This window comes from Neopelma chrysocephalum, unplaced genomic scaffold (assembly GCF_003984885.1).
Source record: "Neopelma chrysocephalum unplaced genomic scaffold, ASM398488v2 Primary Assembly neopelma1_97517, whole genome shotgun sequence".
In the NCBI taxonomy this organism is placed as follows: domain Eukaryota; kingdom Metazoa; phylum Chordata; class Aves; order Passeriformes; family Pipridae; genus Neopelma; species Neopelma chrysocephalum.
Genome location: NW_020926159.1, coordinates 740,798 through 807,854, shown reverse-complemented (window position 1 = coordinate 807,854; position 67,057 = coordinate 740,798). Strand labels below are relative to the sequence as shown.

The 67,057-nt window shown below is 42.7% G+C and overlaps 1 protein-coding gene across 5 annotated transcripts; it reads left to right on the top strand.

Moving 5' to 3' along the window:
- Window positions 1-13,162: 13,162 nt before the first annotated feature.
- On the top strand, window positions 13,163-46,387 carry TFAP2B (transcription factor AP-2 beta). 5 transcript variants are annotated; one of them, XM_027672705.1, is made up of 10 exons: window positions 13,163-13,335; window positions 18,331-18,789; window positions 23,872-23,932; window positions 31,581-31,655; window positions 31,920-32,139; window positions 34,685-34,803; window positions 37,405-37,546; window positions 39,560-39,819; window positions 41,206-41,268; window positions 46,321-46,387. In XM_027672705.1, exons 1-9 carry the CDS (start codon window positions 13,255-13,257, stop codon window positions 41,244-41,246), a joined length of 1,458 nt encoding a protein of 485 aa, XP_027528506.1. In that variant the 5' UTR covers window positions 13,163-13,254; the 3' UTR covers window positions 41,247-41,268; window positions 46,321-46,387. The 5 variants fall into 5 exon arrangements, with proteins under 5 accessions (XP_027528506.1, XP_027528505.1, XP_027528510.1 ...); XM_027672704.1 differs by lacking the exon at window positions 46,321-46,387 and having other exon boundaries at window positions 41,206-44,480; XM_027672709.1 differs by lacking the exons at window positions 31,581-31,655; window positions 41,206-41,268; window positions 46,321-46,387 and adding an exon at window positions 17,065-17,091 and having other exon boundaries at window positions 13,166-13,335; window positions 39,560-39,921.
- The last annotated feature ends 20,670 nt before the right edge of the window (window positions 46,388-67,057 follow it).

Sequence of the window (67,057 nt, the reverse complement as noted above, 5' to 3'; positions counted from 1 at the left end):
TGCAGTCAGTTTGCTGGTGATACAGCCCCTGCTCCAGATTCTGCGCTGTTATTAATCTGCTTAGAGGACTCAAAGTTGTTTGCCTGAGGAAAAAAAGAATCAGATCACCTCAAAAATGGTCACTGCATAGACAAGCAAGAATTTGCATATGAAGAATATTCCTCATGGCAACCAACTGGTTCATAGCAAAACTACACCAGTGGAAAACCAAGCAGTCACAGATGAAGTTATGAATCATTTGGTTTATTATTTGGTTGGGGGGTTTGTGTTTGTTTTCTTTTTTCATTAATGCTGCTAAACAGTGCTTAGACTGATCTCTGGCCCTGTCATGGCACCCGTACAAAAAAACTTCAGCCACAAACCGGACAGGGAATGGCCTCTAGACTGTGCTGAAAAGGTGTTTCCACCAGATAACCAAGGATGTGGTGGGTTCCCTGACGTGGTGTCACCTGCAAGACAAGCAGCAGGACCAGGTGATCTATATGCTCTTTCAGCTATTTCAGTCAGCAAAACCAATACTGGGGGCAGTGAATATATTTCAGTCTTTATTGGTACAATATTGGTACATATTTCAGTGCATATTTTTTGTAATTAATTACCTGCCAAAACTTTAACCAGATTCTATTTAACCATCTATTCAATTAAGATGATAGAAGATGGATTTTAACTATCCAATCTCAGCTGCTATTAGTAACTTCTGGGTAGCCTTTCTCAAGGAGTCTGTAATCTCAGCTTTCATAAGCAGCTTCTTGCCATTTACCTGCCCCTTTCAAGTAGTTGATTATGTTTCACTACATAAAATGTTCCTATCAGTCACTTCTGACACACAGATCATCTTGATCTTTGTGCAAAGTGCAGTAAAGACAGCCTGCCCTCAGGAAGGTCATTAAAAACATTCCATAAAATATGTACACATAATTCAGATCAGACAGGTGTGCCACTGCAACTATCAACCAAGACCATATGGTAAGAGCACCAAAGATGAAGCCAAAGTGAGAAGAAATCAATCACTCATTAGCTCTTGTATTAAGTTACACTAATCTTTTTTATTTTATAATGTAAAAATAAGTGTTACAGAATTATGATCTGGATCTCCTGTAGCTCCTATTTCATATCTGTCAGTCCCATATTTCAGGGAATCTTGTCAGGACCAGAGGAAACCTCAATGAGGTGGACATCCCCAGGCTCCAAGACATGCATGTGAAAGGCTGCATTGATTGTAGTTGCTGAATGACTCCGTGATCAAAGTAAGAATTCCACCTTATAGACAAAATAAAGAACTATATTATTCAAGTGATAATGATGTTTGTCAACCAACACGATCTGTTCCATCAAATAATAGTAATAATAACAATACAACCAGTCTATTTATATTCCAAAATGCTAAAGATTTCTTCTCATTTTAGTTGTGCTCTACGAATCCCTGGGATGAGAAACAAAAGTCTGATTAATTGAATAATATTTAAAGATGATTATATAAAGTGTATCTGCTATTTAACACAGTTCAAAATAGGCTTTCTTCTATCTCCTCTAAATGCCAGTTGAAAGGGAACCTCCTAGTTTCTTGCTTTCACTTAGTTACAGAATACCCCAAAACAGTGATAATTCCTTTTATTTTCCAATATCACACTACATCCTTGATTTCTGGTACCCAAGTACCTTGGGGTTATCTTAGTGACCCTATTCAGCCTTTACTTGAGTCAACAACAAAGTCACCATGGACTTCAATAAGACCAGGATTAATTCCAGACAGCTCTGTTTATTAACACTATATTCCCTCTTATTCTATAGGACTTCTTCTTGTATTCCTCACAAATATGAGTCTGAAGAGCAATACAGCATGGTTTTTCCCTTCAAAAGAGGTGGTTGCATCCAGATTGCACAATAGGAAAGGTCTCTCTGATGTGTGCTACCCCTTTTTCCCCATGCTTGGGAGACTGCTTGTTAATCCAAGCCCACACTGTTCCAGGAGCTGTTCTAGCACTAGAAGAGTATGGGAGATCAGTAGAGACTGAAGAGCGGTGCTCAAGCTCTTTGCTATTTTACTATTCCTTCATGATTACCCAAAATTCCCATTCTCAAAAATAACATTGACAACAAAACTGGATTCTCTTTAGCCCCCAAAGTCCAAGTGGCTGTTCCCAAACATCTCCTGTCCCACTAAAAATGTTCCCTACAAACTCTACTGAGCAACATTCAGCTGCTTCTAGGAAGAATACCAGGGTTCACAAGAGTCCATAAGTAATTACTGATCTACAAATTTCAGTGTCCATTATCTGTATATTTTAGAGGTGTATGTTATCCATGCAGAATATTCTTTCCTTGTGTTTCAGTTTCTGCCCTGCAGAGAATGTGCCAGATCAGTATAAGGAGTTCTTCTGATTTCATACCCATGTTGAGGGGACAATGTGGCACAAGGAGTGGAAATGTTTCAGTCTTTTTCAGGTGATTTCTTTTTCTTACATCTAACACCTGCTGGGTGTTTTTTCAATATCCCGTCTGAAATCATAGAAAGCGATTGTTTCTGGGTTCATGACATTTCAAAATGAGAAAAAAAGTCCTGTTTGTTCTGCAATATTTTAATTTAAAAACGTGTTCAGATTTGACTCTATACACATGAGTACATGGGAGAAGATGTTAATAGCAGGTATCAGTCCAGTGCAATAATGGTATTAAACTAGACCAGCAGGTTCAGTAACCTTTCACAGCAACTATTACTAATCCCTCAGAAGAAGAAGACAAATGCTATGGATACAAACAAAGGAATAACTTCATCTGTGGTTGCTCAATATTTTACAATATGACAATTTGAGGAGCTCTCAAAGAAATGATCACATGTCTGGAAAATATATATTTCTTTTTTTATAACTTGAAGACAATTTGTTGCTAAATTTTTTAAAATATGAACAGAAAAATCCACATAATTAGATGCTTAACAGTCTGGCATCAGTTCTGTTCTCACTAATGAATTATCTGACTGAGGACTCAATTAATAAAAAAATTAAAGGAGGATAATATAATTAATACTAATCGATATGGGTTTACAGAAAATAAATGCTGCAAATCAACTTGTTTTTCTTCCTTTTAACAAGATGACAAATTTGATTGTGTTCTAGAGCATATTTAACTCGTAACCACAGCGATGTTGACTACAAATATAACAAATAATCAAAATACTAAATGGATTAAATGGATCTAAAGTTATCTATTTGAACCTGAAATGGATGAAGAAGAGAGAATAATGACTAAACATATAAATTCCTAATAGATATTCAGGTTTCGGTTCCTACCCTGACAATATTTTATCTTCTTATCTATGAGAATAAATAATACCTATTGATGACAACATTTGTAAATGACTGAAAGATTCCAGCAAAACTGGTTAAGAAGAAAAATGTACCATGATCTGGATTGTTCAACAAGCTGGATGTCAGTAAACAAGCTATTAACAGATGAAAAATGAATTTGTATATCTAAGAAGAAAACACATAATTTTTCCCTTTGAAATGGTGGAGTCTGCTCAGGAAAGTAGCAGCTCTGAAAGGGAATTGTTGGTTTCAGGGGATGATACACCAAGTATGAGCTCGAGCTCGAACTTGAGGGCAGAAAGCCAGGAGTGTCTGGTGTCTAAATAAACAAAAGCACTACATAAGCACTAAATAAGTACTAAAAGTACTTATTTGTAAAGGTCATGTTGCATGTCTCACAGATGTGAAGCAATGGAACACGGAATAATATCCTCCTTTTTTGTATATCCCTTTCAAAAAAGCTGCTGGTGAGCTGAATAAAGTCATGTTGCACCACTGATGTCAAGCCAAAGCACTGTCTGAATCTTTACAGAAAATGACCTGGGGTCCTCATGGACACCAAGCTGGGTGTGAGCCAACAGCATATCCTTCCCACAAAGGGGGTAAAATGGTACCCTGGTCTGCACTGGGAGTGTTGGAAGCAGATGGGAGGTGACATTCTCCTCTACTGAGCACTGGTGAGGCCACACCTGGAGTACTCCATCCAGTTCTAGGCTTCTTGGTACAAAAGGGACATGAAAAGGTTGGAGAGGGTCCAACAAAGGACCCCTGAGGTGATCAAGATTCCAGAGAATCTCTCATGGGGAAAGGCTGAGAAAGCTGTGAGAGTTTAGCCTTGAGAAGAGAAAGCACGTGGGGTTTTTTTTCAGTGTATATGAATCCCTGAAGGGACAAAGAGAACAGAGACAAGCTCTTCTCAGTGGTGCCCAGTGACAGGACCAGAGACCACAGGTACCCTCTAAAACACAAGAAGTTCCTCTGAACATCAGGAAACATTGTTTGACTGTGAAGGTGGCCAGGCACTGGCACAGGTTGCCCAGGAAGGTTGTGGATCCTCCCTCCCTGGAGATATTCAGAAGTCATCTAGACATGGACCTGGGCAACCAGCTCTAGGTGGCCCTGCTTGAGAAGGGAGGATGGACCAGATGATCTCCAGAAGTTCCTTCCAACTTCAACCATTCCATGATTCTGTGAAGTGTAAGGGAATCTACTGTATAATTAAAGACAAAACAAGCTTAATTTATTCATCTTAATAGAAAGGTGATTCACAGAACTGAAAAAGGTTAACAGATACACCCAATCAGAAGATTTTACAGGTTTAACATTCACCTTCAACAAAACCCAGAATGGAAAACAGATTTGTATCCTTATCAGATATAGTGATTAAGAAAGGAATACTCTGTTAAGTTAGGCAAAGATTTTATGTTCATGGCCTTAAAAACTAAAAAAACAAGATAATGTTATTATTAGTACTTCTACAGGTACTCATCCAGCAGTTGTTCCAGGCAGATTTTCTGGCCCACGTTCTGCAGAATTTAGTTTAACTGACCTACTATAGCTTTTGTTTCTGTGGCCATCCCTCAGTTCCTGGTCTATTTTCATGACTCGCACAAAATAGTTTGGCTGCTGTACTTTACACTAATTCCATATTCAGAGGATGCACAAATGGAAACCCCTGGGGAATAAGAAAAGCTGACCAAACAGCAACACCCTTCATTTGCACAAGAGATCCTGCACAGCATAAGGGATTTTGACACAATGAGGAACTTTGCTGAATGCTGTTCTTGCTGCTGCAACACTGATCTCCTGTGTTTTTGGCAGCTAAGCGTCTTCCTGATGTTCACACCTCTAAGATGTGATCAGGTTCCTTTTAATTAATCGTGTGACAAGGCCAGGGTGAACAGGGCTTTGAGTAACCTGGTCTAGTGGAAGGTGTCTCTGCCCATGGCAGGAGGGTTGGAATGAGATGGAATTTAAAGTCCCTTCCAACTGAAACCATTCTGTGATTCTGTGATTTTAGGGTTCTAGAGTTCTATGACTGACTACTAACAAGGAACAAGATAAGTCAAAACGGAGCTTCAGAAACAGGTGTAGACCAAGGTCATGCACATGGGAGAAATACAAGCAGGGCTGAGAAGGAACCATTCTCCTGAATTCCAGTCTCCCTCTCCACTACACTGATTAAGGTCCCTTCATTTATATCACATATGTTTTAAAGGATATTTTTGTTTTATATTTTCACTGAGGTTTTACAGATTCATCGTAAACTTAGAAACAACTCTAGTTATTAGAGATTATTTTTTAAAAAGAGGACTGAAAAACAAAGTTGGTCATTCAGGGAATTGTGAAACTGCTCTTGTGATTCCAACATGTGAGAAAACCCAGTTTAAGGTCCCTGAAAAAAAAAATAAAGTGGGCTGAAACTTGTAATTACCCAGCTGGAGAAGAAAATCACCATGATGAGCTTCAATAATAAAGACCAATGTTGTCAAAATGGAGCAGTAATTCTGTGAGTCATTTTTTAAGGAACGTTGTCATTACATACCTTTAGGAAGGTATTCTGAAAAACCCATAAAAAATCTGATTATCAAAGTGCAGTTTCTTGTAAGTTTTTGCACTGTAAGTTCTCTTGTAGCCAAATCAAATCATTAGATGCTCATTTCAAAACTAGGGGTGGGAGAAAGGCTAAAATTTGAATTTTCAAGTTTCCCATTTTAATACTGGAGAACAAAATATTTAATTTCAGAGCTGTTAAAAATTATTCATTTACACTTGCTCATTCCTATGCCTTTTAGGCAGGAAACATTGATTTTTATTGTGCTTCTACATTTATAATAATGAAAGCAATGATATACAATTACCTTAGGATTACAACTCCAAATTGCATGTTTATATTAATATTAATATCATGTTCTACTGCTAGAATGAATATTGCATGGAGAGCAGTGAGGATGCAGTTAACCTAATTCAAACAAGTTTGTGTCTAATTTTTTAGACTATATCTGAATTATGCACCATGACTTAACTAGCACAGAATAGCTCATATCCATACTACTAAACTTTAAGGGACTAAAGGAACTCTAAACCAAGGTGGTCATATCCTTCTGATTCCTGGGAATAGTGTCTGGTCTTTGCTGACCCCCAAACTGTGCCTGGAAGCTGCCCAAAATTGCTGATATGGACCCAAACCATGCCAGGATCCTGTGAACTGCTGGGGAATAGGAAAATTGAGGAGCCAGAAATGTTCCTTGTCAGTGATTTCTTCATGGGAAGGGAAGGGAAGGGAAGGGAAGGGAAGGGAAGGGAAGGGAAGGGACCTAAACCCTGTTATTACTTGGGCTAAAGTCCCTGAAGGGCACAGTGGAGCATATGAACAAACTGAACAGAGAATCCAGGGAATGTTGTGACTCCAGATATATTATGAGCAATTTCAGGAGCCTGAAATGTGTTTTCCCCCATAGATGTAGTTTGCTGACTTTGCTGCATCTCCTTTCATGTACCCAGAATGTTTTAACTCCCTAAAGCACTGCCTGCAGTCATATTATCTGAGCACCTACTGCTGGAAAGCAAGTTAAGAGAGTGGAGGAATTAAAAAGAAAGGAAAGGGGGGTGATACTGGAGGAAAAAATATGTTCTCAAAACAGATAATAGTCCAAGTCTTAGTTTTAATTCTTTTCCCCTAAAACTGATTAACTGTCTCCTGTCATGAAATTTAAATAGATAATTCATTCTATTGGATATGTCCTAAAATGAAAAAACTGTATTCCATCATATAAATATAATTTGAATATTGTTTTTTGGCTAAATCACATGCGCACTCTTTGTGTCCACATAAATGTAGCTGAATTAAGTAAAACTAATAAAAATGGAATCTCCTAACTTTCTGTAATTTTAAATATTCTAGAAAACTAAGACTTCCCTGGCTGCAGTTTGTCTGTTCTTGACTATGTGTCTCTACTTCAGTACAGGGGAAGGGGGGTTCTTTTGGAATGGGAACAATAAAAAAATAAAAAGTATATGCTTTATTCAGATGAACAATGTTTCCAATGCAACATTCCATATCCCAGCTGAGGAAACTGAAAAATAACCTTATACGATTAGTTTCAAAGTTTTAAGGAAACGAGTTTAGTAAGTTTTCCGTGTGTTTTGTTTGGCTTCTAGGAGGAAGCAGGTTTAGGAAGGATTAATTCACTTTCAAAAGGTGAATGTGGAGAGGAGGGATATGCTACAGCTCTGCCAGCAGCTCTTGGATCTCCCCAGACTCCTCTTTGTGTTAGAAAGGATAAATCATCCCTTGGTAGATCATGTGTAAAGTCTTCAATTTAATCCTGTATCGCCCAACTCCTGTTTTTTCTGTTGGTCATGGAATGCTATGGAATTGGCACTCAGGATCCCTGCTCAAAGAAGAAGTTTTGATCCTAAGACAAGGAAACACAAGACAACAATATGGGGCATTCAAGCTCATAGGAAGGGGTCAAACACTTATGAAGTTCACTTAACCTAAGCTGAGTACCTACATCAGATTGAAATAAAGATTGAGGGATAGTGGCATAAGAAATGTTCTTCATTCTTACCCTGGGAGATTGATTATTCCTGCTCCAGAGAGTTTGGAGTACGTGGAACAGTTCAGAAGAGGGGATGCCAAAGCTGCAGCTTGATGTTTTGGTGAGGCATCCCATCACATTGCCTCAGGGTCTGGGTCCTTGTTGACAACGTGTGCCCACATTTCTTGGGAAAAAAAATTGCAGTACAGAGGGATAAAACACAGAGACATGAATTGCAAACAAAAGTAAACTTGGATACAAGAGTTCTCCTCAGTCCAATAACACAGAAAACACTTGGAGGGGCTCCCTTTTCCAGACAGCCCACAGGATGTGTGAGGCTTGTTCTGGGAGAACTAGACTGCATAAAACTGGATATGAGCTGGAATGTGTGGGCTCACAAGTAGGGATTCCTGCTGTCAAAACCTGGAGAATACTGGAGATAATTGAGTGGCATTGGAGCTGATTTTTTATCATGATTAGACAAATCAGTGTGTTCAATTTTTGGGCCCCTCACCACAAGAAGGTGCTGGAGTGTGTCCAGAGAAGGGCAATAAAGCTGGTGAAGGGCCTAGAGAACTAATCCTGTGAGGAGCAGCTGAGGGAACTGGGGTTGTTAAATGTGGCAAACTGTTTGGACCTGTCCATAGGGGCTCAACACATGTGGCTGAGCTTTCCTGACTTGCTAAAAGCTGCTCCTGATATCTTTCTCGCTGCTGGGTTTGGTGATGTTCCTCATTGAAGAATGAACACTGGTGGGTTTGGGAAAATGATGGGGACAGAATTTTTAGCAGGGACTGGTAATGACAGAACAAAGATTCATGGTTATAAACTGAAAAAAAAGGTTAGGTTCAGACTAGGTATAAGGAAGGAATTTTGCAATGAGGATGGTGAAACATTGGGCACAGTTTACCCCAAGAGGTTGTAGGTATCCCATTCCTGGAAACCTTCAAGGACAGGTTGGATGGGGCTTTGACCAGTCTCATCTAGTTGAAGGTGTCCCTTGTCTCATTGAAGGGGGTTGAAGTAGATCACCTTTAATGTCCCCTTCCAACTCAAATTATTCTATGATCCTGAAATTGTATGATTCTATGAAAAACCCCTATTATGTCTGCAGAGGTGATAGGGAAACTTAACTTACCAAAAAACAATATAGGAAGTTGGATTTTTAAGAGAAGAGTCTTGGTATTATTCACAAAAAAAAAAGGTATAAAATGGTCACCAAAGCAATGATTTTGTAAATCCATTAATAATCAGGCAGTAAATTTTAGGATACATTTTGAGATACCCGCAATGTTATGTGATTTTCCCCCTGTGAATTAAATTGCAAAGCTTTTTTAAAAAAATACTGAATTCTGAAATACACGTGAGAACATGTGGAAGAAAATTGTCGCGGGGGGGAAGAGAGAGTTTGAAGGCTTTTGCTAGACCTCGGAAACCTGCCGTTACATTAGAGCAGCGAGCAGCAGAGGGCGCTGGGATAAACGGATTTGTTTTAAAGTCCAGCCAACAACACGGATTTGCTGGGAGCTGCATACTGAGGGAGACAGATTTTTATTTATAGAGACCCACGCTGGATTTAAATGGCAGATCAGGATTGAAAGTCCATTTCTGAAACGGAGCCTTGACTAAGGACAGGAAAAGTTAAAAAAGAAAAAAATAAAACAACCAAAACAATAATCTCGGAAACAGGATATGAAATGAGGGCAGCATAACTTGTTCACTAAAATCAGATTTTTTTTCTACTTCTCACCAAAGTGGCCATCACATTATTGCAAGTCCTCTCCCTCCCAGAGCTATCAACAGTTATCTCATTGGGATGATTGGGATATTTGACCTAGTCTGTATTCTAACCATCCTACAGTGAGTAATATTGACTGTATTTAACAGTTGGGTATGAAAGATTCATTCTACTTATAAGGTAGAGATTCAAACACTGAGTGGCCTGTTAATTAAGAATCGGTGTAAGTAAGAAATTGTAATTTCATCCTTATGGGGGAAACTCTCATAACAACATCATTTCCAGCAGAAATTGTAAAATCCCAGTTATGGATGTGATCTCTTGGATCAGTCCAGAGGAGTCCACAAAGATGCTCAGAGGGATGGAGATACTGCTCTGGAGACAGGCTGAGAGAATTGGGGTTGTTCAGCCTAGAGAAGAGAAGGCTCCAAGGAGACCCTAAAGACCCTTCCAGTGCCTAAAGGGGCTCTAAGAGAGCTGGAGAGGGACTTTGGACAAGGGCATAGGACGACAGGACAAGGGGGAATGGCTTTACACTGAAAGAGGGCAGGTTTAGATGAGATATTAGGGAGAAATACTTCCCTGTGAGGCTGGTGACACCCTGGCACAGGTTTCCCAGAGAAGCTGTGGCTGTCCCATCCCTGGAAGTGTTCGAGGCCACGTTGGACGGGGTTTGGAGCATCCTGGGCTAGTGGAGGGTGTCTCTGCCCGTGGAAGGGAGGTTGGAACCAGATGGTATTTAAGGTCCCTTCTAACTCAAACCATTCCATGCTATAAGGGCCGGAGGTGCAACGGATTTCGGGAGCAGCTGCTGCGGGAAGGGAGTCCCCATCAGAGGGCGCCGCTGTCCCGCTCATCGCGCTCCGGCGCTCCCGGCTCCCGTGGGGCCATCGCCCGCATCACCAGATCTGGAACGGTGCGGGGGGCTGGGGGGGCTTCCTCCGGCATGGGCAGGGCCAGATGTAATGGTATCCTTTCAAAAAAAAAAAAAGTATAAAATATTCCTTTGCCATCGCAGCTGCCAGGCTGAGGCTGCAGTGCCCCTGCCCAACTCACCGCTGAAAAAAACGGGGTTTTCCTTGGAAGAGGTTGGAAAAACACGCCCCAAACTGCCGGAAAACGCCTGTTTTCCACCTTTTATTTTACTAGTTTTGAAAATACAGGCTATAATGGTCAGTTCTGAATACGTGTGTCGCCTCTTGGACTCAGCGTTCGTTGCACATTTGAGGTATAAACCGGTGCAAGTGTCGCTGTTTGGAATTGCTGAATTAGATTGGAGGCAGCTGCGGGGATGGGGGGTACGAAACAAGCGATAAAAAATTGCGAAGGACCTTTGTTCAGTTTGATTTTCTAAATGATCTCTTGTTCGTTTGTCGTGTTTTGCAAATGCAAGAGAAATGTAATAATAGTAGGGTTTGAAAGTCAGAATTTACTGTCTATACCAATCTGTTTGCAAAGAGCCAGTGGACGTCAAGTCTATTTTAGCTTCTTTTTTTTTTTTTTCCACTCCTCTTCTCTCCCCTCCCCCAGCACTCAGAGCATATTTAATTCAGGGTGCCACGAAATTGTAAAGCATTAGCCATCACGAAGCACATTCACTCTGCCCTGTGCCAGCCTTCATGACTCAAAGACTTTAACAAAAGTGATGGCAAACTGTCCCTTTATGAGCTTGGCATTTTTCTAAGAGGGTCATTCAGATCTAGAGGTGGATAAGGGTGTCTGCCTGGGTATCTCCGCACATCCACATGCAAACAGCACACATCCTTTCTCCTTTTTCAGCATTTTTTACTCTATTGCTTCAGTTGAAATGATCAGCCCAACCCACCCAAAGATGTGCTCTCTTTCTCCTTCTCCTCAGTGCAGCGCTGGATGTGCTAAGAAAAAACTCGTATCTGCCTAAAGAACTTGCTGCAAGACCGTTGTCCAGCTCCTGCTGTAATACCTGGCTGTTATTTGCCTCTTGCCTTTTGTGGGTTGAGGTTTTAGAAGGAGATGTACACGGTGAAATGGGGAGGGGTGGCGGGGTGGTGCAGAGGCTGAGGGGAAAAGGGATGAATTTATACTTTCTGCCTTAATTTGAGGCCAAAGCGAACAGAAAAAGCAAAGCCCACCCTTCCCACCAGCCAACCACGCAGCAGCAAATGTGTCTCCTGATAAAGTTCTCTTCGTTTCCGCGATTATACATATATATATAAAAGCGTCTTTACCTGTAGGACCTTTGAAAGTACAAAGGACACTGTGCACTTTCCCATAGGATCCCATGCAGAATAACAAAGATTTGTAGGAACCTTATAGGCAGAGCTTGAAATTTCCAGAGACAGGACCTTGAATTTAGAAACACCTTCTTTCTCTCTATCTCTCTACCTCTGTATCTCTTTTTTCCCCCGTTTTTTTTCCCCTCCTGGTGCACCAGCCCACTGCAAAGCTCGATTGTTTCTTTTCAAAGGCAGAGATGGGCACTGCTGCCTGTGCCGGCTCTTTGCCGTTCAATGTGTTAAAAAAAATCGGACAATGAGAAGGAAGGTTCTCCTGGGGGAAAAAAAAAAAAAAAAAAAGGTTAAAACTGGTCCAACTCCTCCTCTCCCCTTCCAAACCGAGGGCTGTCCGGGAAATGCACAAATCCAACTCTGGTTTTAATCGTTTTCTGAAAGTAGTAATCGCTATTCAAATACGTGCAGCGAAGGGTTTACTAAACTCCTTCCCCCCCTCCTTTTTTTCCCCCATATAAAGTATTTCTAAGTTATAAAATATACAGTCCAAGCCTAAAAGTATTAAGTCTGATTGATCTAAATTTACTCCTTTTAGATTTGCTTGAATGTGCTTTGATGAGACGCTGTTTTGGTGTTTAACTGCATATGAGAAGATAATTTCTGGACATGTAAATAAAAGCATATTGCATGGGGGGAAAAACATAATATCTCGTTGCAAATGATGAATCCCTTAGTGCAGAGGCAAATTATTCTTTATTTTATTCTAGGGAGGATCGAAAATATATTCACTTAATTTCTCCATTCTATCTGTCTATCTATCTATCTATCTATCTATCCATCTATCTGTCTGTCTATCCATCCATCTACTAAAATAGCAGATATATGCACTACATAATACATATATTTAATCCCTCTATATCAACATATATATGTGTAAATGTATAATTAGATACACAAATATGCATTTAAACACACTCCTATATAAACTGGCCAGGTTTGTGTGCATATGGGCATATATAAAGTGTAGCATCCACGTGCCTGCGTGTGCAAAAATATATATAATTTACATACCTAAATGTGGCAATTAATATGTCTATACGTGGAAAAAAGTTGTCCGTTCAGAGATCTATGTGTGTATATGTGCATGTATGTGCAGTCTGTGCATGTGAAACTCTGTATATATATATATTTTATATGCTGCATATAAGTCTCTATATGTGTATATGTCTATATCTAGTCACATATATGTCTGTAGCTATATGTAACTATGTAACAGATAATGTTTTTTACTATCCCATTGAGGTAGACTTGTGCAGCCTATTGTTTCAGACAACAGATATAAGTTGCGATGGAAGAGGAACGTCGGATTTGGTGTCTGTCCCCCATTTCCAATTATAGATGGATCATTACAGACAGAGAAGTACTGAGAATCCAGACATCTGCTCTTCACATGAATGCACTCACCTCCTAGAGAACAGCCTGCCATCATGCTCTGGAAACTGGTTGAAAATGTCAAGTATGAAGATATCTATGAGGTGAGTATATAATATGCATATAAGTAAGAGAGTATATGTATATTTAAATATACATCTAGTATATAGATACAGGCATGACTTTATAATACATATATACCTCTACATATACATCTAGGCAGAAATAGAGACATACACCAACACACACAAGTATAGAGATGGGAAACCAAGAGTAAATGCTTAAATGCTTATTTATTTGCATATTTGTATTCAGCATGCCAAGTCTTAAACTTTTTTTTTTTCATGGAAAAGCTGTTTGATGCGATTTAAAACATCAAAGAAATGATCTGGGGATTGGAATGAGGCAACTTAAAGGCAAGAGTTTGATTGTTTAGACCTCTAATTAGATATAATTCGATTAAATATGGACAAATGTGGAGGGAAAAAAAAAAAGAAAATAGAAGAAAAACACAATCGGGTATTCAGGGACTGGATGCATTTCATTCTTTTATTTTTTATTTTGCAATTCCAAGCTAAGCTCAACCTGAATGTGGATTTTTTTTCTCCCCCTTTTCTTGTTTTCACAATCGGATACGTTTTTTACGACTTTTTGTGCCTCTGTAGCAATAGATAAGATGTGCATGGATACATATACTCGCATTAATTAAGTGGCACATATATTCTCACACGTATGTGAGCACACGCACCCGAACCGATACAGTCAAAGGCAGCTCCACACAGTCCGCGGGCACGAAAAGTTGTGAGCTTTATCCAGACCTTATTTTCGAGGTCAAAAAGCAAACCAAGGGTGGTGGGGGGTTAAAAATCACAGCTCAAACACCGCGAAACCTTTCTTAATTTTTCACGGTTTCCTGAGCCGGATCTTTCCCAAACGGGCTGCGGGAATGTATTTCTTGTAAGTTAAACCAGCGTGCGGGATTTGCTCAGAAACGGGGTTGGGGAAATATGTGTATGTAAGTGAGGAATGGCGCTCCACAAAATCTCTTTTTTTTCATTATTTTTATTTTTTAATTGAGGGGAAGGCATTGGCTCGGCGATCTCGGAGTGGGGGGAGTTTTCAGAAGGGAGCAATCCGCCAGCTCCGGAGCGGGAGCTGCCCCGTGGGGAGGCGGCCGGGAAGGAACCGGGGACCGAGAAAGAGCCAGGGACAGGGCAGGGACCGGGGATCGGGCAGGGGCCGGGGAGGGACTGGGCGCTGAGGAGGGACCAGGCGCTCGGCAGGGACCCGTCAGGGACAGGGCAGGGAATGGGCAGAGACTGGGCAGGGACTGGGCAGGGGCTGGAGATCGAGCGGGGACCGGGGATCGAGAAGGGACCGGGGACCAAATAGGGGCCGGGGAGGGACTGGGCACTGAGCAGAGACCGGGGAGTGCGCAGGGGCTGGGCAGGAACCGGGCAGGGGCTGGGCAGGAGCTGGGAGTAGAACAGGTATGGGGGACCCGGCAGGGACTTGGTATCGAGCAGAGACAGGGCATTGAGCGCGGGGCTGGGTACTGGGCAGGGGCTGGGCAGGGACCGGGCAGGGGACTCGTCCTGGGCAAGAGACGGGCAGGGGACCAGACAGGGGATGGGCAGGGGCCGGACAGGGCTCAGGGTGCCGGGCAGCGGCCGCAGCCCCTCCAGGGAAGCACCGTCGAGGCCGCCCCGTCCCCGCATCCCTCCCCTCCGGCACTTACAGAGGGGAAACTCCCGGGAAAAGCGGAGAAAGAGACGGAGGGGAAGGTACAGCTCCGACTGTTCCTGACCAGAAGAAGGACGGGATGGAGGGAATCGGGGAGGGGATCCGGCAGCCGCACGGGAGAAATGTCTTCATTCCCAAAAACTGCCGTCAGGATAATTATCCCTGGCAAAACCCGGCATCTGCAGAACGAGCGCAGAACGAGCACGTGTGCGTGTGTATGAGAGTGTGTGTGTGTGAGAGTGTGTGTGTGAGTGTGTGTCGGTCCCCGTGTGTGTGTCCCCGTGTGTCCCCAGCCCGCGGAGCCCTCGCTGCTTTTCCCTCCCCATCCCCAGGCACAGCCCGGCCATTGTCTCTGCCCGCAGCAGCAGGCGACAAAACATCTCCCCTCCCCGGCTGCCGAGGTCGGGGATGAGGGGTTTTATTCCACCCTCCCTTTCAGAGGGATTTTTAAATCGCTATGAATTGACGGACACTCGTGTTTGTAGGTTGCCGTGGGAGAGAAGCGGAGTTGGGGGAGCGGTTAGGGGGGATTTGGCTGCGGGCTGGGTATTCCCGGACTTGGGGGTGCGCTCCGAGGCATCTTGTAATGTGCAGCATTAGAAAAAAAAAATTGTTGTTGATTTTTTTTTTTTAAGCGCTGAAACCCTCTAGATTTGTCTTAAAAAAATATTTCCCTCTCTTCTTTCCGATTTATAATTAACAACACGATGGTAGAGGCGTCTCAGCCACTTAAAATGAATCTGTTCTTAAAACAAAAGTGTGTGTGTGCGTGTATGTGCGGGGGGGGAGGCTGCTCTGGGAAGTGTGAGTCTATTTAGGAAGGAACGTAAGTTGAACTTTAACAGAAATGGCAGACAGTCCAGTTGAACGGGTTCCTGCAACATCAAAAAGGTTTTATATCGCCCCTGGCTTTGCCTCAAAACTATAAATTTACTATCCTCTAAAATTCACTCCATGCATTTCGCATTTGGGTGAAAATCGGGAGATCTATGTACATTTATACTTTTTTTTTTCATATCGGGCTGTAGAAATAGGATTCAAAAAAAAGAAAAAGAGCCAAACAACGTAGATTCAAGTATTTATTTGCCTATTGCGAATAAATACGATCTGTAACACGCACCAGAAGGGCTTAATCTTCGCTGTAAATAGGCATCTATTACAGTGACTGCACAGATCTTCTTCCATTTCTTTAAAAATAACAACAAAAAAAAAAGGATTAGAAAAGCCTCTTTTTCTTCATTATTTGTTAAAAAAAATACAAACAACAAAACAAAACAACAAACTAAAAGAACAAAAGCACCAAAGGCAATCAATTCCTCGTATTAAGAATGTATAATTAAATATATATTTAAAGGAAAAAAAGGGAATATGCTTTTCTTCTTCTTCGCCTCTAGCATTGCTTCATCTCACTTCCTTGCTCCAGCTCAGCAGTGTCTACTTTCCGCATCTTCCTCCGCTCGAGTTAATTGAAGTTCTGCCTCTTCCTTGCTAAACTTTTTCCCCCCTCTCCCTCTCCCCAAACTCTGCCTCTGCCAGCCCCCCTCGTCTGATTACATCTAGTAATTCTCCACTGAATGAACGTCATTTACAATAGTAGGGGAGCTCTCGAGCTGGCTGCCAGCTTCACGCTCCATTTGGTCCTGCATTCTCCCTTTAAAGTAGTCGTGTAATATTAATAGTCATGAATATCAATTATTATGAGGCGGTGTAGAGAAGGAAAGGGAGGAAGGGGTAGAGGAGCAGTCTGAGCCTAGCCTTGGGTTGAAGAGGATTGTATTTGGGAGCTCAAAGGAAAAAAAAAAAAAAAGAAAAAAAACAACAAAAAAAGGAGGAAAAAAAACTGAGAGGGAGGGGTAAATCATATATGTAGATAGTGGTTTCCAGGCTCGGGTTTGGGGGCATTGGTCTTTTTTTTTTTTTTTTTTTTTTTACCTCTTTTTTTTTTGATGGATAGACTTCGAAATATCTCAAGCTGTTCTCCTGTGTCCAACACGTCCCTGTGCAGATCTCCTTGATATTTTTCCCTCCAGTTATTAGTATTATCACCATTATTTTATTTTTAGCTATTACAAGACTTTTTTTATTTCCAGATGTTAGTCCACACCTATTCCGCCATGGTGAGTTTGGATCCATGTTGTACTAGAATTGCATGTTCTCTCTCTCTCTCTCGATCTGTTGTCTCTCTCTCTCCCTCTCTCTCTCTTTTTAAACGCCTTTGGCTTGGTAATTTAGCACAATAATTGGAGGAGGCTTGCAGCTGCTTCTCCCTTTTTGCATTGTGTGTTCCCGATTTGAGCGAGGGGAGTCTGGGGGGAGACTAGGGGGAAAAAGAACTTTTTTCCTTTTTTTTTTTTTTTTTTTTTAACCATGTGTGCCATTGCTTGTGGGGGTTTGAGCTACACTTTGTGGAATAGATATTTTTGTTGTTTACTTTAACCTCGCAGCTTCAGTGCGAGGGAGTTGGACAAAACTCCTCTCCCACCTTTTCTCTGAAGCCTCTACACATTCCCCCCCCACCCCCCGTCCCCCCTACACACCCCAAAGACTTTTCATTACAATTAACCCCCACCCCATACTCCGGAATACAATATTGGAAAAGGAAACAAAAGACACTGGAAGTTGCTGCAGAAATCATAGCGACTGGATTTGTTCAATGCCGATGTTTCATTTTTTATTTTGTTTGATTTTTCAAAATTTATTTTTAAGGGGTAGACTCTCTTTAAGCAAAGATCCCGCGTGGGTTTTATTTTGGGTTTCTTTTTTTTTTTTTTTTCCCCCACGTCCTATTTTTGCACAACTTCTCACCTCGGAGTCCTCCGAGAAGTGCAACTTTCTTTTTGGGCTTTTCCACGTGAAAATGGGTTGGTGATTTTGAGGACTTCAGCAGTGGGAATAAATAAATGCTTGGAAACTTTAGGCAGGAGAAGGGGTGGGTTGTTTGGATGGATGGGTGGTGTGAGGCTCTTTATTTTTTGATTTTTTTAATTTATTTTTTTTTACCTTTGGTTTGATTTGGGGGGCTGTGGATGGAGAATTATGTTACTGGACTGAAATTGCAGATCATATATGCATATGGAGCACTAGTCCTACAGTTTTAATTTTGACATTTAGCAATTCTCCCTCACACCCCCCGCCCCCTTCCCCCTTCTTGATGGTTACTGGGAACAGACACAATGTGGGTACGAAACACTGTAACATTTCTAATCCGCGGCGGGGGAAAGGGGCACATCTGAATCCCAGTTTCCAACTGTTTACGGGTTTATTTTATTTTATTTTGGGATGGTTTTTGCTCCTTTTACTTTTTTTTTAAAAAGGTCTTTTTTGTTGTTGTTGTTTTTATGTCATTCCGCCTGTAGGACCGGCATGATGGAGTGCCCAGCCACAGTTCCAGGCTGTCCCAGCTGGGATCCGTCTCGCAGGGACCCTACTCCAGCGCTCCTCCGCTCTCTCACACCCCATCCTCGGATTTCCAGCCGCCTTATTTCCCACCCCCCTACCAGCCTCTTCCTTACCACCAAAGCCAGGACCCTTACTCCCATGTCAATGACCCCTACTCCCTAAACCCCTTGCATCAGCCCCAGCAGCACCCCTGGGGACAGAGGCAGAGGCAAGAGGTGGGATCAGAAACCGGGTCATTGCTGCCACAGCCTCGGGCCGCCCTGCCCCAGCTCTCGGGACTGGACCCCAGGCGGGACTACCACTCAGTAAGGAGGCCAGATGTCCTCCTGCACTCAGCTCACCATGGCCTTGACTCCGGCATGGGGGACAGCCTTTCTCTGCATGGCATCGGACACCCAGGGATGGAGGAGGTCCAGGTAAGGCACCGCGTTCCTTTCTCCTGGGCAATGCAGCTGGAGCCCCCATGCCTGGGCTGGGAATGATCAGTGAGGGATTTCCAGCGATATTGCTGTGGGTTGCCATTCTTTTTTTCCGTTCTGGGATTATAACTGTGATACTCCCCCTCCGTCTCCCTCTATTTTTCTATATTTTTTTTTATAAGAGAATTTATTCCCTTGCTGTCACGCACAGGCTGTGCTCTATAAACCCTCCCCTACATGGCAAGCCAGCAGAGTGCAGGGGGAAGGCGGACATGCTGCTCCAAATATTCCACGTGTTTCAAAAGCTGGCAGAGTTCAAGCCTGGCTTTTCAAATTCCAGTTATTTCCCATGCAATCTCAGCTTCCACCTCCCTCCCCCCTCAACCAATTTCCTGCCGTTCAGGGATTTTGATGAAACTGTCGAATTACTACATTTTTCGTCCGGGAGGGAGGCAAAATATAAACAAAACCCAAACCAAAAGCAATAACTGGTAATCAGAAACAAGTCCAGTGTCCATTCCCCCCACTTCCCCCTTATTTTTTTAAGTGTAGTTGGTAAGGTAGCACTGATTTTAAATAGTTTTATTCTCTCTTTTGGGTAACAAAGGAGTTTCTCCGGGCTCAAAGCACAGTATTCCCCAGCTTTCTTCCATCCCACGCGAAACTCATCATCACGTGTTATTTCCTAAAAACAGAAAGGCCCTTAACAGCTTCGGTGCTGGGCTGGTTTGCACCTTGCTGGAGCTGGGCATGCACAGCCCGTGGGGACCCCCGAGCCCGAGGCTGAAGCCTCCAGGGGCCGAGTCCTGCATTAGTCTTTACTAATCGGGATTTTTGGGGTTCCCTTCCATTCTTTTTCGGTTTTTTCCCCCCAGAATTTCTGTATCATATATTATATATATATTTTATATATATATATATATAAATATATATATACACACATATATGTATATATGACACATGTATTTAGTCTTGTAATAAATAAAGAAAAGAATCATTGGATGAAATATGGACTTCAAAGTTACAGAAAGGGAAAAAAGAAAGGAAAAAAGAGGAGCCTGGGAAGAAAAAAAAGTAGCCGTGAAAAAGGATGTGCTGAACGTTATAGGAATCAGCGGCAGGGAAGCGGAGTGGATGTATTACTTTGGCTTGTGGCTTGGCTTGTTTTAGAGCTTCACGGGAAAATCCCCGATCTTTGCTGGGTCGAGATGCTTTAGAAATAGAAATGTTTTGCTGTTTGGATTTGCTCCTGCCTCCGAGCTCAGTGACGGTCGGGTCGCTGGTTCCTGCAGGTTTCCAAGGTGGCTTTGAGACCTGGGGGCAACCCCTGACCCCCACGGGCGCGATGCGCAAGTCTCGTCTCGCATTCCTGGCTCAGACAAACTGGTCTGCAAGTCAAGGCGAGTTTTACCTCTGTGAATGCAGGAAGGAGATCGCTCTCCTTTCTCTCTGGAGCCGATAGGCGTTAAATGCTGTTTGTGCTTTGATATTTACACTTTCCCCGAAGAAAAGCTGATAATTGTTGTGCTTTTGTGAGAAAAAAAAGAGAAAAACGGAAAAGAGGGAAGGTAAAGGAAAGAGGTGAAAGAGAGAGAAGAAAAAGATAAAATGAAGAAAAAGAAGAAAAGGTAGAGGAAGGAGAGAGGGAAAGGAGAGGAAAAGATATGGAAAGGAAGAGAGACAGGCGTAAAGAAGGAAGAAAATGAAAGAAAGAGCAGAAATAATAGGGAAAGAGGAGCTCAAATGAAGCAGCTCTTTTCCAATAAAACATCCCTTCTGCGGGCAGGGCACGGGACTGGCAGCAATTGCCCCCCCTCGATGCCTCCGAGCGCAGCGGTGACGACCCGCGGCCATCCCCGACCTGCTCACCCGGGCTGGCCGGGCCGGGGGGTGGGATGGGGTGGGATCGGGATCGGGGTGGGATGGGGCAGGCGAGGCTGTGGACCAGCAGAGCTGGAGTCCTTGTTTTGGGGTACTGAGACAGCAGGAAATTAAACAGACCCTTTATTTCTGAAAGTTTGGTCTCAGGTTGGGGGAGGAGGGTGTCCCAGGGAGAAACACATGAAGGAAGAGGTATCCAACTGCAAGTCAACACAGGCAGGAGGGAAAGCAGCCCAGAACTCGCTTCTACCGCTCAGCATTTTCTATTCTTGTCCCCCCACTAGTGACAGATGAAGTTGGGCAGTTTCCATCCTGGTATTCAGCATGGATTTATTCTAGATTCGAGGAATCCGTTCTAGCTACAGGGATTTTTATTTAGACCACATATACTTATTATCCACTATCACTAGATAGAATTTCCAGGAAGGATTTCAAGTGTTATTTTTTTAATAGTCCAGAAAGTTGAACAGATATCTAGATATACAGTTGGATAAAGATGTTTCTCTTTGCTTTAGCTTATGCATGTCTTATCAAATATTTGCCATGAGGATGGGCTGGGCTGAGGAGGAGACAGAGAAAGAGAGTGCGTGACAGAAAGAAACAGTGGTTATTTTATAAACACCAAATCCAGGCCATGTGTGAGCCATTGTCCAGGGCTAGAATTAAGTGATTGTAACATGATAGCGCTCTGTTATTGTAAACAGGACATATTGTATTGCTATTGCTGCCCCTTTCGAGAGGAATTTTCAATCTGCGATTTACAGCCTTCAGACAGGGAACAGAGAAGCCAAGACCTACTTTTTGAAAACAAATTTGCATCATCTAATAGGGACTCTGATCAAAATTAAAAATCCACCATTGCAACCCCAGATATTTTTTTCTCCCCACCGTCTGGGCAAAAGTAAGGTTATAGTAGTAAAAGATACAATGAAGGAAATATTCAGACTCTTTGAAGGAAAATAAAGGCTGGATTTTTCAGGTTTTCTCTCGGATATGTCCATAGCTGTTGAATAATGTGATTATAGATATTATTCAGGAAGCTCCATGCTATCAGATTATTGGAGGAGGGAAGGGAGGGGAATCTTCCCCTCCAGATTTTCCAAGTACATCTGGAAACTCATCACCTTTCCCCTCCCTGCACACACACCTCCGCTCCTCCTCCTCCTCACTCACACTGCTACTACGTGCCAGTTAGAGACAAGGAAAGTTAAGTTGCACCAAAACACCCAAGTCTCTTATAAAGTAACCCCTGGTATCACTTTTAACTAAAGAAGTCTAGTAATTAAAAGTCTGAGTTGTTTTTCCACGTTTCCGCATGCAGTCCTAATTAAATCTTTACGATCCTCTCTGTGACTATTAACTGCCAGCATGCTGAGCGAATATCCTGTACAAAAACCCAGCAGGAGGGCGTAATTAGATAGAAAATCAGACAGGAGTCTTCTCATTAACTACAACAACTAACCCACGTTGCTGATGGAGCGAGCGGAGTGCATGCACACGCATAAAGGGTGTGCACAACCATCGACTCCAGAGACAGGGCGAGATAAGGAGGAAAGATGGAAAAAAATAAAAGGGAAGGTGGTGTTTCATGTTTACCTCCAATTCTGTGCCATCGAGGTGCGCCACGCTGCACTCCAGCAGGCTGCAGGATTTGCTCATCATTCCTCGTCGGGAGCTGCTCAGGGAAGGGAGGGAAGACTTTGTAATTTTATTTTGTGCCCTTTAGGTATGTAGCCTATTGATTATGAGAGAGAGACACAGCCATGCCCAAACACATCACATAAGGCAACCCTCTGCGTGTGTGTGTGCGATCGTTGGAGGGTGTATTCAAGGAAAATGAAAGGAAAGCTCTCGTAGAAAATATTGTTCCGTCACGTTTTGGGGAGATGTAATTTTCTCCTAAATCATATTCCATCTGGAATGTCTCCGCTGAGCACAGAGACGGAGATAAGGGCTAGATCCGGATAAGCTCAGCCTCTCGGTGTAGCAAAGATAAAGTCAAAATAATAGTGACGAAAATCATTGCTTTGCTGCGAAGGTGTTTTCCTTATCAAGGAAAAATGTGACAACAACCCAAACATGCAATAACACTGAAAACCTCAAACCCTAAATAGTAATGAGAAAAATAAAATAATAAAGCCAAGAAACCCACAGGTCCCTCCTTTCTCTAGAATCGACCCTAAAATGGAACCTGTCGGAATTCTGCAATAAATTGCTCTTATGACATCTCATCTCTTTGGGAGATGATTTTACTCTGCCGGACGCAGATTCAGCGGTAGATAAGTTGTTTTGTTTGGGTTTTTATATATATATATCCCACTCTCGTGTTGGGAAATGAAATCCAACATTTGCTGTGTCCTCTGTGCCCGTCTTTGTTCTCTTCCCTGTCAAAGAAGTTAATGCTGTAATAACAGGTGTGCTCCTCAGCAGGCTGAAAAGAAAGGGGGGAAAGTGTGAAAACACGGCTTTAAAATCGGGACCTTTTTTCCTAGGAGATCAATTTGGTGGTTCATACTTTTGATAATGTATATTCCCGCTCCTCCCTTCCCGTCCCCACTAATTCAGGACATGGAAGCAACCTCGGGAGCTGTAAATCTCTTTCTGCTCGTCCCCTGTACAATGTGGGCGTTGCGCTGCGCTCCGAAAGGCTCAGGCTTTAATTAAAAGTCCGTAATGTAAACTATGATATATAAAAAGTAAATGGCCCTTGAATTATTAAGATGTAGCAGGGTTAAACAAACAAACAAAAAACAAAAAAAGAAAAAGGAGGAGGGGAAGGAAAGGGGAGGGAGCATTTAAGTTGTCCTTAATCGTGTTCATTTATGTCATGCAATAGATCTTGCAGATGTTGCCAAATTGCCACATTTTCAAAGGAAGAAATATAAAGCTTTATGGAATGCAAAGAAGTCTATGTGATATCTATGTTTTATAAGATAACAAAACCACTATTGCGCCCCATATGCTTCTCACCTCCTTTTGTTTTATTAGAAGACTATATAATTTGTAAGAATTTCATTTCCTTCTCGATTTGGGGAAATAATAATAACAACAATAATAATAGTAAAAGAAAAATTCTCCCTCCCCTAGCGAATTAATATAAATGGAAATAACAGGAACTCCAGTTTGGAATGACATGATTTATGTACGTGATTCTTTAATATCCAGTCAATTTGAATAGTGATGTTTTTATATCCACAGTCAGTTGAAGATGCCAATAACAGCGGTATGAACTTATTGGACCAGTCTGTCATTAAAAAAGGTATGGATTATTCCAACAAGCTAGACAAACTTTTACTGTGTAGCAATATCTTCATGATACATTTTGACTTTGGGGCAATTAATTTCTCCGGGAAGCAGGAATACATGGCAGCAAGATGAATAGTTGATTGGATCAGCAGATAGAGTGAGGGGATAAGATATGTGAACAGAAAAGTTTATATCCCCGCCTCCCCCGTCCTTCAAAGGGTTTAGTGACACAAATGCTCTCTAATGGAGCACCCCCTGCTCGAATGCAGTTTCCACGGGCCCTCCTCTCCTCTTTCCCCCCCTCACCTCGAGAGTCTTCGATGGGAACCTCTTGGCTTTTAATAGGGGAAGGTGGTTGATTCCCTTTGGGGCTTAAATGCATTTCACAGGCGAATCAAACGTGGAGAGAAAGAGATGCCCATGGAAAGGCAGCCCCGGCCCCCTTCCCTGCTTCCTCCAAGATTCCTCCCTTCCCCCTTCCTCCAAGATTCCCCCCTTCCCCATGCCCATTTTTTACATCTTTCTACATATGCGCCCATGATTTAGTGTAACTGCAGAATCACCCCATACTGTTAAAGGGAATGTGATATTAACAAATGTTTGCAGTCTCTTGTACAGCTGTAAGCAAAATAATTAACTAATTAAACTAATTAAATGTAATTACAATAACTCATTTTGGGCGTATTGCAGCTGCTTAATTTTTTTACATTTCTCTGACAGTCCCTGGAAGATGCTCGGCGATTAGTGTTGTGTTATGCTGATAGACATTAAACAGATCACACGCTGCAAATGGAAGGAAAGCTATCTTTAATTATCTAAGGAGTTTCTATTTCTAGATTCAGTTTTAAGTACCAGAGATGAGGCTTAGAAATGCTGTCCCTTATGCTTACTATCAGCAGCATTTATCTCCAGGACCTTGTTATTTGTCAAATGCTCACAAATGGTTTAATAGCGATGATCTTGTAGGATGTAAAGCAAAATAACGCGGAGGGTGTTTATTTAAAATGTGTTGAAGACAGCACGAGGTCCTTCCGTGTATTTATGGTTTGTTTTGCTGTTGTTTGCTTGTGTGTTTTTTTTTTTAATTTAAATCTTCATGTACGGTCTCTCACACACATGATCAAGGTCTAGTTATTTGAGGCAGGACAGATGAAAACTTGAAGACCCTTTGGCAGTACCATTTATGACTATTGGTTGAAAAGTCGAAGGTTTTTTTGGTTTTTTTGGTTGGTTGGTTGTGGGTTTTTTTTAAGAAACAGAAAGTTACTTACCTTTAAAAAGGAAAAAAAAAAAGATTTCTTATTTCTGCTGTTTTGGTTCAGTTTGGATGTTTAATGGGGTATCTAGTCAGGGTCTGTAACCTGATGGTTTCTGGTTGTATTTTTAACCTTTTTTTTTCCTCGCTCTCCTCCCACTTCCCCACCCCCACTTGACACCTCATACACGATGTTGTCTCTTGTGTGTATTTGATTAATTGGTGCTTGATTTGTGGTCGAGAGACTCCTTTCCAATGTTGTTCCGCGCTGGTTTTTCACAGAATACACAGTGAAAATACTCTTTTTTTTTCTTTCCTTTTTTTTTTTTTTTAGCACGCACACGTCTGTGTCTCTCCCTCCTTCAGCTGACGAGGACAGCAGAGACATTCCACGTGTGTGCGCTGGGTGGTACAGTTAGAGAGCGAGTAGCACTAGAATGTGAATGTCAATAATTATATGTATCAGGTATAGATTTTTATATATATTAGGTATATATTTAGGTGTGCTTTTTATGTGCGGGCATTGCAACGGTCCCAGGTCGAGCAGCTGCCTCCTAAAAAGACCCAGTCTCGTCTATATGGGATTACATGTGCCTATTTGCAGCCAGAAGAAGAGATACTCTGAGTTTAAGCATGATGAGCAGGAGACATATGCACTTTGGAAATTAGGTTACTAAAAAAGACCCTGAGATGTGTTTGCAACTGTTTAAAAGTCACTGCAGCAGCGTTTTCTTCCTTAGAACTAATGCTGAGCTCTAAGAGACTTTCCAGCATAAAGGAATACTGTATTTTCTCGCCCAGCGATTTTCCTGGGTGCGGAGGAAGAGAAATGGGTAATAAATAGCAGGTCACACTTGTGGCAGTCAATATTTAATCAGGACGAGAGAAGGAGCAACACAGAGAGTGCTCAGTATCAATTTCGCTTTGTTCCCTGCAGTTTGTAGCTGTGAGGATGTACTTTGAAGGAAGAATAAGTTATTTAAACTCTGTGAGTCGTTATTGCAGGCAGATGGCACAGATAGATAGAGAGACAGAAAGGTACTGACTGATTTTTGTCCAGTGGAACATTCCTGTGATACATATTTGCCAGTCGAGGCTTGGAGGGGGTCTACTTCACCAAATCCTAGTTTAGTGCCTAAAATTCTTTAGTCACAAAGCAGTGGGAGAAGCATGATGGAGACTTGGAGTCTAAACTTAATTATATCACCCAGACTGTGTCTGTTCATGGTCTTTCAGGCCTGCAGAGGGAATTACCTATCTATGCAAAAGCTTTGCCAAATTATTAAGGAAATTATATAGGGATTCATACACGGCTATTGATTTATCTCACGTATCGATCCCCCACAATAGATTACACATACCCAGCCTCTTGTTATGTTTGCTATCTGAGCTTACTTGACATTTCTGAAGTAATTTAGTTAAGAGGAAATGAGTTGTTCCCAGTAGAGAGAGCAAACGAGTGGAGTGAAGGTAGCCAGCGTGATAAATGGCTCTTTCATTTGGAGATCTCCAGAGCTCGTTTAAGGCTAATTTTCTGTATTAGCCCCCTTTGAGCTATTAATGCAATAGGCAGGGACCGTGGCCCCTCGTCTCTTAGCTGCCCCATTAGAGCGAGCATTAAGCTACCAAGCCTGAACTCCACCGTGGTCCTGGTGGTGGTAGCGGGGAAATAATGAAAGGTGCTTTTTAAACTCCCCTAATCTAAACTGGCAGAGGGTGGTTAATACGATTTGAAGGGGGCTGGTCAATGAACAATCAATAAACTAATAATGAGAAGGATGCGGTACATTAACAGCCTAAAAATGCAACGAGACATTAAAAAATCATCGTTAACTCCTAGTTCCATTAAGATTTGGGTGGTGGAAGTGGGAGGGAGGGAGCCAGATAAATCATCAAGATGATAATAATAATCACCAAGAGCATTAATATCAGTTATAACTAAGCTTTCAGAGCTTACCGGCTGCACGTTTGGAGGCCTTTCCCTCGATTTCTGCTGAAATGAAGGGAAAGTTTTCCTTATGTCAGGAATAAAAGATAGAGCTCCCATGTCAACTGCTCGTCTGAAATCTGCTTGGCACCGACTGTGGTGAAAGAAGTTGTCCTCTTGCAAAACCTTGCGTGGCCCAAGTCCCAAGTTAATTTTTTGTGACTCTGGGGCACAGTCAGTCTTAAAATTATTCTGATGTATTTATTTACTTTCAGCTCTTTCTGACGATCGCCTGCACACTCACACCTGATTAAGCATGAAAGGCCATTTTAACTCGAACACCTTAATTCGTGGTCTCCTTGCAAACACACTCTATTGTTCCTACTACTTTGGGGAAACATATGAAAGAAGGTGTCTTAACCTTTTGCTTTTAACTCTAAATAACACAACATGACTTTCCTCCCCACCTCTTGAAGTTTCGGATAAATGATTAACTGAAAACCACGCTGGCCTCAGCTTTTCAGGTGATAGATCTGGGAATCGGAGATGGTGCTTTGCTGCCATTCAGCTTCGTGCTCATTCCTGGATTACCCACTGAACCTTAGGATCCCCTTTAATTGAATGCAAAACAATTTCGAGGGAATACGTTTCACTTTGAAATTTAGTCCCGGCTTGCAGAGGAAAGGGACTGCGGTTGGAGGAGAGGGGCGGGAGGAGAGGAGGAGACGAGGGGGACAGGAAGAAATGGGAGATGAACACACACTTTCCGTATTTGTTCATTAAAATTAAAATAAGATCCGGGTCTTTTAGAGCCGGCGTGTAAGACGCAGCTCCGGACCTTTTAGGCTTGGCCACTGAGTCAGATCAAATCATCAGTTACAGCTAAGTCCTGTTGTTTTACTGGACAAAGAATTTTCTACTCATTTCAGGCCCAGAAGGCAGATTAAAAAAATTGAAAGAATTTAACAGTTGATCAGTAATTAATTTGTCCATGATGTTTGTTAGTAAGAAATATAAGAAACATTTCCTCTGATTGATTATTTGATTGATTGATTGATTCACTATCAGATTATTCACAGGGGTTATTGCAATAATATCCTTAGCTTAAACCCCTATTATTCAGCTATTTTTAGGACATAAATCTATCATTTCTTTATATTTAGTGTCCATAAAATGGCTTTTATTTCCATTTTCTCATGTGCATTCACATTTGTGCGCATTTTCACAGGTTTTTGGCAAGCAACCCAACAGAGAACCACCACACACACCAAAAAAAAAAAAAAAAAGAGAAAGAAAAAAAGAACCCTAAGACTTAATGTATGCACAGAAAATTGTAAACATGTAAAGAACTGAAAGCTTCACGCTGAGTTTCGCCATGCTCCATTTCCCCACCATTTCCTGCTGTCGTTTTAAAGCGATCTCACTCATCTAGAGATCCCGTTTGCAGGAACAGTATGCTTATAATTACTAACAAATCAAGCGGCTACTGTTGCTCTCCCGGTTTATTGATAAGCTGAAGAGAAATGGAAGGGGGAGAAATGACAAAGAGGCTGGAAAGTACCACAGGAGGAGAAAGAGGAAAAAAAAGGAGGGAGGGAAAAAAGAAGGAAGGAGGAAAGAGAGATCAAGGGATGGAAAAGGAGAAAGGAGAGGAGAAAAGAGAGACAAAGGAGGTATAGAAAGAAATATAAAGGAAGGGAGAAGGCAGGGATTTTAAAAGGGGGAATTATGTATTTGTGAGTGCTCACATACACACAGCAAATAGAGTTTGGGAGTGAAAGAAAATCGAACAGTTTCTGCTGGGGATAACAAGAACTAAATGGGTTGAAGTGAAAGCAGGAGTGGTGGGGACGCTGCGTGGATACGTGTGTGTTATTCTGTTTTATTCCAGCAGTTGTGGCAATCCCCAACCAATTGGGAAAGTTGACATCGGCTAAAAATACACCCTGCATTAGGGTTTATTTACATCCACGCAGGGATTTGACACAAGCAGCCTCACACACGGATCTCTTCACCCACAAAACCTCCACGTTCCATTATCTCTGCTGCTGTCTGGGCTATATCTGAAAAGCTCTAGCCATGATAAACATATAGATATGATATAGATAGAGATAATTCATTCCATGGCAAACACTTTTTTGAGGCAGCATTAGGTAATTTACAGAAGATACAGAGCCTAGATAGAATACATCTCTCTGAAGCTATGAAATTGCAATAGATATGCTTACACCGCCTGGTAAGCCTCAAAATGGGTACAGAGTTATCAGGCTCCAGCTGGTGGGTATGTTCCTACGGTCCTTTTCAGGGAAACAGTGGTAGGAGGAAAAGCTGAGGAGCTCCCAGCATAGCAGGGAAGGGAGCCAGCCTGCTTCCCAAAAGCAATTTGCAAGGGAAAAAAAAAATACCGAGCACGTGAAAATCCATATTTCAAAGGTTAACTAATGTAATGAGTGCTCCGAAAGGCCAAAGCGAGTGGGCTGAGGTGCATTTAAGCATTGCACGGGTCCTTCTCTCTTTAGTGAGTTTGGACTAAGATCAGATGTTCGTGGAATTGCTGCCTCTTGTTTAATTTCTCAGTTCACTGGACAGTGACCTGATAAACTGGTCACTAAATATAGCCACGGTAAAGGTGTACTCGAACCACTGAGCCCGGGAGTTTGTCCCAAGAAAAAAATGCCAGTCATGAAGATCTGTCTGGTGGCACTGCTTTAATCTAACTTTTTTGTTTTAGTTTATAATTTTTTTAACTTGATACTTCGCTCAAATAGACCATCGTACATGAAATAAGTGATATATTTATGTATAATGGGGGAAAATACATATGGTTTTTGCTCTACTGTATTACCTCTGATACACAAAAAAGCCTTCCTATATAGAATCAATGGCAAAAAAAAAATCCTATTAATAGCAACGAAAGCAGGAGCGGGCCTCTAACTCTTTTATAACTGTTTTTGAGCCGTTCTCAAACTATTTGAAACCGCCTTTATGAGCTGCATAAAGTGCCTAAGTAAAAATAATAGAGAAATAGGAATCCATTTCACTTTCCGATTCCCTGAAGTCAAGCCACTCAAAATAATTTGTTTATACTGGAGACTATATACAAGGCATAAGAAGCAATATGTATATCTAAAATCGACATGCCTTTTGGTTTTTAGCTGTTATAGAGCTTTTATTGTGGGGGTCTGGTCTGGCAGTAGGAAATGATCTATAATAAAAACAGTGAAACACGATTGTGTCTATTCCATACACTGAGGTTATAAAATTGGCAATTGCCCAGTAGTTAGCACTTGGTAATATATTAGGATACCCGATCTTATTGTTTAGCAGCTCCAGACGACTTAAATATCCGCTCAACCCTAATGGTTTGATTCTCCAGATATGTTGCAAATAAACAGGGCTTTTATGACTTAACTGACATGTATTATAAGTACCTAAATAGCTGGCATATGTGCATAATAGAACCCTATTATTTGCCGAATTGGTTTTGCAATTGATTGAGTGGAAACGGGAGATTGTGAAGTAGTATCTGCTCGAAGAGGGTGTGTAATCAATTAGTCTTCTCCTCTGAAACATGCCCACTGGACTGCCAGGGCTCTACCACCAGCAAACCCCCCAGTTTTGGAGTGTATTTTCTATAAGGAAACGTGTGTTGCCGTGAATCCAAGAGGAAGCAGCAGTAGCAGCTGTCAGCTCTTATTAACTCCTGCATAAAACATACCTTAAGTACGGTTTGTTATCAATTACTTGCAGAAATGAAACAACTGGGAAAATGCAGTGAGGCTCCCTATAAATTAAAGTGATTGGGTGATTGATTAGAGCACCTGCTGTAAATCATAACAGTTACACACAATTATGAGAGAGCTATTTAAGTTCATTTGTAAACAAAATTCATGTCACGGGGGAATTGCTCTCCGTTTTAGTTTAGCCAATTTTTTTGTTTATTTCTGAGTGTGTCTGGTTGCTATTATAGGAATTTGTTCATTATAATCCCCTTGGTTACTCTTAAAATAACCTCACTGGTTTCTCAGAGAGAAGAAATATTTCGTTTTATCTTAGACAGAGCAACATGGTTTTATTTTATTTAGCTTCACTTTATCGTTCTCTTTTTATTTTTCCCTATAACTACCTTTAAATATGTGTTACAGTAACTAAAACAGCTTTATTTAGGGGCGGGAGAGTTCCCAGTAATTCACGGACAGCACAATATGATCAGAGTGGAGAACACCATGGTAGGACCAGATATTTTTTTTCCTGGTGTTCATTTTTCTAAAGGAAAAGACTCATTTTATTTCATAAACCAGACTTAATAAAAACACAAAGCAATAACAGAGCTGTCTTCTCCTTGCTGTATCCTCCAGCCTTTATACTTGTTTAAGACAGCAACTCCCTTCGTGTGCTGCATTTATTCCTGGCTCAGCTTAGCAGTAATGGAAACATTAGCCAAAAAAAAGTAAATTTTCCTCTTTTTTTCCCCTCCAGAAAGGCGCTGTCCGTTGTACAAAAGGCATCGGGGGGCTCTGGGTGAGACACAGGCTCAAACCCGAAAGTTGCCAGGTGCTTGCCAATATGTATTTTATTTCCCAATGATTAAACCCTGCATAGAGGCTGTACTGTACCACCCTTCTCTCCATCCATCATTCATGGAGCAGTTTCCTAGAGGTTGGGGGAGCAGCACCCTTTAGGTTGCTGGAGGTAGCCAGAGATTCAAAATTCCCTTTCATTTTGCTGTTCTGTGCATGTCAGAGAGACTGTGGTTATCCCGTGCTCCTTCGTGGCGTGATGATTTCTCTCTCCCCTCCTCCCCTTTTCTTTCTCCAGTTCCGGTTCCTCCAAAATCTGTTACTTCTTTGATGATGAATAAAGATGGCTTCCTGGGTGGAATTTCAGTCAACACCGGAGAGGTGTTTTGCTCTGTCCCCGGCCGCTTGTCTTTGCTTAGTTCAACTTCAAAGTACAAAGTAACTGTGGGAGAAGTTCAGAGGCGACTTTCCCCTCCAGAGTGTCTGAACGCATCCCTCCTAGGAGGAGTCCTTAGAAGGTAAGAGACATGAAGATGACCACGTGTGGGGCTCCCTGCACACACCAGCAATACTTGGTCAACAGTAAAGATGATTGCAAATATGCATTGACCTTATTGTCATAGCCTGTTGTGTGTAACTTTATGGATAAGGTGAAGATATTCAGTGTTCAGACATTGAGATGAATGTATGGAGAGCAGAGAAAGATTTGGCCCTGTTTACTCATAAATGAAGGAACTGAGACAAGGAAGATTTTTCCTTTTGTACATGAACAGAATTTCTACCTTTTCTCCTACTCACACTTCTCTCTTAGAAAGTGGGGCATATAAAATGCCACATTGGATGTGATTCGGGGTGAACTGGAGGTTTTTGAGGACTTGATGTATTTCTAGGGATTTCCTGGATAAATCCACGAGGCTTTCTCTATATGGCAATAGCAGTCAGACAATTATGTCAGTTATGAGACCTGGTGTCACACAAGATATTATTGAGATTGGCAGGGAACTAATAGGCAAAGTAAGGTAGAGAAGTACCTGCTAAAGAAAGGTCATCAACAGGTAGCTCTGAAAGTCAGAAACTTAGTGCTTCATGCAGAGAAAGTTGCTGGAGGAATCACTCACAGTTGGGCTCGAGGCCTTTGCTGTTTAATATTTGTGCAAATCACCACTAAAGTCCTGGTGGATTTTGCTGAAGACCTCAAAATATTTGGCAATATTGGTGCTGAGGAAAATGGGGAGGTCTTGTTGCCCACTCGATCATATCAAGTGGGAGATTGTGGTTTTATCTGAAAGAAACAAGAGTTTAAGCTCTGAGGTCATTAACTGGAAATACTAAGAGGGAGAAAGGCTTTTTTCTTCTTGGCAGGGACTGAGGGACTGTGAATTGTCAGTATGACTTGGCTGTAAGAAAGGTGAGCCAAAGCTCTGTCTCCATTCAGAACAGAGAAGAAGTCATGAGGTACCAGTTCACCCATTCAGACTGACAGAATATAAGACTTCATTTTCTATGGGAGAGGTGGACACCAGACTGGTAGGAAAAGCAGGACTTTTAGACAGGAACAGACTTTAGACAGGAACAAATGCATATAAATTGACACTGAATACATTTCAAATCATGTTTAAAAGTTGCTAATCTTGACAACTCCTATAGCCACAATTAGGGTGTGATGACTCTAAGGTGGTTTAAAATGCAGTTTATGTTTGGGGTTCCCCCCTTACCACCCCCTAATGTCATCAGGGTCTCTGGCTCCATGTCTGGACATGAGAGGGAAAGTTCTGCTCCATGCAGTCAGTCATCCAAACACGCACACGAGAATCAGGATCTCCTAAAATAGATGCAGTTCCACGTGAATGTCTGTAATCATTGTTCAGCTGCGAGCCTTGCCAGTGAGAGCAGCAGAGACTTTTACTTACAGATGCTAAACCTTCCTGCTCCTTCTGCACAACCACAAATGGAGCAGGGAGAACATCTGAGAGATACGCTGTAGAAAATACAATTATCAAGGTAAAGAAACATTATTATTGAACTTCAGTGGATTTCTGGAGGTGGCCCAAGCCATAACCATTGGCTGCTGCTGACTTCAGTTCCTATCTCGAATCTAAATTTTAGACAAGCTTTTGGTTCAGAGCAGATGAAATATAAAAAGCTGCTCTCTTGCAATTCTACCATCCAGTCCGATTTACTTTGATATAAAATAGTGGGATGCCAGTCTGGCTTCTCTGTAGTTTCTGGTTTCCTTTCGCTAAGTGTGACTGCTAATTCTTAAACAAATTTTAAGTAAAGAACTAAGAGATAGTTGGGATAGACTCTGCTGTTAGGTGCCAAAACTCTCCCGGACTTCGCAGGTGGCAAGATTTCATCCCTGGGGCTTTACATATGTATGGGCGTTCGAACAATAGCTCTGAATTTCCCACCCATAGCTCACTCATCCTTTTATTGCCCTTATCAGTAACCTCCGACAGATACTCAAATCTTTCCCCAGGCAATCTATTCCCTCTATTCCCTCTATATAACGCCCCCTGCCTCAGGTGAGCTCTTCCCCTCAGCATCGCCTTCCCGCACAAGAACACACTCACACGCGCGCGCGAAATGGTTTAATAAATATTTTCCTCCTTTTCTATTTATCCACAGGCGCACACATTCTCCCTTTGAGCTTTTCCGATTTTTTTTTATCCCCTCTTCCCGTTCTGTCTCTTTAAGGGAAAAAAAAACAGGTGACTGAATCTTCCTCTACCTTTCTGCCCATCCCTTTGCTGCATCGTAATGCAAGTTGGTGGCATACAACAGGAACCCATTTGTTCTCTAGATCGGAACCTTTCCGTTAATTATTGCTGTTTGGCACTATTTGATTTCCCTGGATAAAACAGGGAGAAAAGTGGGTTCATCCCCACCTCTACCCCTGGGAGAAATTAGGCAAATCTCAGCAAAGCCGATCAGAAATCAACACCCCCAAAGTCCTTAACGTCGACTGAAAACCCTCCCAGGCTCCGCTGACTGCACAGACTAAACGTTTCTTCCAGGAACACTGCGGGGTTAATCACGATGTTAATTTCTTTGCAATTCTAGAGCCAAATCGAAAAACGGGGGGAGATCTTTGCGAGAAAGGCTAGAAAAAATCGGTTTGAATTTACCAGCCGGCAGGCGTAAGGCCGCAAATGTCACTTTACTCACCTCCCTGGTGGAAGGTAAGCCGAGGGTCGCAGCTCCCTTCACACTCCTGCCTGCTCTGAACTCCTGTCTGACGTTTTACCAACCAAAAAACCCCCCAAAACAAAAGGAAAGAAACACCACCAACTTTGGGGATCAGGTGGGAAAACCTTGCAGAGGTAAAACTCAGGGCGGGCTAGGAGAAACACCGGCACGGTGAAGGATCCCATTCCCAAAAATGGAGTCACTGGCTGGAGGATCATTGATCCTTCTTGGTGGCAAGAATGAGGGAGTGTGCGTGTGTGTGTATATGTGTGTACCTGTGTGTGTATGTGTAATTCTGCAGGGCAGTCCCATTCCTCGTTGTTATTCATTTCCATTCTGTGCTCTCCGACTCCACATCTTCTCCATCCTCTCGCTAATTCTCTCCTCCCGAGCTGATTTATGGCCACTACAAGATGCTCAATGGGGAAAAACAATACAATTTTTTTTTTTTGTAAGAAATCAGAGCAATTTAAGACTCGCAGAGCTCAGTTTCCCTTAAGGTGGTTGGAGCTGAACAAAGAGACCAGCTATTCCCGAGGAAGGAGAGAGGGAAGGGGAAACTGAAGTTTCAACTCATTTCAAGTCAGCTAATGGCATTTTGGTGGCCAGACGCGTTTCTGTGATTTGTTTTTACTGTACCGAGAAGGAAAATTTAGAGTCACTAATAAGTTTAGGATATGTGCGTGTTTATGCTCAGAGAAGTTGGACCTTCTCCAAAAAAAACCTATCCGGAATAGTATGGATGCAATTATAAATTCTATGTATCTGCACTACACATACACACCGAGAGGCGTATAAATAATCCACTTATCTCTCCTGCATGTAAGCACGCATAAATATTTGTGCTAGATACTAACTTTTCAACTCTTTTGATTGAGTTATGGGAGCGATAAGACCTTTTACCGCGTGCAGAGCTGAAGGCAGGCTCGCAAAAACACGGGGGCTGAGAGGCGGGATCTCCTCCTGGTACCCGCGTGGAGGTGATGCCGAGCAAGGCACAGTGTAGGTTACGGATACAGGATATAGGGTCTCGCTGTGGGAGATGTGAAGCATTTCGGGGGTGACAAATGCCCTTTGGCGCCCGGGTTAGCGCAGCTTCACCCCCGTTGTGTGTGTGAAACCCCAATTCACAGCCCCTCTCCGAGGCTGGTGTGAGGTTCAGAAGCCAGTGGGGTTGTGTAGTGACGCTGAGCTCTGTGTCAAGCGTGCAGCAAGGTGTATATTCCTGTGCTCTCCCCTGATTCCCTCACAAATCAACAGTTTACCTTCAGGGAGATCCCTCCCTTTGGAAGAAGCTGCACCTGATGGAGTTTGATTTTTTCTTTTTTTCCCCTGCCACCAGCCAGGCTTTTGCTGCTCCTGTATCGCCAGGAGCAGGAATGGTCCGATCGCTCCCCGCCTCTGTTGCCCTGAGGCTGCCCGGGAGGACTCTTCCCGGCGCGGGGATCCCACTTCCAGGCTCTCCCGGGTGCTCTCGCCTTCATTAACCGGTTTGATCATTAGCGAGAAGCGTTGGGAAGCAGGAGATGACGTTGGAAAGCAACTCCTGATAGTTAAAAATAATGTGGTCCTGGAGTTATTAGACATACCTGTTTTGCGTGTTGGAAATCTTCCCCCTCGTCCCTCGGGCGATGCTTTAAAGGGTTTAATGCTTTATTCTAGAGGGGCTGAGCTATAATCTGGTGGAATCCCCCTAGAGTCTGAGGGTTTTTTTTCCCCTCCTCTTTTCCTCCTTTCTGCAGCTACTGTCTTCTTGTGGCATGAAGTACACCAGTAGGAGTTGGATGACACAAACCTCTGGAGGCAAGAAACCTGAAACCAGGCAGGCAGGAAAAACGACAGTTAGAATTGGAGTTAGAATAATAATTATTTTTTTTCACAGAAAAAGTTCCCATTTGTTGTTATCTTTCCACCGGGCAGAGAGGAGTTCCTGTTACATGATGGTCAGTTAAAAATGCAGATTATTAAATTGCCATCGGGCTAAATGCAGTTATCTCCATAATTTTATAAATGTGGCACTAACTGTGATAATGATGCAAGTACTCTGTGTCGATAAAGTGTGTATATAATGTCCCACAAAGAATTAACATTACATTCACAATATATCCACATCTGTGAAGTTTTGGACAATGATCGGATGTGTTAAAATAGGAATGGTTTCTGTGCTTTTAAGAGGAGTTTGGGTTCTTTAGATTTTCAGGATTCTCTAGGTTTCCCTTGTGGTTTTTTAGTTGGGTTTTTTTTGGCCCTGTTAATTTTAAAGTTTTTTCTGTGTGTGAGTGGTGTGTGTGCGTTTTTCCCTGTGTTCTGCACAACCATTGTAGCAAAACCAAATCTCATCAGCTCAAAATCTGTCCCATCAACTTCTGTCCCCAAATTAGGGCTTGTGGAGGGAAAACACATACTTGGAGCCTGTCCCTAAGGTGGAAGGGATGCTATGAAGCCTGTCCCTAAGGTGGAAGGGATACTATTAGCTTTCCAAACACGGCCCGAAGGAGCTGGTGTCTCCCAGGGGAGCGGTGGGCAGGTCGGAACCAGCCCAGCCCGGGGCCAGCGGTGCCCGGAGGTGTTAATCCCCCTCTCGTTCCCTCCAGGTGAGGCCGTTCATTTAGCTCGGGATTTTGGGTACATCTGTGAAACGGAGTTCCCAGCCAAAGCTGTTTCTGAGTACCTGAACAGACAGCACACGGACCCCAGCGACCTCCACTCCAGGAAAAACATGCTGCTTGCTACAAAGTGAGTGTGAAGTTAAATACCCCCCTTCTGCCCTTCCCCTCCTTAAACCCTTCCTCTGAGCTCGCTGCTAGGAGAAAGCAGACGGAGTTTCCAGTCCCCACATTCCAATGGCCCCGCGGGGACGAAGGATGCTCCTATCGCCCCACGGACCTCTGCATCCCCTTGCAGCGGGGATCCTGTCAACAGACTCTGCCTCTATAGAGGTTGTAGGCCACTGTTCCCCACCTATTGTGCGTAATTTCCAAGCCACTCCCAGTTAAAGGAAAGGGGGAAAAAAACCCCTCTATATTTTGCTTCCACAGCATGTCTGTCTGTCCCTCCTGCTGCTCACACACACCTGTCTGTCTGCTACCAATGACTTTTCCGCGTGATTTAATTAAAAAATATATATTAAAAAAAAAGAGGAAAAAAGGAGAAAAAATAGAAGAACAACACCATGTACTGCTAATGATTCTTGGTTTGGCCCCTCCAAGCCATCTGTCTCCCTAGGGACTTCCTCGGTGGATGTGCTGTATGTGATGATTTACACTTGGCTGTGCCTCCCAGGCTACTCACTGGAGGCTTCATGGTTTGCTCGAGTCCTCAGCAGTGGGTGCTGAGTGTTCACACATCTTCATCTATCTGGAAAAAGAAAAAGAGGAAAAAAAAGAAAGAAAAATACCAACCCAAACAGTTCTCATTTATTTCATGCTCTGGGACGTGCCTTGCCTCCGATGACAGTGTAATTTAAAGAAATATATGGAGGGTCGAAAAATCATTTGCTCAAATTTGTCCAGATGTTTTTTAGACGTGATTGGAATTTGATTGCCCTTTCCGCAGGGTCAGAAGATATTAATGTCCCAGAACTTTAATTGCTCGCAGACCCTGCTTTGCTCTTTGAAGATGTAAAATGTTGGACTCATTACTGTTTGTTCTCCAAATTCAAAGTTTCCTCTCTTGCACTTTCTTAATGGATAATACACATAGAAGTAGACCTTTATCTTTCCCCACCCTCTGAAACCTTTAACCCACTGGGAATTTCAGAGAATTTCAGAGGATGAGAGCTGAATGTCTTTTTTAAAGGGTTTCTTTTTTCCTTTTTTTTTTTTTTTTTAATTCTGGCCTTTTTTTTTCCCTCCAGTCCCCGGGTAGGCATCTCTCTTAAAAAACCCCTATTCATTTGGGAACCCTTAAAGAAACTCTTCCTTTGGGAACCCCACCAGCCCCCAGGATTTCTACATTGCCCAGGCACTTGTTGACTTGAAGGTCTTGTGGACCAGAGTAATGCAAAAGAGTGTGTGTGTGTGAATTCATTAGAAAAGTCGAATCTGATTTTTCAAAGGTGCAGGCAAACAAACATGAGCCAGATGTCGACTCTGATGTGTTAATTGGGGTGTCACCCCCCAAAAATAAAATTAGAAGTGCTCACTTTGTTCCTCATGCCATGAATAAGTGATCATGGAGTCCCAAAGTCCTGGTTTTTCTCAATAAGGTGGCCCAGCCTCAGCAGTCTCAGAGGAGGCTCCGTTTTGGCCCTTCCCTGCACCAAGTCCCTGTGCAGCCAGTAGCTCTCAGTGCATGGTTGTGCTTTCCTTTGGGAACAGCACTGGTGGGAGCTGCTTTGAGCCAGTCAGGCCTCCAGGACGATGGGTGGTTGGCAGACCCAAGGCACATGTCCCTTTCCTCCTGGTTATTTCTAGAGCCACCAAGCAGAGCTGGGTTTTCACAGTTCTTCGGGAAAATCCTTGTGGCTGCTGGAGAGATTTTTATGTCCAGACCTGGTGTTATCCTGCAAATGCAAAAACCTTTCCCCTGAAGAACATCTTTCTGAGCTGCTGGCTCACCATAGCTGGTCCTCAAGTAATTTTGGGAAGGGAAGGCGACAGAAAGGTCCCATCTTGTGTCTTGGGATCAGCTTTGGCCTGACCCTGCCCCTTCCTTCAACCTTGATTGTCACAGAGAATGGTTGGACGAGCCTAACGACCACTTTTCTCTCTGTCCCTTCCTCTCTTTGGCTTTCTCTCTTCCCTGCAGGCAACTTTGTAAAGAATTCACAGATCTCTTGGCCCAGGACAGGACACCCATTGGGAACAGCCGGCCCACCCCTATTTTGGAACCCGGCATTCAGAGCTGCTTGACTCACTTCAGCCTCATCACTCATGGCTTTGGGGCCCCTGCAATCTGCGCTGCCCTCACGGCCCTCCAAAACTACCTGACTGAAGCTCTCAAAGGCATGGACAAGATGTTCTTGAACAACAACACTGCTAACAGGCACACATCTGGCGAAGGACCAGGTAGTAAAACTGGAGACAAGGAAGAGAAACACAGAAAATGAGAGAGAAAGAGAGAGAGAGAGAGAGAGAGAGAGAGGAAAAAAAATTAGAGAGAAAGAAAGAAAAAAGTTAAATAAATAAGAGGAGAAAAGAGAGAGAATCTTTTAAAACAAAACCTTCTTAATTTTAGCTTTAAAAATACTGGATTGGGCTTTGGAAGAATTCTATTAGGTAGGACAAAATAATAATAATAAAATAAAAACAATAATAAAGAAAGACAATAATTTAAGATCAGAGGAGCACAATGGCGCAAGACCAGTGGTTCAGAGTCTCTTGCCAGGAACGTGTGAAGACAACCACCAGGATTTTTTTTCCCACTTCTGTTCTTTCACATTTTTTAAATAATGATTTGGGGGGGAGGGGAATATAATAATAATTAATAATAATAATAAAAGAAAGAAATGAATAACTTATTGGAAGAAATCGCAGAAACCTTTTTGGTGTCAGTGCTTTGATTTCTTGAGCTGCACAGTCTGTCTTGCTTTTGTTTTTTTGTTTTATTTTATTCTTTTTTTTTCGTTTTCAACAATGTCCTGTCTCCACTTTGACTAAAATGATCTTCCAGAGTGTTCCTTTCTGAGCAACCCCATCATTCCCCCCAACTCTTCCCATCTCATCTCACCACCCTGGTTCTGTCTAGACTAGGAAAGGAGGGGAGGTGAGAGCACAGACCCCTCACCAAGCCATCAACCAGCTGCTTTCATGGCAGCATCTTAACTTCAGGTGCCACCAGAAGGGGAGTTTCGAGTCACTGGAGCTCAGCTGAATTAGCCAACTCTATTTTTTAAGAACTGCTTTGTTTTTCCTGGTCTAGACAGACTCTCTGTTTAGATGACCAGCGTTTACAGGTGTGTCTGGGTGTGTGTGTGCCTCTGTGTGTGCATCTGTGGATGTGCACACACACCTCCTCAGGGGGGTGTGTGTATGCTGTGTATGTTTGTGTATATATATGTATATATGTGGATATATACATATATACATCTATCTAAAATATGTGTGTAGAGCCGCACATATTAATGCATGCAAACATACCTTTGTAATTTAGTACTTGTCCTTGATGGTAAAATGCCTTGTCTATAAATGGGTTGCAAAATCTGGAAGTAAGGTCTGGTAAAATGTCAGCACTATCTGATTTCTTAATTTTCTGAGATCTCCTCTTTTTCTCTAGGGAGTTTTATATTCCTAACTATGCCAATGTTTCAGTCCTTAATTTCCTTGACTAGTGTGTGTGAGAGATATCTTCCCCCATTTTTAAAGAACTGTTAAGAACAACAAAAAATGAGTGATATGAGTATGTAATTCTTTCTCAGGAGTATGCACTATTTTATTTTCTTCTGTTTCCTAAAGCTTTGCCCGCTTGGCTTATGAGCTTCTTCAAAGAGGACTAGAGATCCCTACACAATATATCAGGTACAGAGAAAAAAAATCCACAATTCTGATATTCTGATACTTTTTATTTTTTTGCTTTTTTTTGCTTTTTCAAATCAAAGCCAGTTGTTACTGAATTCTGTAGGTGCACTTCTTTAAAGAAGCTCAAAGGGAATAATTTGAATGAGATAAAAATATAAGTTGAAATTGAGGTGTACTGTTGCAAAGAAAATAAGAGCTGTGTTGAATGTTACCGCACTTGCTTGGCACTAGGGTTTTGTACCCAGGGAGGAAAGGGTTGCCATGTGAGCTGGCTCCTCGTGATGGGAGTGGGGAGGGTTTGCCAGGGAATATCCTGATTTCTGAGCTCAGTCTGAGGAAATCTGTTTCTCTTAGAAAGCTTTTAAAAAAAAATGTCTTGTGACTCTTTGCTTTTGAACAAGTCGGTGTGGTAAGGGGGGAAAAAACTTCTTAACTCCAATGTTTTTCTTGGTGGTTTGGTGTCTGACAGGATGTCTTATGCATATGATTTGGGCTGATGAGGGTGGAGGGGAATTCTTATTTCTTTCCTCTCTTTTTTTTTTAAATTTTTTTAACACACATTTCTTTGTCTTCTCTGGTAAAAATAACTCTGAAGTGTAAGGATGTGAATTTCTGTTTGGATTCTGCTGTCTTGGGTACTTGCATGTGTTTCTCAGTGGGGTAGGGTTCGTGCACTAACACATCTTTTTGCTTATGTCAGAACAGTTACTGGGCGTGGGTAAAACCTCCTGGAGTCACTGGCAAAACTCCAGTGGGGTCAGGCCTCCCCCCAGGATTCCTGCTAAAGCTGCAGGACTCAATCCCACCACCCCAGGCAGGTCCACCTGAACTCAAAACAAGAGAGAGAGAGAGAGAGAAACAAAAGAGAAGCCTTAGCCTTGCTTTAATTTCTAGATACCTTCCAAAGTGGATGGTGGGGGAGAAACAATTCAGCAATACTGTCAACATCCCTCAACAGAATTTTCTTAAAACATAAAGCAAACAATGCTCTTGTCACCCTTAGTGTCCTTAGCTCCCTGAGATATGGTTACACTTGAGGGCCTGCCCTGCTTTTCACATCTTTGTGCAGCAAGGTCTCAGCTCTTGTTCTCTATTTGTGATTTGGGCATGTGTGTGGCAACAGAAACCCAGGAATCATCCAGCTCCAAGGAGCACTGACCCCTGTGGAGCTGCTCTTCACTCATGGACCTTTGGTTCTTCTGGGGCAGAGTGCTGTAGGGGATCTCCCATGAGAAAATGGGGGAACTGAGGCAGGCAGCCTTCTCCATGGGCTGTTGGGATGAGTTGCAGGTAGCCTTAGACCCTGGCATGTCCCTGCCAGTGGGTTTGGTTGTGGCAGGGATTGGCACAGCCCTGAGGATGTCGCCAGAGGAGGTGTGGTGGTCAATCCTCATGGATCCCTCACCAGCAGCTTGGGGACTTAAAAGCAACCCCCAGGCAGCTCCCAGTTCTCCAAAACCTACCCCTTGCCAACCACCTCCACTTTCATCAGACCTCTAGGGAAGGACAATCCAGACTCCAGTGCAGGGCATGTCCCAGCAGCGATGTGTGGGACAGGGAGAGGGTATGTGTGTGTATCCAGGGAGGAATGAATGGCAACATCCCAAAGCACATCTCCCTTCTCTGCCTGATGAGCATATTCTGCTTATTGAAGCGGAGCACAAAGTGCTGGGTGTTGCTTTGTCTGCCCTCTGCAAACAGGATTTTTTGGGTCCAGCCCTCCAGCATCGTCCAGTGGCTTTTGGGTGTGGGGAGCCCCCAAGTTGGCTCTCAGTCTTCCACCTCCCCAGCTGCACACGCAGGCCCGTGAAGACCTGCTCCCTGCTATCCCAGAGCTTCCAGCTGAAGGCTCTGGGGGAATGTTGGGATGGTCTTCCCTTGTCTTTGGGAGAAATATTGGGAATGCTCCTTTTAACTGCAGAAGGCAGTTATCCCACCACCACTGTGAGTTAATGAGGAGAGGGAACCTTTGGAACTTCTTGGGGAAAGACGGGCTCACACATGTGAGAGCCTCATCCTGCTCCTGGTGAAATCTCCCCTAGGTACAGCTTTGGTCACCTGGATCAGGACCTAAACGTTGAGCAGGTTGAGGGAAGAGTTTCAATCTGTCTCTCGTGCCTTCTACCTGGAATAGACAGATTGCACGTGTCAGGCTGTGCATCACTCAGGCAAAATAAAGCCAAATTCCCATTGATTGCAGTGGGATGTCCCCCGTTTGCTCCCCAAAGTATGAAGACAAAATCCACGCGGTTTGTGATTGAAATACAAACAGGGAGAAAACATGACATAGAAGCACATATCTCTGTTTTCCCTCTAGCTTAGCACTGCTCCCAGAGGGAAATATCCATTGCTTGGTGGCTTCTATCAGTGCTGAGAGAGATGTCCCCCCCAAACTCAACTCAGCCTCCCTCTGGAAGGCATTTTCCTGCTCCCCTCCACTTTCCCAACCCGACTACTTGTGTTGGCGGGGCACCTCAGACGTTTATCTGATAATTGAGTTATTAAAAGATTTGGTTTCCTCGGGATCATAAATCAATAAACAGGAGGATTAACACGGCAGCTTTGCTTTGTAACTCAAGGGAAAAGTTTGAGGAGAGACCGTGAAAAGTTTGTTTTCAAACCAAACAGGTGGGTTGCTGTAAATTTTATTTCATTCTCAGTCTCGATTTTTTTTTTTTAATAACAATTCTCTATTTGCCGTTGGAAAGATCTTTGTTTTTGTATGCTCCCTGACCTTTTTTTCCCCTGGTTGTTATTCATACAAGATGTGAAGGAAACAAGAAGCCAATTTTATGGGAATCCTTTTACAACCCGATGATTTCTTTAAAATCGGGTCGTGTCTTGTCCCACCTAATAGAAATTCTCTGTGAGAAGCTGTTTAAAGTCCCTTTGCATCCCAGACCAACCTCTCCCCAAATCCCCAAATTTGCATTTGGGGCCAGGAGGGAGGGGGGGAAGGATGGTTTTAAGACCTTCAGCTGTGCCCAAAGGGCTTATTCCCTTTCCCTGCTCATCTCTTTCTGACCGGTTTATCATACAGACCTGTCCGGCTCTATTTTAATGCGTTTCTCGGAGAATTTGGTGCTTGTTTCATCCGCTGTAAGCGTTGCCAGATCGATCCGGCCAACCTCCCCCTCCCCTCCGGCTTCCCTGTGTGAGAGACCGTAGGCTTTTTACAAATAGTATATTTTCTTATACAAAGGGAAAAAAAATAAAAGAAAACATCCCCAAACACACTGGCAAACGCCTGAACATTGAGAGAGAGACGAAACACTGTGTGCCAGCGAGATATAAAGGAAAAAAAGAAAAAAAAAGCCCCAACAAATGCAAAGCTCTGAAAAAGCAAATGAGAAACTGGAAAGACGAAAGAAAAATTAATAAATTCTCCTTTTATGCCCCAAACGATCCTTTCCACCTCCTCTTCTTGAAAAATCTGACCATGCAGTGAGAAATATCAGTTTATCGACTCTTCCTGAGAAGAAATGCGGAGAGGCATTCAGTATTGAGTTTGTATATATTTATTTATGCTTAATTTAACGGGAATGTGTAAATATGGCGAGCAAGTAGTTTTTGGGTTATTTATCTGTGACTCTATACCTCTGTGAATGGGTGGGGGAATTTAAAAACAAAAAGTATATTAAAAAAACAAACAAAAAAGAAAGAAAAAATAAAACCAACAAAAAAAAAAATCCCGCTTGACTAGATAGTATCCTATCTGAATCTTTTCTGTTCTTTATAGACAAGCTGTTATGGTAATGGGTAGAAATTGGTTTCTTGTCCAGTGATGACCTGATTTACATAAATAATAAGAATAAGAATAAAAAAAAAAGAGATTGTTGTGTTTTGTTGTATTTTCCTCTTCAGTTTTTTTGAATGTTGGTGCTGCTTTGATTCTGCAGACGGATTTACTTATAACGCCAAGAAGTCTTTATTTTCCCACTCTAGGCTTTGGGGAAATTCAGGACATGTCTCTACATTAAAAAAAAAAAAAAGACAAAAAAAAAGACAATAAATATTGCTTCTCAGAAATGTTGGTATTTTATTTCTGTCTGACTCAAAAGTGTCCATATTTTTTCCCACTCTTACCTCCTCATTCTAAGCAGACCTATAATAAACCTCATGTCATGTTAACGTGAGCTTTCGTTTCATTTTGCTTTTACCAGCTGAATTAGGAGTAAATCTTTTTCATTCTAAAGTATAAGCCATTAAAAGAAAATATTATGTAAGCCTGAAATATCAGCAAACTTTTTTTGACCCCATTGTTTTGTTACTGTTACTGTACATTTCATTTCTGTATACCTGGATGTGTGTGTATATATATGTATATTCATATATACTCTTATATAGAGATCGAGAGATGTTCGTATTCACAATGCGGGATTATTTTCTACCTTTGGGTCTCCACCTGCAGCACCAGCAATTAACAAAAGAAAATATTCCAACGAAAACTTCTTTCTCCACCTTCCCCCCTCCCTTCCCCTCCGTTCCCAAATCGCCTTTATTTAGGTTCGTAATCGCCGCGGAGCTGAGGGGAGAACCGGATCCCCAGGGCGAACCCAGAGCCACTCCGCAGTGACTCGGGGTTTACCCTGCGGTTGGGGAAAGGAGGAGGGGGAGCAGATTAAGGCCTCAGGATTTTTTAATTAATTGTTTTTTACTGGCATTATAGAAAACACTTCTTTTTTTTTTTTTTTTCCTGGAAAGGACTGTCGATTTTAACCCTGCGCACAGTCACCCTGAAAACAAACACATGCGTGTGCTCGAACAGGGAGCCCTGAGGGTGGAAAACCGGTTTAAAGCCTCGCTTTTACTGCGGCGAACTATTTCAGTTAAATACCCGCTCCGAAGGCTCGTCTGGGTTGGGGTTTATCTGTTGGTTTTTAGAGAGAGCGGTGGTTGGAGAGGGCAGACAGAGGTGCAGAAGCCCTAAGAGGCGGTGGATCGGTTTTTGCAACTTAATATTTCTCTAGGAGGGGATGGAGGAATAGCAAGAAAATAAATCCAGCCCCACCTCCATCTCCCAAACTACCTCCCTTCTCCCTCTCCTTCCAGCTTGGACTACAGGAGCCGGCTCAGCTGATCGCCCAAGGTGTCCAAAATAAATCATCATCTTCATCATAATAAAAAAACCTAAACCAAACAACATTGCAAACGACGACCCCAAAGTGTGTTCTATGGGAAAGCTTTCGAGGCTCGGCTGCCTCGGCTTCCGCCAGGCTTGGACTCAGCCGTGACCTACTTTCTCTCCGTGGTGTGATGGCAAAAACGCCCGGAGCAAGTTTGTGGGGCCCGGGATGGAGGAGGCGGGTGGGTGGGTGGATGGGGGGGACGGGAGCAGCAGTGCCCGGGGTCCGAGAAGCGGGAAAACGAGGTGGGGGAGCAGCGGAGCTGCGAGAAAAGAGCAGAGGGAATCCTTCCCCCCCCGCCTTTTTCTTTCCTTCTTTTCATTGGGGCTTCGCAGGGTGGGGAGTGGGGGAACCCCAAACCTCCCCTCCTCAACACCTCTGACCCAGCTGCGGGCAGGTGTGGGGGCGAGGATGCCGGTGGGCTGGGAATACCAGCGGCGCTGGAGCTGATTCCCCAAAGCCAGGCGGTATGCCATGCTTTTGGACTTTGTTTTGTTTGCTTTTGTTTTAATCGCACCGATGGTATTATTTTTAGTAGAGCACATGTTTTGCATGAAACCTTTCAAAACAGCCCTCGCCGCTCCCAGTGGAGTCTGGGGGGGAGGTTGTTTGGGGGGGAAATGGGGAGAGCAGGAAGTTTCTCTGTTGTCCAAGAACTGTGCAACACTTACGTAAAAAGAGGATTAAAAAACCCCAAACTAAACCAAAACAAATTCATGGGGGAAAGCTCTTTGGTAACTCAGCAGAACGACCTGCTTGTGGAAACCGAGGGCTCCCTTTAAAACGGGACCCGACGAGCCGAAGAAGGGCTCACCCCGAGTTTCCCAGGCTCCAGGCGACAGTGCTAAGGTTGCAAATTCAAAGCACATATATGTATATGTTTACAACGAAGTGAAGTTCGCTGCTCCGGGAGGCAGCGGTGTGTCCTGCCCGGCGGTGCCCGGCGTGGGCTCGGACACTGGAACACTGGGCTGTGGAAACGAGGTGGCAGGAAAGTAGAAATATTCCAGCTGATCTCCTCTTCTCCACTGCATTTTTCAAGTGATCTTGAACAAGCCAAGATCAGATTGATGTCTGTCTTTTTCTTTCTTTCTTTCCTCCCTTCCTTCTTTCTTTCCTTCTTTCCTTCTTTCTTTCTTTCTTTCCTTCTTTCTTTCCTTCTTTCTATCCTTTCTTTCTTTCTTTCCTTCTTTCCTTCTTTCCTTCCTTTCTTCCTTCCTTCCTTTCTTTCTTTCTTTTTCTTTCTCTCTCTATCTCTTTCTTTCTTTCTCTTTCTCTCTTTATCTCTTTCTTTATTTCTCTTTCTCTCTTTCTTTCTCTTTCTGTCTTTCTTTCTCTCTTTCTTTCTCTCTTTCTGTCTTTATCTCTCTCCCTCTTTCTTTCTCTCTCTCTTTCTCTCTCTTTCTCTCTTTCTTTTTTTCTCTCTCTCTTTCTCTTTTTCTCTCTTTCTTTCTCTCTCTCTCTCTTTCTCTCTTTCTTTCTCTCTTTCTCTCTTTCTTTCTCTCTTTCTCTCTCTTTCTCTTTCTCTCTCTTTCTCTCCTTCTTTTCCTTCCTCCCTGCCTCTTGGTCTTTCTACTGTTCTCGCGTCTTCCGCAGCTCAGGTTAAACCCAAACTGAGTTTAACAGTAGCAGCAGTAACCCAGCAAACCCAGCAGAATCCCAGCTCAGCACCGCGCTGGGTTCTCATCTGCTTTTCCAGCCATGACCAGCAGGGACCTTCCCTCCCTCCTCCTCTCCTGCCTTGCACCATTCTCTTCCTAGAACTCCAGGTAGTTCTACTTTCCATTACAAAACTTCATCGTGATTTATACTGTCATAAACATCAGTTTTGTCTTTCATCCCTTTGGGGTGAACTCTTTTCAGTCTTCCTTTGGCTTTTTTTTCCTCCCCCCCTTTTCCCTCTCACCTGCATGGTATGGCCCACATTAATACGAGACCTCATAAATAACATCTGGTGTCCCTATGATGAAACTAGTCAAATGTCTTAAATAATCCCCAGGACCGATACATTCACCGAATTCCTTTGTTTTCTGTGTCCCTCGTAAACAGCATCCACACATATTTTCTCCCTGTAGCTGGACGTGTGTCTGTGTCCGTGCAAAACTGTTCCAGGACATTGTGTCACACGTCGTGTCACAAGTGCTTGTAGCTCGAGTCGGTTCCATTCTCACACCACCACTGGCTTTTAGGAATTAAGGGAAAAAGAAAAAAAGCTCCTTGTTTTTGCCTTCGGAATTTAACCCTTGCAACAGAGTCCAGCCGGTGCAAGGGGCCGGTCCTTCCCGGCGCTCTTCCCTCGGGGCAGGGCTCTGCTGCTTCCCGCACATCCCGATGTCCCAGCGTAGGAAGGTCTGCCCCGATTTCCCTTCCAGCAAAATTCCCCTCTCTGCCTGTGAACGTTTCCTGGGGCAGGGAGAAGTAAATCTCTGGGGGTTTAGGAGTTAAGAGTGTCTCTATACTCCTTCCTTAACATGAAGACGAAAAAACCTCAGAATCTCAGGCAATTACCGCAATTATTTTGGAGCTTCCTCCAAAAAATGCTAAAATGAAAAAAGTGTGTGTGTTTGCACATGTATTTCTTACACGAATTTTCAGAGACAACAACCCTTTTACCCCCGTCCGGCCACGGAAGGGACAAATATTAGAAAAAATCAAAAAAAAAAAAAAAAAAAAAGAAGGAAAAGAAAGGTTTAACATTTGCAAGGTGTTTTTAAAGCAAAGGCAAACACTCTCTTGAGTGCAGTGGGACCTCCACGGCTCCCTAGCGTGGGGAGGTGCTGTGCCGGTGATTATTACTCCTGTTAAATACACGGCGAAATCTCCCTCATCTCCTGACAGCATGCGAGGAGGATGCTTTCCTCAGGTCCAGGGGAACATTTCCTTTAAAACAAAACCCACTGGTCCTTCCCAGGTGATAAATTAGTGCGTGTTGAGATTTACGAAGAGCATTGTCTACAATTGCAATTATATCCAGAGTTTTACTGGTTTAAAACGCCAGGGTGAATGAAATGCGTGTGGGCACTTCTTTTCCTTGTAAAAATCCATCAAAGGACCAGGGGAGATCTTTTTGCCTCATGAAACTAGCGCTAACAATAGTTTATCTCAGTGCACAAAGCATCACCCACCTGGCATTTTTTTTGCTCCTGCAAAACTCCCAGTGACTTAACCGAAAGCTGCAGTTTTCCCAAAAGCTGTGAGCAACGATCGGGACGAGATAAGCCCCGCTCACTCATAAACTCCGCTTTATTCCAGTGCAGAGTGGATCCTGTTTAGGCTGGGAAAAAGGAAACCTGTTTCCAGCTCTGTATAGAAAACCACACTACAATAACTGGTAATGATGAGAAGAGGGTGTGGGGTGGTAGTGGAAGAACTGCAAATGGGGCTAGAAAATATTTTTTTGGGTAACTGGTTTTCACGGAAATAGTCTGGATTTAAAAATGCAATTTAAATTGGTATAACTCGAGCAGGAAGGAACGAGGTGAAATATTTGAAAACGAAAAGTTCTGGATTTGGTTATTGAGATGAAACGGTGAATGTGAGATATTGTTTTCCTCGAGGAATAAAGTAAACATGGGCTTTAACCTGCCCCAAAGCCGGCTGTTCATCCCTACACAACAACTCCGTGCAGCCAGATGAATAAGGAAGACTGAGAAAGTGAAGGGGACTCTCGTTAAACCCCTCCAGTCCTTCTTTCTCGGGATCTTGCCATCGCAGACGGAGCCTGGAGGCTTTTCCTTGCGCCCGGCAGCTGCCGGGGGAGTACGGGGGCGATGGCCGAGGCGTAGCAGGGACCTCCTTCTCCTTACGCTTCACAGGTTTCTTTAAACTTTAACGTAGGAGTGACATGAGACGAGCGAAAGTAACTGAGTTCCGACTTCGCATTTTGGAAACAGATTGGTTTTCTACTCCCTTATTTTATTTTTAAAATGTGTACATTGTTTTTCCTCACCCCCCTCCTTGCTTTGACTTAGGAAGTTGGGGCTTGCTTGGAAAGTTTGGAAAAAGTAACCACTAAAAAAAAAATGGGGTGAGTTGGTTGCAGAGAGTTATCCTTCTGCATAAAATATGGTAATTGTAGTGGTTTTCTCGCCGATGTGGAGCAATACCACCATCCCAAATAAACACCCAGAGGACGAGTGTGAGAGTCAAGTAGGGATTTCCCCCCTCCTCCAGCCGTAAAAAATCGTGCCTATGTGTTTGTGTACATATATGTACTTGTGTCGCTGACCTGCGGGAAATATTTTACAGCTACTTATTTCTCCCAGGGCAGAAAATGAAGGGTATGGGGTGGTTTTCTCCTTTCCACATTGTTTTTCCCACCTCTCTGCTTCTATGCCCCATCCCGCGCAGGCAGCCTTTCACAGGCTCTTTTATTTGCTAAGAGCACCTGACACACGGCTCCAGGAGGCTCTTTCTCCAGTCTGGGCTCCAAGCCCTGCCAGGAGGGATGGCCCCGCTCCGAAACACGCTCGGACAGGGCTGGTGCAAGGCGAGAATTAAAGGTGATGGGGCCGGGGGGAAAGTTGGGTTAACCCCAGTGATAGTCAGGGTTAAGGTAATCCTTACCAGGATAAAAAAATAAAAATAATAATAATACCACCAATATAATAATAACAAAGTTGGGAGAAGAGAGAGGAAGAGCTAAGAGGGGGCTCATCCTTTTCCCTCATCACGACCTCCCTCAGCCCCGCAACCCTCTCCCCTTTCTAAGGGGGTCTGCACAGCCCCAAAGCGGCTCCTTCTCCTCTCCGTGTGGGGTGATAAGGAGATTGCCCTGCCCGCTCTGCTTCCCCGACCTCCCCCTTTCCCCTCGCCCCCTTCCCAACATCCTGTCAAGCAATAGGCTGTAAAATAGTTATCCAGCCCAGCACACAGGCAAGTGCCGTTTGAGAGTAATTTCTGCCCCGAGCACTTGGCCGGGGGCAAAGCAAGCGTGCTCTCTAACTGATCAACCTGGATATTTCATTATTCATTAATTTACTGTTTAACCAAATCCCACTCATTATCAGAGGCAACGCTTGGCAGAGCCCAGCGAACAGTAGCAGTTGGTGTCAGGCGTGGAGAATTGGCCCATTTGATCCTGGGCTGTTTTATTATTCAACACCACTGACTGAGAAAAAGGCCCATGAATAATAAAGAGCCAAAGCGTGTTTGAACTGAGAAGCATGACACAGCCTTACAAAATAGCAGTTAGGAAATTAAAGGCGAGGTGGCCCAGGCTTTGCATTTTTTATCCTCACTGTGGGCACAGGCATTGGGATTCCACATTTTCGTTGCTCCTGTGTTTATTGTTGCTGCTATTACTATTTTCCCACAAGCTGTTGGAGAGGTGTGAACCCAAAATGTGAACTGGGATCTTTTTCATTGCAAAGTTGCTCTCTCTGCTCTATCCTGATTATCATTTTGGTTTTAATCATGGCATAGATTGTGCTGCATGATTTTTCTCCCTTCCTTTACTCCGTAGGAAATAAGCCACTATAAACATCAGATCTGGATCACTTTGGCTGTAAATGCACAAAAACACTCTCAAGAGAAGGTTAACTGAGCACTTGGATGCCAATAGTGCCATAGAAACTCTGCTGAGATCCCTATGGACCCTCAGGGCTGGGACTAGTCCATCAGGACCAAGCCTCCAGAAAACTACTACTCTGAAGGCATTTTTCATATTTTAATGAAAAATCAAAATGGGTAGTGACTGATCATCAGCTGAAAAGCAGAATACACTTCCTAGACAGTGACACCATTCCAATTTTTTTTTCAAGTTAGTAGCAAACAATATAATAGTAATCCTTATTGTTATGGTTTTCACTCTTCTGAACCCGAATATTTTCCTTTGGGCCCTAATCCTTGCCTTATGTAAGACAGAAGCTCACAGGTGTTATGTCAGTCACATCAGGGTCAAATTGCATTTTCCAAAACACTTCCATTTTTTGTGGGATGCCTAAGACTGTCCTACAGAGTGGTGACATTTAGCATGGCTTTTAAAGAAATGGTGGCTAAAATATGGGGTCCTGAAAAAGAAGGAGGAGCAAGCAGTCAACAGCACCTTTGAAAAATGTTGCCCAAAATGTCTCTGGTTTATAAAAGTCACCCAAGAACGCTGGAGCAAAATAGATTCTCTGAAGTCACAATAATTACAGGAGTGAACCTGTATTCACAACAGCCTGGCCTGAATCTCACCCTTTCAAATATGAGAGTTTTGCAAGGTATTTGGTCAAAATATCCATTCTGTGTTGCCCTTTTGATCTTTGTTGATTAAGACAATGCTGTGGTGAAATACTTCCTAATTTCCTTATGTTGCATTATAGTTTCTCTTAGAAACAACATCCCTGATGTCACCAGGGTGTGGCAAAGATCTGACTTTTAATCTTTCCATGAGCAAATGGCAGGATGCATTTTGCCCCTTATACTTTTCTCACCTCCTTCTGTTGACTTTGCCAAGAGTTATGGTAGGAGCATTCATGGTGTTTCAGTCCTCCCTGTGTGCAATCATGGGCACAGCATGGGCATGGAACAGGGGTGCCACACTGAGACTGATGTGTCCCTCCTCTGTCGTTTGCATCTGTTCAGACTTTGACAGCGCTTACAATGTTTGGATGATGAAAAAAGTTTGTTCCCCCTGTTTATATTCCTCCCTACCTTCTCCCTCATCCTCTCTCCTGCCCCTCTGGGATACACAGAAGTGGGATTTCTCTAAGATGTGCAGGGAATGATAATTATAAGACCAAGTGCAGGTTATCTGCACATGTTAGTTCTGGTCAGGATCAACAAAGACCTCCTAAATGATTTAGAGTTACTTGATGTGGATCAATTGTTTATTTAATAAAAAAGTGGCCAATTCAACTCCACACCACATGTCTTGCTTTATTTGTGGCCTGGCTCCCTGCAAAGGCATCTTTGAACAGGCCATATGTATCCTATTGTGGTGGCGGGCACTTATCCATAGATTCTGTCTCGTCCTGCAGAGGTTTTTTAGGTTTGGGTGGTTTTGTTTTTGCTATTTTTCTTTTTTTTTTAATTATTCTTTCTCCCTTTCCCCACCACCTGCCATTACTTCCAGGAGTGAATTTAGTCTGGATTTTGTCTTGATAAAAACCCAAGTCCAAGTCTCTGTCAGGAATAGCAATTGGAAATTTGCTTCTCAGATAGAGCTTTGCCTTATCTTTCTAAATCAAAACATGCTTTAGAAATTACTTCACATTATCAGAGCTTCCTCTTAAGTCTGGTTCAGACTGACTGTGGGTTTTAAATACTGGAAAAAATAATACAGTGTCTGGGCATGCGGGTGCACATGGGTTGGTTCAGATGATGCTTGCTCTGTTTGTGCCTCTAAAGTGTCTGTACACAACCTTTTTTCTATCCTCTTTTCTTTCAGATCTTTTATTAATATTCTTGAATGTGGTTAATGTTCCTGGAATTGAATTTATCCCATGAAACCAATCCCATAGCAGCCTAGATTTCTTGTTAACATTTGTGTGGGCTTCACACACCTCTGAGGTGGGTCTTATCTTCATCAAGAACTGGTGGGCTTAAGGGAAGGTCATAGAAGCATGGAATCATGGAATGGTTTGGGATGGAAGGGAACTTAGAGATCATTTAGTTCCAAACTGCTGCCATGGGCAGGGACACCTTCCACTAGGCCAGGTAGCTCAGGGCTCCATCCAACCTGGTCTTGAACGCTTCCAGGTCTATGGTCACTGAAATAATCTTTTGGATGACTTTAAGAGGAGGATTTTACCTGCACATCAGGATGGCCATGCAGTCATGCAGAAGGGACTATACACACAGATCACCTCAGGTGACTGCAGATTGCTTGGGCAGCGAGTCACTGCAGCAGTGAGTGGTTGGCCACGTGTCAGGGAACACCAGGAATTTGCTTTCATAACACTTCCATGGATGCAACCAGGAATTGAGCACGTGACCATATTCCTCTGTAAGAAATTCCATCAGTTTCTCCAAATGAAAGATAGATATAGCTGGAATCTCTTTAGGGCTGGAACTGCCTTTTGTTTCAAGTACCCAGTATTTTGCAAAATGGCACCCTGATTTAAATTCCTGACAGGTACTGAAATAAAACCAACCACAGCAGACATTTTTCAGGAGGTATAAAATGAGTATCCAAAGTGATTTCCTGGGAAGGCAACGTTCCACAGGAACAGTGGGTCCTTCTGTTCCTCAGTAAGAAGTGGGTGCTCTTTGTGTCACTGAAAAGAAAAACTAAAAAACCCACTGCACTGTCAGGACGAAGGAGGGAATGTGGTGTTTCCGTGCGTGCAGGAATGTGACGAGCAGACGTGCACCCAGTGAAGGCTGTTGAGTGTAAGTGGATGTGAACGCCGGGGAAGGATTATACTGTAGGTGCAGAATTGCAGGTTTAATCACATGTGATTATAATTGAATGTGGGGGGAGGTGGGTGGGCAGCCCTGGTGGTGTAACTGGATGGGGAGTGTGAGGGTGTGATTGTAATTAAGTGTGGGTGTAACACTCTGGACATAACTGGATGTGAGTGCCAGGGGTTGGGTACATAACCCAATGTGAAAGTGTCTCAGTGAGTACATGTTAGTGGAGGGAGCAGGGCATGATTGAAGCTGAAGGTGAGTGTGACTGAGTGTGTGTGTGATGGGGCTGGTGTGTGAAGGAGGGCTCTCAGAAACCAGGATGGCAGCAGTAGGACCACAAGGGAACAGCTGAACGCTCGTGTTTCTGGAGTGAAGGACATGAGGGGCAAGCAGTGTGTGTGTGTGTGTAGGCAAAATGCAGCCTGGGCTTTCTAACCTGCAGTTTTAGCTGGGACAATCCTTCTGCTGGTGTCCTCAAAGTCACAAGCAATCCCACTAACTTTACTGGAGCTGCATATGCATGAATAAGTGCTCAGTATCAGCAACAAGGACTACAAAATTAGTGGATGCAATTAATGAACCCAACAGTGAACAGTGCTGGGCCAGTCTACAAAACATGGACTATTTGCTCAAATAAAATACTATACATATTTTTTCCATGTTCATATTCCTAGTGCATTGATTTTTTTTACATATACTTAACCTGTAAGTTTACTGCAGGAAAATATATACAAAAAAAGAATTTCCAATGACTGTTAGAGGATGTTTGTGGCAGAGGTATTTGAAAATACTTTTTTTCATGTGTAACATGTGTTTCTAAGAGCTACATTAATCCAATCAAGGCAAAGACCTAACACATCATAAACCATATGTAAAATCAAAACTAATTAGCACAGCTTGATTTTCATGTATCAAACATATACAATCAACAGCTCATAGACCTGAGACTGAGATGCCTCCAAGAAATTATTTGGAATGTGAATTCAAATAATGACTAAATTGTAACCTCGAAGACCATGTGTGAATGAAAAAAGGAGGTGAATTAATTCAATCCTTCTTTTCCCCTCCAAACTAGTTGTGCAGCTCCAGTTATTTGTGTGCCAGAATGATTTAAAATGATGCTACCAGCAACACACTCGTTGCCTTTTACCAATACAGGCAAGTTTCCTATTATTTTCACCTTCCTTTTAACAGCTTCTCATCGAGACAGGCACACACTTCTCTTCACATGCCTTAGGGCTTCTTGACACTTCAGAATTTACCAGAATAGCTATTCCAGAATTCTGGAATAAAACTGGCTACATGGGGGCTTTAATTAAGCAACTACTTGGGAACCATTATCCAGAAACAGTAAATTTCCAGGAGTAGAAAACCTTTAGAGAAACACTGTGGCTCAGTGAGTAGAGACATGGCATGAGAGTGAGGAAAAAATGCTGTATTTTCTCAGCTCTGCTGGAACAGCTGCCTTAACCCTCATTTTTTATATTCATAAATGGGGATAGAGAACCGTATTTTGGTTGTTTGCTGAGGACTGAAGTTAATCTCACTAGGTTTTGCTTGGCTCTGAGGGAGACACTTGTGTAAGTTGCAAAGGTTCCCTCTACATGGATGGAGAGAACTTCTTCCAGGAGTGGCTTGTATGACTCTGACCTGAGTATCCAGATAGGCTGGATGAACATCATCTGTACATCTCTGTTTCTCAGTGTGCTTGAGAGCGATCCAGAGGCCTCAAAGGAGATGTTATGAATTGCCTTTTACACTTACTAATGCCCTCAATGAACTAAGAGGCCACATCTAATTGCTAAATTTGACATAGGTGAGTGGTAAAAAAGTGTTTGTTCCTGGTTATTTTATGCTGAGAAGCACTTTGAGGTCTTCAGATATAAAGAACTGCACTTCCCCGGCAGTCTCGATGCTGCTATAGAATTTCCTCCTTCCTTGTGATGTGCTTCCTTGTATAAGTGGATTTCACTTCTGGCACAGCGGGATTCAGCTTTTGTGGCCTGATAGGTAAGACATGAGTTCACCTTTCTCAGTATCTTTAGTCACAGATGTGCTCACCACACCCACCTTGCCCTGACACCATTGCAGTGCCTGGTGTTGCTCGGGACACACACACAACGTCCCCTGGCAGCAGAGGGTCTCTGAATGTGGTCTCCACATTCACACTTGCCACTGTTTGTGATATAAAGGCAGCTCTAGGATGCAAAATAGCTGTCTCAATGAAAATCATGCTCCCTCCTGTTTCCTCACTCCTGGTTTCACAGTGGCTTAATTGCAGCATGAGAAAGTGAGACTCTTTCTAAAGTAGCCTGGTGGTTTAAGAGGCTTTGTTGGGAGATGGGCTTGAAATCTTTCAAGAGGAGCAGGGCACTAATCTTGAATCTCCTATTTCCTGGGAAAAACAACTCTTACTTCAGCTACACTTTGAATAAAAGTGGTTATGAACTGGAAGTAACACCACTTGTTATTCACCCACCCTGGATGCACTGCTGGATTGGACCCCCTTGGGATGCTCAGGAGCACCCCCCTTGTGAGCCTCAGCCATGTGACATGTCAGGTCAGCTCAGGACAGTGCTGATGAATGCAAGGGGAGTTCCTAGAATCATAAATCATGGAATGGGATTGGTTAGAAGGGACATTAAAGACCATCTATTTCCAAGCCCCCTGTTGTGGGCAGGGACACCTTCCACTAGATCAGGTTTCTCCAAGCCCCATCCAACCTTGAACACTTCTAGGGATGGATCATCCACAACTTCTCTGGGAAATCTGTTCCAGTGCCTCAACACCCTTTGAGAAAAGAATGTCTTCCTAACATCTAATCTAAATCTCTCATCTTTTAGGACAGTTAATAGTTTTAAAACCATTCCCTCTTGTCTTGTCACTATCTGTCCATGTAAAAGGTCTCTCTCCCTCTTTTATAAGCCCCCTTCAAGTACTGGAAGGCCACAGTGAACTCTCTCCAAAACCTTCTCCTCTCAAGCTGAACAACCCCAACTCTCTCAGCCCATCTCCATAGCAGAGGTGCTCCAGCCCTTTGATAGTTCTATGATTTGTTATTAACTTCCTTTTGTGTTGTAGAGGTGAGCTCTTGGATCGTTCTCCCAGCCTTCCCTGAGATATGAGAGTCTGAGGACATGGATTTTAGTCTGATCTGTGGGTGTTAAGTCACTGAGTGTCTGCTTTAACACCCATCCGTCACTGCTAAAGCTTTCAGTGACATCAGTGGCCCAAGACTGGGGCCTTCAAGTGCAAATTTTAAGGAATGAATCAGTGCACACTCCTATAAAGGTTCCTGCTGGAAATGACTTGATTAAAAATAACACACTTAGCAGAGGTGTTTCAGCTCCAGCCAGACCTCATTAACAGAATCACTCTTGATGTTCTCCTTGGCAAGCCTGGCGTTAGGTCTGCTTGGAACTTGTTTATGAGGTTGTTTGAGGTTTGTGCAGCACACAAGATCTACAGTTGGAGAAGTGTCACTGCATGAGGCTGTAATCCTCGCTGTGGTCAACGTGTTGAGAGTTTTATATTTCCTGACCGCGGGATCTTTCCATAAAGTGGAGGGGGGGAGGGAGATTATTGTGATTAACCAGCTGGTTTATTAAAACTTCTGGAAGCCACGGTGAAGCTTTAATGAGATTATTGTGTCCATAAACTGCAAAGTTTCTTCTGCTCTTTCTTGTTATGGGGAAAAGAGGGGAACTGGCCAGGCCTTTCTCAGGCCATGTGAAAGGTTTTAGAGACCATAACTCTGGGTGTGAATGGTGGCAGTGAGAGAGGGAGAGGCTTTCCTGATGCACTCACCAGCTGAAAATTTGTGAGGTGTTTTTTCCCTTCCCCGTGGTCTCTGGAGGTGTAAACTGCAGCAGGAGCTTTTGGCAGCTGCTGCCAAAACTAGAAACAGGGACAGGAATCCCTCCTACCCTCCAATCTCCCTGGTTAAACCTGCAGGCTGAAACATGAGCAAGTTTTCCACAGGCTGGCCATGATCTGTGGTTTGAAACCATATATTGCATTTATAGACCCTGTTTTGGCAGGGTCCTTAAGCACCTACACAACAGCATGTGTGTGACTTCAGCCTGGTCTGGCTGTGTCCCCAGTCACAGACACACCAGGCTCCCTTTTCAACTTGTAGGATGGATGGAGCAGCATTTTTCATGTGATAACAACAAAATTTAACATTTTATAAGGACATCTTTTTGCCCTGCTTTCCAATATCAAGTAACTCATTGCTCTGCCAGGCAGCAGAATAACATGATACAGTGCACAAGGAAGAGGTTAAGTTTGTCCCGGATCTGAGGAACAGCACTAATAAGGTCAGCTGTAAGAATTTCTTGGCCTTTCCATCTTGATTCCCCCATTCTTTCTAATAACTTGAAATGAAATGTGAAAAAAAATAACAGGCCAACCTAGTAATTTCCTAATCTTCTCACTGCTTTTTAATTATATGTTCTAGATCTTAATTTCCTCATTTTAATCACTCTTCCTTGTTTTTTTATCCACTTTATTTTTTTCTTTGCTTTCACAGTCTATTAAAAAACAAGAAAAAAAGCAGGATGGCATTTAGCCAACTGTCATTTTGTTTGAAGATGTGGAAAAGACACTGGAAAAGCTTCACAGGAAAGAGCAAAAATATATCAGGTTGTGTCCATTCTGGTGAGTCTTTCTGAACATCAGAAACAAAAAAAAAACCCTGACCCAAACAGTAGGAAACTAAAATATTTGTAACATAAGGAGTTATAAGTCCATCCTCTACAGCAGACAGCTTGGAGCTATCAGACCCCACTTCCTTGGCATCTGGCCCAAATGGCACAATCGAGTCATATCAGTATCCATATGGGGCAGATTATTCTTCATTTGGGTGACTTTGATGCAAAAATAGACAATATCACACCTTCTGGTGTCAGGCTACAGCAGACAATGCCTCCATACCCACCTCTTTGTAATCATACCAGTAATTGTATTTTTTTTAACAAATCAGGAAGGAAAGTGCTGAGACTTCAGTAGAAACTCTCTGTGCATCCCAAGGTGCTACAGGTCCTAGGAGCCATGCTGATAATTTTAAGCCCTGATTAAACATTTCTAAAAGAAACTAGTGTGTGGTCTGTTTTATAATGAGTACAATAAAAATTACTGGACCCAATTTATCCTTAACAAATGCAGGGCCAGAGGAGAATCCTATTTTTCAGTTGTTACTGTAGCAAATATTTATATTATTATTTTTTTTTTAGGCATCAGCTCAACAACTTCTGTTTATTTGTAACATAAATGAAGGGGAAAGGATGTTGTTAAATGAATAAGCCATTTAAATACAGGCATTATAAAAACACAGGGTTGGCTATTAAAGTAGTTATGAAGTCTGATTCAGCTTGCATTTCAATCGGGAGCAAAATTATAATTGATTCAGTAGAAACAGGGCCTGGCCTTAATTTCTTTAGTGATGTCCACTGTAAAATAATTGATTCACATTTTTGCCCTTTTGATGCAACACAGAATATTCCTTAAATTTTCTTAGCAAGGACCCACTCCTGCCATTTGAGACAGGTTAGAACCAGTGTGTCATAGGATCTCCTTCAAGGATGGGATTTTATTATCCTTGTGTAAATAACTTTACTTGTAGTATATAGATGGGGGAAAAAAAAGGAAATTTCGGAAGTCACCAAGTCAAATTCTGATGGTGACCACACAGGGCCAGTTTATTAGAGGGCAGAAACACCACCAGTGTAGGCAGGGCTGGCAACACAGGTGAACTTTCTGTATTTAGGGAAGGCTGGTGGGCAGGAGCCTTTTATCCTCCAGCTTTGACATATTTGTACTGCATATAATCTTCAACAGCCTCAACCCATTTCAGGAATGAACCTACTTAGTCCTACACTTTTCAGTATCCAAGAAACCACAGACTTTCCCTACCTCTTATCCAACTACGTCCAGAGATCCAGTTTATTTCAAACGCTCTGGGAGTGGGACATAAGTGATTTGACTGTCGAGCAGTGGTGACATGGTTCTTCTTCTAAATTAGGAATCTCATATAGAAATAGTTGATAATTTGTGTTGTTCATTCGGGTTGGCCTTGAGGTGACACTGAAGGTTAAATTTACTCATCCTTGACACTGATTCTCCATGCAAAGCTGGGGCCCATGTGCTTGAACGCACATGGTATAGGAGAACACAGTCATCAAATTATAGCATTGTTCAGGTTGGAAGGGACTTTAAAGACCATCCAGTTCCAACTCCTCTGCCATGGCAGGGACATCTCCATTAGACAGGGTTGCTCAGAGCCCATCCAACCTGGCCTTGAACACTTCCAGGAATGAGGCAGCCACAACTTCTCTGAGCAACCTGTTCCAGGACCTCACCACCCTCACAGGGAAGAGTTTCTCCCCAGTATCCCACCTAACCCTGCCCTTTGTCCCTGTGAAACCATTCCAGGCCCTCATCCAAAGTCCCTTTCCAGCTCTTCTGCCCCATCCCCTCCTTACCATGGCTTCCTGTATTCACCTGTAAAAGGCTCGAGCAGTCTGTGTCCTACAGACCTAAGTAAAATGTGTGCAGAACAGCAAATTAGTGGGTTAGAAACCTTCAAGAATAAGATATGAGGTAGGAGTGACCTTGAATCACAAAGTTCTGTCTGCTGGTGAGGGAATGGGGAGTCTGAGGTGTTTTCAGAGGAAGTTTCCCAGCAAGACTTGAGAATGCTCGGAGGTCTGTCTTCACCTCACTATATTCTGGACCCACACGACATCAGGGGTGCCTGATATTGGAGATGTTCTGGGAAAGGTGATGTTAAAGGAAAGGGTTTTTTTCCCTGCAGTTATCAGGCTTCCAGGGAAGTTCTGCATTTAGACACTCATCCACTGCCAAAGATAATTATATTCCTTCCAAATTCCCAGTTTATTTCTGTTGGGTGAATAAAGTTTATGCCTCAGATTCTCTATTAACATTGCATTGCAGCAATAGCTGTCCCCCCAAAAAAAACTTTGCAAGGAAAAGGTATTTGGATGGGTGTGTTCAAGGTTTCTATCCCCTCCAGGCAAAGGAATCACTGGTCACTCTGTGGGACTGTCTGGTTTAGTCCAGGACTGTACATCTGCATATAATACATATTAAAGCCCATCAGTCCCATCCCTTCTTCCATCTTTAACACCACAGAATTATTCCACAAGTTTCTATTTTTGCTAATTGGCAGCAGCTCTGTAATTATGAGATAACTACTCCAAATGAAATATTTGGGATTTGGTTTGAAATATTGTCTCTTCCTGACTGCCTGGGGGATTTATGCAAATGCAGGAAAAAAAAAAATCTACCCTAAGTCAAAAGATTCTGTGGTCTTATCCACCTCTTCCAGGACTTTATGAGCAGGAAGGAAGGTTAGGGCAGTTTTTCATTTCCTATGTGAATGTCAGAGCTTGGAACAATAATGGGGTCTGGAATTGCTCTTAATAAAAAGTATGTTGGAATTATCAGTAGAATGGAAGGGAAATGCACCAGGTGAGATAGGAGATATAAAAATAATTTTCCTGTTACAAAGTAGTTTTCTCCTTTTAAATGGCATGAAGGGCTAATCTTTTTAGTATCCAAGCAAGCTATTTATCTCGTAATTTATTTTCCTTCAAAAAAGTCCATCTGATATTATTAGGATATAAACAGACTGTGTATGTATTGTCTGCTTTTTTTTCCTTTTTTCTTTTTTTTCCTGGTTTCAAGTAAAGAAAAAAGCTGATTATTTCAACTGTGCATCTCACAGCCACTGTCTGCAGATCAGAAGCACAAGCTATAGATCAGGACATCTATAAGATTCATCAGACAAGAGGTTAATTTAAAATGTGAACTTTAAAAGCCTCAGCTTACTAAGTTTGGAAGAAAAGATGACACAAGTTCAAGGGTTAACATGACTTGAGTATCCCAGGACAAGCTAAGTACAGCACCTGGGAGAAAGTGGCTTAAAAATACCCTTAAGCATATAGAATTAATAATAATTTGGTAAGTTCCATCAGTTTCCCATGATCTGAGCAACCTGGTCTAGTGGAATGTATCTCTACCCATGGCAGGGGTGTTGGAACGAGATGATCTTTAAGGTCCCTTCCAACTCAAACCATTCCATGATTCTATAAATAGTTAATACAAAAAGTATATCACGCCTGGAATTTTTTGCAGAAACTTGGAGACTTTGTCAGATTTCCCTGTTCACAGTAAAGAAAACAAACCCAAATGCCATAAAATACATGAATGTTGCATTACACATGCAGATATAGTTAGTTAATGCGTATAGTCTGTATATTCATGTACATACACAGGTGTTTAAACAGGGGAAGTGGAGAATGACAATGAATCGTTGTTGGAGAAGAGAGAGACACCAGAAATCAAAACTTGCTTCTGGGAAGCATAAATATGAAAAAGCGATATTTGTTACTGCAACAACACTCATGAGATTTCTAAAGAGATACTGAATATCTGGGGGGTAGATTAATCTCATGTCATGTTGCGTGTCTAGACGGTGGGTACCCAATCTAAGCTAGTTGTCTGAGCTGTTGATCATCTCTCAGTAGTCAATGGGAGCGGACAGGACCCTCCAGAGAGCAGCTCATCTCACTTACACTGGGATGGATGAGGCCTTTTCCAGAGGTTTCTGTCTTTCTTCACTGACTGTAGGAGGAACTGATTAAATAGTGCAGACAGATGTCTAACTTTCTGATGCTTAAAGTTAGGGGAGGTGAATTTACTCCTCCTGTGCTTCCAGGTTAATGTCTCCAATCCTAATAAATTCCTGTAGTGTTTAAGATGCATTAGGTCAGATTGCTAATCTAAATATTAGGAAACCAAAGGCTTTGAGCTACTCAAACTTCCGTACACCTCCAATCTGTAAGCATTAACTATATATTCTCCATCATTTGTCCTTCATCTGTCCTTTTGCTTCCCCTATTAATTCAAATTCATGGAGCATGAGACCACATTCCCACTGCTTGGATAACACCTAAATCCTATGCATTTATTTTGGCACTGCCTACAAGCCAGTGCCAGATGAAGCCAAGCATGCAAGTACATAAAGTATCATCCAGAGATAAAGAGAGGTGGGACTCAGTTGGAGATAAAGGCACCTCAGTGTTGTTTTCACCATGCAGGTGCCTATGGGCTCGCCAGGAATTAAACATCCTACCATGGAAAATAGTCAGCACTGCCAGTGGAGCATAGAGAGGGTGTCAGCCCACACTCACATTTAATTTTAATCTGATCCCACAGAAGCTCGAGTTGAGTGGTCAAATGTAGGTTATTTTGTCCCACCCCTGACCCTGCACTCACAGTTGTAGACGATTTTGTGCAACTCCTACTACCTGCCCACCTCTCATTGGTCTCTAAATGATACCTGGAGTCATGTAAGACTCTGCTGAGTCAACTGTTGTTGTGCCTCATTTATGGTGTCAGGTCCCCAAAAGCCAGACTTGCACAGGCTGTTCCTAACTGTGCCAGAGTGGGTTCAGCCAAAACATCATGGCCCTGAAGAACACATTGATTGATTTGCCCAGAGGGCATCTTCCACATCAAAATCTATTCTGTACCATGAGATTTTGGACAAAGGAGGAAAATGAAGGAAATAGGGATTTATTCTTCATTCCTAGCACCAGGTATGGGCTGTTCTGCAGGGAGGAATGCAAAATTTATGGGACCGGGGGAAAAAAGAGGGAAAATTTTTTTGCACCTGGCTTGTGGGCTGGGATGGAAGACTCTTGTCATCATGTGTGCACTGTGCACTGAAAAGTCATAGAGTAAAACATGCACATAGTCCCTGGAGAGCTCTGTGTCAGTCCTGGTGGTGTCAACTGACTCATCAGGCAGCCTAAATGTCATCATTTGGGTTACTCCAGCGAGTGAATACCTGCTGCTTTCTGTGAGGCCTGTTTTGGGTGTTTGTAGTAAATGATCTGGATAACATTCTACAATCTCAATCCAAGTACAGAGGAACACAGACTCCACCAAATCTTTATGACTGTGGAGCTAAGTGCTTCATCCTTTTTAATAACAAAAGGATTAGGACCCTTAAAAAAAAAATTTACCTAAACTTTGTTTATTCATGTTCAGAAGTAGCTAAACTGAAGTCAGCAAAGTGGTACTGGTATAACATCAAGGCAGGCAAGGTCTGAAAGAGTCACAAAATCTGATTTTAAGCTCCACTAAGCCTTTATGATAATTCCCATGCAAATCATCCAGGATATCTGTTTCTAACGGGCTTTTGCTGAAGCTGTAACATTCGGAGTGTGTTTCTCCCAGGCCTTGGATTTTCTGGCAGTGCACACGTGCTCACTGTTAATGAAAGCAAATGGCTACAGGGGATTCCAAGTCTTAAATTTAATAACAAAATTAAAGCAAACAGTGATTTTGCACCGGTGTGAAGGGCTCTGCAGTGGACATACCAATGCTGAGCTGCAGCTGAGTCCAGACCTGGGCATTATCTGATCAGCAACTGGAACGGCAGAGAAGGGAAACCACATATTCTCCTCACCCTCTTCTCTTCCTCCTCTCAACCTCTCCCTCAGTGCACCTGTGAAGTCTCAGACTGCTTTCCCCCCTTCCTTTTTATTTTCTTCCCTTTTCAACTCTCCAGCTGCTGCTGAAAAGGGAATTTCCAAAGCACCCAGGATCCCAAGAGCACCGTGCTAGGAATAAATAGCACAAAGACAAGCCATTCCATGGCAAATACCACTCAGTAGGAAGCAGGAAAGCTGAAGCAGTAAGTATGCCAGTAACTCTAATCAATATGCCCCCTTTGCATGTCAGGCAAGAAATGCAGAACAAAGTTGGTTAAAATGCACGTCCTGGGACATTTTAACATCTGGAACTTTTTATGTATTCATGAAGATTGTGAGTCAGATTCAAAAAGCTGTTTAAACAAGTGTGTTGATACACATAAGGTTTACTGTATATATAGAAAAAAAGCAGCATTGTTAACATGTTTTTTTGTATCCCTGCCAACCTCCTGCCAACTGGGGATGGAGTGTAGGTTGTTGGCACGGATTCCTAAAGCTCTCATTGGAATGGAAACTTCCCAGTGCTGGTTCAAAGGTTAGCTGGTTGTTTGATTTAAGCCAAAGAGCCTTAGAAAACAGGGATTTATTTTTTCATCGAAATGAGCGTTTATGTTGGTAATTCTCACCTTTGTTTTTGGTTGTTACTGGAGATGTTTATTTGGGCTTGAAACAAGTGGTCTGGTTGACTTAGTACTAAAAAAGCCTGATTTAATTTGGGTAAGACTTGCATTAGGGCAGTAGCTGATTGCTTATGAAGGGATTAAACTCGCTTCATGCTGTTTGTGTATAGATTAGACTCCTAGTCCTGGTTAATTAACTAGCAGCCTGCTTTAGGACTGAATGAATCCCTGTCAGGATGGTTCCTACCTCTTTTGTATTGAATCCACACGCAGAAACTGGAAGGCTGGTTTGGTCCGGGTGTCTAACACTGACTTAGGTGTGATTAGTGCCACTCTTAATAGCTGTTAGTGAGATGAACTTTGTGATTCAGAGATATAAACACTTCCAATCTATTGAATAATCCCCATTTACTTAAGAAGTGAAATTTAAGTTTGTCTCCAAATTCCTTTTGGCTTTAATGAAGGGGAGTGAAACACCTATTTATTTTAAAATTGTGGGGTTGGAGTGTGAAGCTGCTCTTCATTTCATGAACCCTTCCATCAGCAGTCTCAGATATCCACAGGTCAAATAAGTTGAGACGAAAAATTGTAGCCTGAGCCCTGTGGTGCACTATGGAAGCATCTTCTTGGGGGTAAAGCAGGAGGCAAAAAGATTTAATTTTTCCACCCACTTGTTCACTAACCATAAGGGACTCTGGGCCTCAGGGAATCCATCAGGTAGTTTTATATGCAAGAGAATGAGTTTGAGCTACAATTAATTAATTAATCAGTATAAAACACCCTGAGATTTTGCAAGAGTTAGAGGCAAAAATGCTAATGCTAAGGTATATGGCAACCATAAAGATAGTGCACATGTAGAAAGAAATAATATTTTATGAATGTGTTTACAGTATCCTCATTTAATATCCATTTAGTTTGATTGCCCTTAAAATAAAGATCTTTATTCAAAATGTTACATTCTGTTAGCTCCTTGTAGACTCATAAAACTTAAAATGTAAGTCCTTCAATCTTAAATTCATCATTTTTTCTTTAAAAAAGTAGTTTTACATGAAAAAAAATCTTATTGTAAATACTCTGTCAGAAGGTGCTTACAGCCAGTTTTCTGGTTAGAGTTTAAAGTGTTAAATTATGTCTCAGTTCTTTTCTAAGATGGAGTTTACATGTCTATAGGTTAAAAGTC

Coding starts and splice junctions, on each gene's coding strand:
- TFAP2B (XM_027672705.1), top strand. CDS start 13,255: ATGCACTCACCTCCTAGAGAACAGCCTGCCATCATGCTCTGGAAACTG. Junction 13,336..18,330: donor AGTATGAAGATATCTATGAG/GTGAGTATATAA, acceptor TTCCGCCTGTAG/GACCGGCATGATGGAGTGCC. Junction 34,804..37,404: donor ACTCACCTCCCTGGTGGAAG/GTAAGCCGAGGG, acceptor CGTTCCCTCCAG/GTGAGGCCGTTCATTTAGCT.